The sequence below is a fragment of the Bufo bufo genome, chromosome 1, assembly GCF_905171765.1.
Source record: "Bufo bufo chromosome 1, aBufBuf1.1, whole genome shotgun sequence".
Lineage (NCBI taxonomy): Eukaryota > Metazoa > Chordata > Amphibia > Anura > Bufonidae > Bufo > Bufo bufo.
The window spans coordinates 210,683,862-210,755,950 of NC_053389.1; the positions used below are offsets into that span (position 1 = coordinate 210,683,862).

Here is a 72,089-nt window from a genome sequence, read left to right on the forward strand (position 1 = left end):
CACTGTTCAGAGAGGTGTACTGTTTTCCCTCCTTGTAAATCTCACATTTGATGATGGACCACAGGTTCTCAATGGGGTTCAGATCAGGTGAACAAGGAGGCCATGTCATTAGATTTTCTTCTTTTATACCCTTTCTTGCCAGCCACGCTGTGGAGTACTTGGACGCGTGTGATGGAGCATTGTCCTGCATGAAAATCATGTTTTTCTTGAAGGATGTAGACTTCTTCCTGTACCACTGCTTGAAGAAGGTGTCTTCCAGAAACTGGCAGTAGGACTGGGAGTTGAGCTTGACTCCATCCTCAACCCGAAAAGACCCCACAAGCTCATCTTTGATGATACCAGCCCAAACCAGTACTCCACCTCCACCTTGCTGGCGTCTGAGTCGGACTGGAGCTCTCTGCCCTTTACCAATCCAGCCACGGGCCCATCCATCTGGCGCATCAAGACTCACTCTCATTTCATCAGTCCATAAAACCTTAGAAAAATCAGTCTTGAGATATTTCTTGGCCCAGTCTTGACGTTTCAGCTTGTGTGTCTTGTTCAGTGGTGGTCGTCTTTCAGCCTTTCTTACCTTGGCCATGTCTCTGAGTATTGCACACCTTGTGCTTTTGGGCACTCCAGTGATGTTGCAGCTCTGAAATATGGCCAAACTGGTGGCAAGTGGCATCTTGGCAGCTGCACGCTTGACTTTTCTCAGTTCATGGGCAGTTATTTTGCGCCTTGGTTTTTCCACACGCTTCTTGCGACCCTGTTGACTATTTTGAATGAAACGCTTGATTGTTCGATGATCACGCTTCAGAAGCTTTGCAATTTTAGGAGTGCTGCATCCCTCTGCAAGATATCTCACTATTTTTGACTTTTCTGAGCCTGTCAAGTCCTTCTTTTGACCCATTTTGCCAAAGGAAAGGAAGTTGCCTAATAATTATGCACACCTAATATAGGGTGTTTATGTCATTATACCACACCCCTTCTCATTACAGAGATGCACATCACCTAAAATGCTTAATTGGTAGTAGGCTTTCGAGCCTATACAGCTTGGAGTAAGACAACATGCATAAAGAGGATGATGTGGTCAAAATACTCATTTGCCTAATAATTCTGCACGCAGTGTAGAACAATTAAAAATCATATGTACCCCAAAATAGTACCAATAAAACTGGAACCTTATCCCCTAGTTTCCAAAATAGGGTCACTTTTTGGGAGTTTCTACTGTATGGGTGCATCAGGGGGGCTTTAAATGGGACATGACATCTAAAACCAGTTTAGCAAAATCTGCCTTCCAAAAACCATACGGTGTTCCTTTCCTTCTGCGCCCTGCCGTGCGCCCTTACATCAGTTTACAACCACATGTGGGGTGTTTCTGTAAACCGCAGAATCAGGGTAATAAATGTTGAGTTTTGTTTGGCTGTTAACCCTCAATGTGTTAAAGAAAAAAATTTAATAAAATAGAAAATCTGCCAAAAAAGTGAAATTTTGAAATTTCATCTCCATTTTCCTTTAATTCTTGTGGAACACCTAAAGGGTTAACAAAGTTTGTAAAATCAGTTTTGAGTAACTTGAGGGGTGTAGTTTCTACAATGGGGTCATTTATGGGGGGTTTCCACTATGTAAGCCCCACAAAGTGACTTCAGACCTGAACTGGTCCTTAAAAAGTGGGTCTTGGAAATTTTCTTAAAAATTTTAAGAATTGCTTCTAAACTTCTAAAAAAATAAAATGACATTTCCAAAATGATGCCAACATAAAGTAGACATATGGGAAATGTTAAGTAGTAAATATTTTATTAGGTATGACTCTCTGTTTTAGAAGCAGAGAAATTAAAATTTTTAAAATTGTGAATTTTTCATTTTTTTTTATAAATTTGGGATTTTTTCATAAATAAAGGTGAAATATATTGACTCAAATTTATGACTATCATGAAGTACAATATGTCACGAGAAAACAATCTCAGAATGGCTTGGATAAATAAAAGTGTTCCAAAGCAATTACCACATAAAGTGACGCATGTCAGATTTGTAAATTTTGACCTGGACATTGGGGCATCAATGACCCTTGGTCATGAAAGGGTTAATAAAGACGTTCAGCTCCACTGTCAGGATCACGACTTAGAGTAAGGATATAAGCTTCAAGGGTCACCCAGATTTTAGCATCGACTTCCCACTCTGCTACTTTGCGTTACAGGGTTACTCTGAATCTGCCCCCTTTAGCTCTATGACATCCACATCTAAAGGATATTAGCTGCCACTACTTGTCATATTAGTCGGACAAGACACCTTGAACTAGGTGACTCACAGTTACCCACTCAAACACACTATGTTCTCTAGCATTCACGGGCTTAATAGACAAATATACGTAACACTTCTTCTAAAGTCGTGAAATCATTTATAAGAAGACTCTTATTAAAGTGAAGTTTTAATATCCACAGGACAGTGCGTACAAAAATGCAGTTATCAGAATGTAAAAATACAAGGACATACAAATATAATGCACAAAAAAACTGTTTAAAAATAAAAAGGATAAAATAATTGGAACTTAATATGTTACAAGACGGTAGTAGTCCGGTTGCCTGGGGGCAGCATAAGAGCATGCCAGATCATCAAAAGCGTTGTCCCCCCAAAAAATTACTAAATTTACAATTTACTAAAGGGACAAACACCTTAGGCTTGTTTCACACTACTGGTGCAGTCTTCCGGCAGGCTGTCTGGCATGGAATGCTGGGAGTCATCCGGACAAAAAACTGTTTTTGTCCGGCCGATTCTCGTCATATTTTCTGGGTTTCGGTTGGATCTCTGTCCAACCCTATTATAGTGGGCCTGGACAGCATTCTGGCAGTGTCCAGCAATGCCGGATCCAGCAATCTGTTCCCAGCCAGAACAGCCTGCTGGATCTGTAAACACAAATGTGAAACAAGCCTTAAGAAGGTCTGAAGATTCCATCACTAGCTCCCCCTTCCTCTGATGTCATGGAGAGGCTTGTGTGTATTCTAATGGACTTTTATAACCAAGTTAATCTCTCCTCTAAAATATATTTTGGGGTGGACATCATAGCTACTTCATGCTACTTTCATCCAACCCATCATAATGTTCCACACACCTACATATCAAACATGGGGGGGGTGGGGGGTGGCAAGCAGCATTTGATGAGTTCCTTAAAGGGGTTCTCCGGTAATTAAGAAAATGAAAATACTTAAATATTACTTTATTATAAAAAATATTCTCAAATACCTTTCATTATTTATAATGGCTCATTTTGTCTGGGGAGCAATCATCAGGGGAAGGAAAATGGCTACTGCCCCATTAGTTCACACAAAGCCTGTCCTGATCACACAGGAGGACAAGTTACCTCACAGCATTGAGCTAAAGAGCTGCCTCATCCTCCTCCTCCTCCTCTCTACCTGTCAGGGATTATGATCCTGAATACAGATGATAAGAACTTTAGCTGAATCTCTGGGGAATTTAGTTTGTGCGGAGACATGAAGTACAGAGAGGAAGGACAGGACAGACTGTGGTAATGGAGACTGTAAACAAGTGCTGCTGCTCATTAGCCACAGCTCACCCCCCTCTTATGTCTCCTCATCTTCTCCATTCCCACAGAGATTCACCTTTATTCAGGATCATAATTCCTGACAAGCAGAGCAGAGAGGAGGATGAGGCAGCACTATGGTTCATTGTGCTGAAGTAACTTGTCCTCCTATATGATTAGGATAGGTTTTGTGTGTACTGATAGAATGGCGGACATTTCATTTCTCCTAATGATTGCTCCCTAGACTAAACAAGCCATTCTAAGTAATCAAAGGCATTTGTGAATATATTTATTATAAAAAAATATTTAAGTATTTTCATTTTTTTAAATTGCTGGAGAACCCCTTGAATTACTACATCTTACAGAGCCCTGCTTGAGGTGATGTTAACACAGGTGATGCCGGTAACACGAGGGAGCGCACTGCCCAAGTATGAATAAGGTCCAGTATTTATTTGATGAATATTCATCTTTATGGGTTTTTATACATGACCACTTCTGCAGGTGAAGGTATCCTTAGCCTGACCTTTCGAACAGTTCCACCAGGTCTAGGAAAGTTTCAGAAAACTCAAAAGCCAGCAATGGGTTTTGTGAGGGGGATCTCATGTCTGTGTGAAGTTATTCTGCTACCCTGGTTTTATTCAGACAAGCCTTGTGTTGGGGATAGTTCTACTATTTCTATTCTATTATTCTGCTATCTAAAAACCATTTTGATATATATATAAACACCACATCCATGTTTTAGGAAACTGATGCATACAGAATCTCTCCCTATTTCTGCAATATCAATTCCTGCCTAAAAGTGGAGTAATCGCCCTGAAAGGCTGTCCTTGTAAGGTTAATTAAAAACCCCTGTCCAACGTCCTGACGTGTTTCCCTCATGTGGTAAAAGCATAGGTTTATCAGAGGACTAAAAAACAAAAGTTCCAGATAACACAAAAAATGTATGTCTGCACAGGATACTACAGTTAGTGAGGCATACACTTCCTCCTTTGGACTTTTAACACAGCAAACTAGCTCAGTGGACTTTCTCATTCAGACCATTCACAGTGACCAGAGAGGGAAGGAGGATGAGTGACTCACTTAGACCATCGCTCATTACACTGATAAATGCAATGCTCTTCTGTAGACATCTGTATCTAGGCATACCAAAAGAACAATAGAGCTCTCATATTTTTATCCTAATTCTACTAATCTACTATTTTACTAGCAGATAACACCTTTCACTCACAGCAGCAGTAAACTAAACAGTGGATTACCTATTTGTATAGGAGTTTTCCTGTGCTGACTGGTACATTTTATATTACATTTTCAATGGTATAGCACTGCCAAAATAAAATAAAAACCCCTTTCTAACAGAAATGTCACTTTAATTTTATTCATCTTGGATTCAAGTTGGAATCTTAATTGTTGTCTCAGGCTGTTATTTTTCTGACAAAACAACTGTGAAACTGAAATTTAGCTAATGTATTTCCACTCTGACCTACTATATCTGCAGGTAATTTCAATAGGACCATCAAGTAATAAGGGTGGATTCACATCAGCGTTATGGATTCCGTTATGGCTTTCCGTTATAACATGGTTATAACGGAAAATAACGGAATCCATAAGACGGAAGTCAAAACAGAAGCCTTTAAGAGGCATTCCGTTTTGATCCGTCATAATAGAAGTCTATGGGAATCATAACGCATCCGTCTGGTTCCCGTTATACAAGACGGAAAATAAAGTCCTGTCGACAGGACTTTTTTTCCCTGTTAAGCATAACGGAAATGGGACGGGTCTGTTATGATCCCCATAGACTTCTATTATGATGGAAAGCAAAACGGAATGCCTTTTAAAGGGGTTGTCTGGGTTCAGAGCTGAACCCGGACATACCCTTATTTTCACCCCGGCAGCCCCCCTGATGCTCCGATGCGCTCCCTTGCCCTGCGCTAAATCGCGCAGGGTACAGGCTCTTTTGTTTTCAATAACACACTGCCGGGCGGAAACTTCCACCCGGCAGTGTGTTTGGTGACGTCACCGGCTCTGATGGGCGTGCTTTAGCGCAGCCCTAGCCGTTTTACTGACTAGGGCAGAGCTAAATTCCGCCCATCAGTGCCGGTGACGTCACCGGGGTTCCTGGCAGCCCCATGGAGAGCCCGGTACGTCACCAGATCTCCAAAAAATGCCTTTGATTTAGAGCAGGGCAAAGGAAAGCATCGGAGCATGAACTGCTCCGATGCTCATGTCAGGGGGTCTGCCGGGGTGAAAATCGAGGTATGTCTGGGTTCAGCTCTGAACCCGGACAACCCCTTTAAAGGCTTCCGTTTGGCATTGCGTCATAATACAAGTCTATGGGCAGCACAACGGATCCGTCCCGTTTCAGTTATGCAGGACTGGACACCTGCATAATGGAAACCAGGGCGGATCCGTTCTGCTGCCCATAGACTTGTATTATGAAGGATCGAAATTAAATGCCTCTTAAAGGCTTCCATTTTAGACTTCCGTTTTATGTATTCCGTTATTTTCCATTATAACCATGCTATAATGGAAAGCCATAATGGAATCCATAACGCTGATGTGAACCCACCCTAAGTAAGTGATAGGTAAGTTTGGTGTTGCATTTTAGCAAATTGAGTCGTGGATTTGGTCAGGATTAACCCCCTCCTGACACAACGATTTTCTGTTTTTGCATTTTGTTTTTTACTGCCTTTGTACTGGCTGCTGTTGATTAACCGTGGGATGGGGGGGGGGGACTTGAAGAGGTGGGTCATAGAAACATGAGTGCCGACTTCTGCTCAATGTAATCTGTGGCCAGCAAGGTACAAAGAGTATACTAAGCTGAGTATACACCATATACACCATCAGTTGCCTAAAGTCAGTGGATAGATAGATGTTAGATGCTAATGATGCAATTCTGTCTACTGTATGCCATCATGGCAGCCTGACAGGAACAATCACCAATGTGTAGTATATGCAAGTGCCAGAGCATAGTGTGTAGTGAGGCGCTGCCCCTTGACCCCCTAGGCAGCTCTGTAAGTGGAGGCAACCAGTCCTGCTCAAATTCTAGGACTGGTTGTTTTCAGACATTTTAAATCATTCCCGGAGAACCCCTTTAAGTGTATAAGTGTATATCCACCTTTACACTGTAATATATCAGCACTATCTACTGATCTATCATGTTACCTTTTATCTTGGCAGAGAGTATACATTAGCCGGCTTATCCTCATCATTAGTGATGAGCGGCAGGGGCAATATTTTAAATTTGCGATATTTCGCGAGTATTTGGGCAAATATTAATCATATATTCGTGAATTTGAGAATTCGCTATTATTTTTTTGATTGCGAAAATCGGTAATGTAATATGCGCGTATTGCGCTCGCAATACAGGTGTGGGTCACTTTTGCCACATTTTTCAAGCAGCTAGAAGTTTCCTGAGACTGGAGAAAATGGTTGGCGCGGCAGAACATTACAATAGCTTTATATGCAGATAGAGTGCTCCAATATATTCGTGATTGCGCAAATTGGCAATTAATGATGCACATATTTCGGCTCAATACGTGCAACTTCACATTTTAGCAGGTCTGACGTCATATTACTGATTGGTGCACTAAGTATTGTTGTGAACTTGTGAAATCACAGCACTATGTGTAACAATGGCAGTTGGCAGCCGCCAGCGTGCAGCACATCCTGCTATGTACCTCAGTCGAACTGCACACAAGGCTCCTCTTCTCCTCTGCAGGCTCCAGACCTGCTTTTCTGCACTGTCGCGGGCAGCGACAGCTTCAGTTGCACCTTGTAGGAGCCGCACGCTTCCTGTTTATTTAAGGGTTCGTGCACGCCCCTGATTCCGCCTTCTCTCCAATCACGGCCAGGCACCACCTTTATAAGTGTGCTTCTTCCTTCCTGTGATGCCTGAGCAATATTGTAGTTTTCTACAGCGAAGGTTCCAGCTTGTTGTTCCTGTGTTGATATCCTGCTTCCGACCTTAACCTGTATCCTGACCTCGTCTCTGCCTGATCCTCCTGTACCTCGCTGCTCTCAAGTGTATGATTCGGATTGTCGACCACGCCTCTGTCTGCTGTTTAGCTTGTTACACCTGCTGCACCTGAGCTATTCAGCTCTGCTGTTCTAACAGCTCCAGCTCTGCTTAATCACTAACTCGGCCCTGCTTCATCTGACTCTGCTGCTGCGCTTCTTCCATCCAGCGACAGCTGGCTCCACCTGCCTGTATCCCCAGTGCTTGTCTCCCCTGCAGCTAAGACCAGCTTCCGCATCTTGGAGTGGGATAAAGGGGGAAAACCAGGGGAACACTTAGATTCCGCTCCCAAGTTTGGCCTAAAGCCAAACTGGTAAGTGGCACAGCGGGTCCACACCCATTGGAGTGTTACACTATGTCTGCAGCATGTATGTATGGACAGCAAAACCTATCACACTACCTAACACCCTGCACTGGAACCTATCAGCTACACTATATCACTATCTAATATACACTGACTATCTTCTACTAACTATCTGTATTATATATATATATATATATATATATATATATATATGCTAACTAACTAACTATCTAATGTAATTAAACAGTAAAGCACAGAGCACAGCAATGACACTGCTGTCTCTCTCAAAACTCCATAAAACTACAGAAAATGGCTGCTGGGGAGGTTCTTATATAGTAAAGGATAGGCAGCTTTCCTATTGGCTGCTAGGGATGTTGCTAAGCTCAGACAAAGACATTGCAGCCTTCTTATTGGCCCACAAGCAATAAGGGAAATTACTGATGAGAAAAAAATCTAGAATATTTGTGAATACGAATATATAACACTATATTCTAAACCTTTGCGAATTCTCGAAGTGGCGATATTCGCAATTAAAATTCACAATTTAAATATTCGCGCCCAACACTACTCATCATCCTGCAAAGACGATATAAAAAATAACATAACAAAATAGGTAAGAAAGAAAGCATGCATGTTGTATGATACAGTACGCATCATGTTACATTTCTGCCCTTTGGGACACAGCGTTGCTTGTCCATTCATTCATGCTATTAAAGTATAAGCACAAGAGGATGTTTCAGTAATTATTAAGTTGTAATATCTTGATTTGGGAAGAAATGCACATTAAAACCAAGATTGCTGAAGCCATAGTGCTGCAACTGACTGGTGCCTGAAGTAAAGAGTCATGACACGTTAGTGTACAGCAGCTTGTGACAGCAAAAAGCAGGAGAATTATATAACATGTTGTGAAATAAGGATAAAATAAGAATGAGCAATCAAAGTAGAACGCTACAGTAATGACATACTATGTACACATACTATATATAGAATCGAAAGAGACTGGAAAAGCAATGTGCAAGTCAGTTCTCCTTCCAAAAGGACAAGAGGACTGAATTGCCCTGGTTAGCTAAGTGGCCTTTGTCCGGGTCATGGGTATGCTCTTTCTCAATAAGGAGACCACCTAGTATGCATGAGGAGTGTCATAGTCCAGCCAACGCTGCTCTGCGTTTCTGGTAAAAATATATTCAAATTAGCATAGCTTACTTCTACTGGCATCTGATAGGCTTAGAGTTCATTTACCTTTTGGAATAAAAGCTAATTTGAATATCTTTCTCAGAAACCGAAAATGTATGCAAATTGGCTTTCCTTTATGAAAAAATACTGATTGAACAGTTCAAGGCTTTCACCAGGGGAAAATCTTATTATGAAAAATCACTGGTTAACGAAGTTTGAGGCTACCACCAAGGGAGAATCTTATTGTGAAAAAGCACTGATTGAACAGTTCGAGGTTACCACCAAGGGGAAAATCTTATTATTAAAAATCGCTGACTGAACAGTTTGGGACCTAAACTGAATTTTTTTAAGAAATTCACACATGATGAGCAGCAAATTCCATACCATAGCAAATTAAGCTTCATTTGGAGAAATGTAAGGTTAGGCACTGGTGCAATCTACAATATGTATCAAACAGTAAAACACTGGGTAAAAATGACATTGACGATACTTGGGGATATTGGTAGACAGGAAACTTAAAGGGATTGTCTCACTTCAGCAAATGGCATTTAGAATGTAAAGAAATTTAATGCAAGGCACTTAGTAATGTATTTTGATTCTCCATATTGCTTCGCTTGCTGGCTGGATTTATTTTTCCATCACATTATAGACTGCTTGTTTCCATGGTTACGACCACCCTGCAAGCCAGCAGAGGTGGTCGGGCTTGCACAATATAGGAAAAAGCACTAGCTTATGTTCGCTCTTACGGTTCTGGCCACCAGAGAGGCCTAAGGATTTTTCTATAGTGTGTGTGAGTACAACCACCACTGATGGATTGCAGGGTGGTCGTAACCATGGAAACAAGCAGTGTATAATGTGATGGAAAAATAAATCAAGCCAACAAAGGAAGCAATACATTAGTAAGTGGCTTCTAATAACTTTCTCTACATGATAAATGCCATTTGCTGAAGTGAGACAACCCCTTAAACCAAAATGACCAGTGACAGCTTAGGGATGACCCAATTACAATGTGAAACATTATGGAGATCTTTCTAATGACCTTTTTATGCTTAGACCTGTAACTGTGATAAGGGAGCATCCTCTTCGTCTGGAGGAAAGAAGGTTTCACAGGAATTTTTGCCTTCCTGTGGATCCACGTGGTAGGGTTAAAGATTGAACTTGATGGACCTGTGTCTTTTTTCCTATCGACAATGAGCGTGTAAGGTTCATTTGTTTTACAGGGAATTCAGATACCTGTGTTGGTGTCCCACTGCACTCCTAAGCCCAAAAAGCAGAGATTGTAATGTATAAATTGCAAGTTTTGCTGAATTTCCCCCCATAAAACAATATATTAATATGCTCCGCTACTCCTGCTCGAAAACATGCTGCCCTCAGATTGCACTGCATTTATATGGTGATAGGTTCCCTTTAAAAATAAATAAATAAATAAATAAATATATATATATATATAGCTGTGGCTTATGTTGAAGCAGAGGATAATACATTAAACTATCTAAGCTATGCTATAGGAGACTGTAATTGTTATATAGTTTTCAAGGCTCTTACACAAGCACAATAGAAGAAGTTCTGTATAGTTATATACATTGCTATCAGAAGGGAAAAAAAAACTGAAAACAGGATTAATATAAAAAGATCGTCTGGGCTGGAAACCGTCAGAACATGTTCTTTTCTTCCCCACTGTATGCAGTGTCTTTGTCATAACAATTCTGAATAAAAATCTGATAAATGTAATGAAATCCTTGGACACATTGTGAGCTGTTGGCATTATCCAATATCTGTACAAACAAGCAGGTACTTGTCCTAACCATAGTCGTCTCCAGCAAAAAGTATAGAAACAAACTAAAAACTTCTTACGTAGCTTTGTTCAGACTGACATCATGGTCTCCATTCCTGGCAGATCCTATTGACTTATAGTGGATCCTTGACATCAGTTTTTTTCCTTTGGATTTGGAGGGTACTATCTCTCCTTGGGGAGAGAGCGCCTTAATCAGTGTGAGGAGACTTATAGGGCATACATGCTCCTCTGGATTTCTGGGAAGAAAGGGATGCAAATGAGCTCTGCTCTGCCTCTAATGCAACCAGATGTAAGGCAGCTTTCCTATAAGTCAATGTTTGACCCTTTAAACAGGCTGTGAGACATGACTTGGATATTAAATAAGCCAGCACCTCATCTGCAGACAGCTGTTTCGGGGTGATTGCCCCTCATCAGTGCAGAGCAGAGGCTTAACTGGGTGAGAGTCGGGATTTGGGAGTTACTTGCAAAATAGCAATAGGAACCAGACTGAATAGATTTATTATACGTGTGAACAGAGACTAACAGTGCCATATACATCACAATAAAGTCAACCCGAACCAACCTATTTAGACATCTCTCTAATTGATGATGCATGGGGTATATGGGAGGGGGAATAGCCATTAGCCAAATGAGCTTGTAGCTCACAGGGCACCTTGCTTTTTTTTTTCTTTTTCATCCTTGGCCTTTAATGGTGTTCAGTAAGTATTATTGCTTTTCAGCACTCGGTAAGAGACTGATAGGTATGGTGATCTCTGCACAGTGCAAATGAATATTTTGGTGATATTAAAGAGCTTGTGCAGGAGTTTTATATTAATGACCTATTATCAGGATAGGTCATCAATATCTGATTGTTGGGGGTCTAACACCAAGCACCCCCTCCGATCAGATGTTTCAAGAGGAGGGGGTGTGCCATGTGAGCGCTGCTCCTTCTTCATTAGACTAGGCGTTGTCTCCCTTGCAGAGGCAGCGCAGTGTAATTACAAATACTCGCTGCATTCAAGTGAATACTTGTAACTACGCTCACTTTCAAGATGACGGGCAGTGTAATGAAGAGGAAGTAGTGTTCGCATGGAGTGCCGCCTCCTTTTCAAACAGCTGATTGGCAGAGGTCCCGGGTGTTCTTCCCCCGCCGATCAGATATTGATAACCTATCCTGATGATAGATCATAAATATAAAACCCCTGCACAACAAGCTACAGAAAAAAATATTAAGGGGATTTTTCAAGCCCTCTGCTCCAAAATTCTGGCTTCAAAAAGTCACTAAATAGGGACTCCGACACTTTTTATGGTTAATTCTGCAAAATAACATGACAAAATAGGTAAGAATTAAAGCATGCATGTTCTATGGTACAGTACATATCGTGTTACATTTCTGCCCATTTCTGCACATTTGAGATGCAGCGCTACTTGTCCATTCGTACAGCAGCTAATAAATTGTAAGCGCAAGAGCATGTTTCAGTATATATATTAAGTTGTATCACTTTGATTTAGAAAGAAATGCACATTAAAACCAAGATTGATGAAGACATAGTGCTGCAACTGACTGGTGCCTCAAGTAAATAGTCATGACACGTTAGTGTACAGCAGCTTGTGACAGCAAAAAGCCGGAGAATTATATAACATGTTGTGAAGCAAGGATAAAACAAGAATGAGCAATCAAAGTAGAACGCTACAGTAATGACATACTATGTACACATACTATATATAGAATCGAAAGAGACTGGAAAAGATACATGCAAGTCAGTTCTCCTTCCAAAGGGACAAAAGTACGGAATATGGGGGATATTACACTTCTCTGAATGAGACATAAAAGTCACTTCTCTTTCCAAAAGTCTCTCAATAGAAAATTGCCCTGATTAGCTGAGCGGCCTTTGTTGTGATAGTGGTGTTGTTCTTTCTCATTAAGGAGACCACCTAGTATGCATGAGGAGTATAAATGTCCAGCCAACGCTGCTTTGCGTTTCTGGTAAAAATATATGCAAATTAGCATAGCACACCTTATGGAGCACATTGATTTTTGGCCTTATTTATCATAGGAAAAGTCGCAAAAAAATGTCTCAACCGCACTCCACTCCTGACCTGCAGTAGCTGTGAAAATATATCAGAATGTGATGGTTTGCCGTGTGCCACGGACCGTTTTTTACAAATAGACAAATATGAAGACAAATTGTCCCCTGTTGATAAATCAGAGCATAAGTTTTTTCAGACAAAAACTGATGCAATAGAAGAGGTATTTTTTATACAGATTACTGGGTGATTTATGACCCCACTTTGCTGAACATGTCATGAGGGCGCATTCACACGACCGTACCGTGTTTTGCGGTCCGCAATTTGCGGAACGGGTGACCCATTCGAGAAATACCTATTCTTGTCCGTGATTGCTCTTTGCTCTCTATTTTTTTCATTGAAATGAATGGGTCCGCATCCGTTCCGCAAAATTGCCATCCATTCATACAGTCATTTCAATGAGCCCTGAAGTGAAGGAAGGAGGCAGGAAGAAGCTGCAACATCTCTACAAAACTCAATTACAGTAAGGTCTTTGAGATTAAAGACTCCTGGTTCTGACCTCATTGGAACCTCGGCCCATTTGGAGTACTCCATTTACAAGAGGATCTTCTGTGGGCTGTGGAACGGACATAAAAATGGGTTTTAGCCACAACAGGTCCTATGAGGTCCAGCCACAGAAAACTTCATCTGAATGTAAAGGTACCTGTAGACAATAACTGTCAGTCTAACAGCTGTTCTTCACAACTCTCTTATACACATACATGCATAGAAGAGGAGGTAAAACAATATCAACCTATACTGTAGAAGAGCATAAAATGTACATTATGAACATACACAATGGAAAGAAAGGATACATTCTTACCTGCAGCCACCTAGGCTTCTTATTTGGTCCAAGGAGAACACCTTTAGTAGGTATGAAAGTTGAGATTTATGAAAGCCAAGCCTTATTCTAGACCGTAGTCACATCAAGCATGCAATGTCGGATATATAAGGCTGAGGCATGGCATGAATGGGAATGCACACATGTAAAAATAAGAAATGTAATGTATAAGCTAGAAGCATTGCTTTGCAGTGCAGGGAAGCTGTACCCCATCATTCTAAAGGAGCCATAAGAGCTACATGCACAGTATAGAAGCCCTTAGGCATGTCTATGTTTGCCTACTGAAAAAATGGAAGCTGAATTTTTTTTTTTTCTTGAAACTCTAAAGCGACAAATGTGACCAAAAACAAACTTCAATGAAAGTAATTTCAGAGGATTAGGCAAAACTCTTGATTGTATAAAGGGGAAAACAAGAGCACAGTTTACATTATTCTAATTGGTTTTCATTTATTTCAAGTGTACGTGAAGAACAGGAAACATTTCTTTAAAGATCAAATTCACTAATGAAAACGTTGGTTGTGTCATAATGTGGATTGTGAAGCTGTTCCCTATGAAGTGAGTGCATTAGTCAGCTTCATAATAAATAGCAGCTAATGGCTATGCTTATTATGCCTACTGTATATTGAATATAAATTCTATTTAAAGGGAACCTGTCACCAGGATTTTGTGTATAAAGCTGAGGTCATGGGCTGCTAAATGGCCGCTAGAACATCCACAATACCCAGTCCCCATAGCTCTGTGTGCTTTTATTGTGTAAAAAAACCAGATTTGATACATATGCAAATTAACATAAAAGAGTCATATCTTACTTGTGTGACCAGAGAAGAGTCATATTTTCAAGCTCGGACTCATCTCTGGTTAATTTGCATATGTATCAAATCGTTTTTTTTACACAATAAAAGCACACAGAGCTATGGGGACTGGGTATTGCGGATGTGCTAGCGGCCATCTAGCAACCCATGTCCTCAGCTCTATACCCAAAATCCCGGTGACAGGTTCCCTTTAAATCATCCGCTAACCTGGATACTGAGTACAATGCTGCTCCTGGATATTTTACTGTACATGTGACAAATTTTGTAGATGCAAAAATGTGTTTTCCACTTATATCCAACCCGAAAATGATCCTATGTGGAGAAATATCACCACCAGTAAGAATCCGTTCTCATTAAGCATCATGTACACAACTATATTTTTCATCCATGTGTTATCTGCCAATTTTGATGACAGCACACTGACCCATTCATTTCTATAGGACCATGCACACATCTGTATTTTTGACAGACCCGTGTGGCCATTTATTATAGGACATGTCCTATTCTGGTCTGCATTGTGGATGACAGTAGTCATTTCTATAGATGGAAGAGAGAAAAATGAGCACATAGAAGATGTGGTTTGCGGACTGAAATACAGACACGGTCGTGTGCATGAAGACTTTTGTTCACAAATCCTAAGCCTATCATAGTAATCATAGGCCCATTGACACGGAAGGATTATTTTGACGATTATTGGGAATGAATGTTCCTGAAAACAATTGTTCCTGATAATTTCGGGTGTAAGAGCCCTTGCACATGACTGTACTGGTTCAGTGCCTGTATTAGGGACCGTATTAGGGACCGTAAACGGGCGGTCCGTGATGTATGGGGATGGCCATGTGCACTCTGTGGTGTGGATGCGAATCCATAAGATATAACCGAAGTTAGAACTTCACCTATCTTTAGTTGAGCGGAGGCACGGATAGGAAGCCTGCAGAAGCACTACAAAGCGCTTCTGTGGGCTTTGAGATCTGTGCCACCGCACCTCAAAAAGATGGAACATGTTCTACCTTTGGCTGTAACTTGCGGATCATTGACCCATTCAAGTCGAAGGGTTCACATCCGCAAATGAAGTACACACGACTGAATTGCAGCCGAATTGAAGTTTTCATAACTTCGCTCATCTCTTTCCACCGCCACTGACGATCAGCAGTCTGAAGAGGCAGCAGTGCTCAGAAGAGTGCAGCTATTATGTTTACAACCCATGCCCGTTGCTGTCCCACTCCTTTTGGCTGGTACGGGTGCTGCAGTACTCATCAGACCTTGTCCCTTCACCAGCCTGGACCTAACTCTCCTTCTTTTGCTTTTTGCAGCGGGACCAGGCATGGGCATTCTGTGCGCTCCTTCTGCAACCCACGGCCTGCCAAGCCCTCTTCCATTGTGTGCTCACACACTCCTGCTGACTCTTGAAGAGTCAGCATTCACACGCCCTGATTTGTTCCAGTGTATGGCTCACCACCTATTTAAAGCTATTTCACCTAGTTTACTAGTCCTGGTTAAGGTGTACTTATTCTGTCTGTCTGCCATGTACAAAACTCTGCCAGTTCATCAGTTTTTGACCCTCCACTGCCTGTCCTGACTACTACCTGTTTATGATGTTGATTCTCAGCTGCCTGCCCTGACTACAGACTTGTTTCTCAACTATGCACACACTCTGTCTGCACTGCCCTTGACCTGTTTCCTGACTACGAGTGTCACCTGATCCCTTGGTGCTGTAGGTCAGCTGCCAACTATATCAGGACTATATGAAGAGGTAGCAGTTTGGTGGTTCCCCTACAGCAAAGGCCAGATCCCTGTACAGGGGTTAAAGAGTGAAAAGGATGAAAACCGCCTAAGCACCATGGCGCCTTCCAACACCAATTTTATATTGATGACTTATCCTGAGAATAGATCAGCAATAGTTAACTCCTGGAAACCATTTTACATGAGGATAATAGAACTGCCATGGTTAAAGAGAAACCTATTAAAACACTTCATAACTATAGAGCTCCTAGACCAAATAGTTTTTCATTAAGAAATTTTGTCAATCTGGCTGACAGTCCCTGTGAGAGCTCTAATGGTCGCCTTATTGGATGTCATCAAGCTTTCCCAATAACAGGCATAGCTGTATAGGCTTTTTAACACCTTGACAGCTGAATATATCTCAAGGACTTAGTTGCACACGATCTTATGATTTTAATGGGAAACAGTAGCTATTAAAAGGCATGCCTATGGGGCCAATTATGTGATTATTAAATATAACCTTTCAAGATTTTGCTGTTTATTACAGATAATGGACCATAGTAACCTTCCTATACCCATCAACTTAGGCAGCCATCCAGTGTATCCTGCAATTAACATTTTTCACTTCATTTACGAAAGTGCAAAGTACTACAATAATAGCACATGTATATATCTCTTTATTTCCGTCTCCGTCAAGTGATTTTTAAAGTGGATAGTGAACTGGTCTCTTTCATCTGCACGATTTTGGTAACAAGTGTTTGTAGAAGGTGTCATTGTGCTTAGTGCCGCTTTATATAGTGAAGTTCAATTAAATGAAAGCTGTCAGCATTTAATACATTCTCTACAAGGCTGTGGCCACACGCCAACAAGCATTGTGAATTTCAAAAGGACAATTTTCTGCCATTTATGATTGCTGGGAATACTCTAGTGTGAATCTGAATGGCATTTTAACTTTCATACTAATTGTATAGACTAGAGCCCATGATGTTATTATGCTCCGCTTTACTGTCCGACGTATTATTGTAGTTATTCCCAACTCTAGACGTCAGGGAAATCGAGTAGCTTAAGCTTTAAAGTGAATTAATTAGACAACAACAACACAAATCTGTTTTGTAGAATACAACACACCACTGGCAGGACTGGAGAATTATTAGAAAGGTTAATAGGATTTACAATCGCCATTCCCTACAGTCTTCTGTGGCATGTACTACGGAGGGCTGGGGTTTACTTAGGAAACTTATGGTAAAAGAAATTGGGCTCCAACGAGCTAGATGTTTTCTGGTTCATTGCAATTTAATGGAAATAAATATTTCATTACTGGCTAAGGGCATTTATTCTTATTGGGAAAACACACAGCTGTCTGCTGAGATAAAGTTTTTCTCCATTTTGACCATTATACGCGTCTCTGCTTCTGTATATTCTGACGGCTGGCCTCTTAGCCAAAGTTTATTTTTCTGGTGTTGTAAATGCCCGCTGCACATTTATAAATCAGCACAATGGGATTTAGCAAGCTTTGCATTCCAGAATTCTGGCTTCAAAAAGTTGCAAAATAGGGTGTTGTTTTTTTTTTACTTTTTTGGTTTATAAAATAGTTTGGACCACTCCCTTCAGTGGGTGGGAAAGTGGGCATAATTAGCCTATCAAGCTGATTTAAATGGGCATTCCAGTTATAATTAGTTATCCCCTATCCTCAGAACAGGGGATAACTATCAGATTGGTGGGGCTCCTACCACCGATCACAAGAATGGGCATTCCGTACCCTGCTGTACTTGGCTATCTCCGGAGCCCCCATAGAAATGGAGCATGGTTCGCATTTCCATCTATTTCAGGTGGGCTCCACAGTGTACTGGGTCCCCGTTCTCATGATCCATGAGGTCCCAGCAGTATGAAACCCACCAATCTGATCCTTTGGATAGGGTATAACTTGTTATAATCAGAATACCTATTTAAACCAGATTTATCAACTCTGGCTTTTTAGAAAGTTACACAAATTGTTACTCCAGCAACGGGTTGGCGTATCAAGCGGAGTAACATTTCAAGGCAGAAATTTTATACCTTAAGGGGTTATCCAATCCTAGAAAAAGCCCCCCATATGTCAGGCCCCTGACGCTGAATATACTTATCCGGGTTCCCACTCCCTGCACTGCTCCTGGTCCCCGCACCGCCGCTGCTGGCTTCTCCCCCCCCATGGGAGAAGCAATGGCAGGTGGGGACGGGGATGTGCCTCCCTAGCATCGCGGGTGACACTAGCGTGCGGCATCATATGAGAGTTAGATATGAAATGATAGATAGATTCCGTACTCTGTGATGCGTTTGACGTGGTCAGACAGGCGCAGTTTGCCCCTGATGTGCCCTGTAACCAGGGGGGGCGCTTCGGGAGCACTGACACTTAGCTGTTGCTGCATATGGTTTTATGAGCAATCTAGCTCCACCAGAGGAAATTATTTTCTGGGCTCAACCTCCATATCATCAATAAAGTCTAATAGATTTTGATTCAAAGAAATAGATCCTAGTAGCAAGTTATTGGCTCCAAAGGCAGCTCCAATTTTTTCCCCCTGGACCCTTTGAACCCCTATGGAATCAGAGCCTGGGCCTAATGAAGGATCCACTGGCATTCTGGTAGGCCATTCCGACGGTGTACTCAGCCAGCGTTAGTGAGGAGGGCTGGGGCAGCCCCCTAACGTCTACCCACCTGGAAATTTCCCTGTAGTTTCTAGTTAGTTAGTCATGTATAATAGTAGCATTATTTCAATGATTGGGGCTACTGTTTGATATTTGGCATTGATAGTTTGCCATTAATGACTTTATGGCTTAAAGGGAACATGCCACATTGAACATGGTATGCTATAGAGCAGTGTGTTATACGGCAGGAGGAGCTGAACAGATTGATATATAGTTTTGTGAGAATAGATTCTGTATAATTTGTCATTTATTCATTTTAATTCCTGATCATTCTGGGCTCTGAAGTCAAGGAGGTGGTCCTATCAGCTACAGCTATCTCTGTATGCACAGTCATAGAGGAGAGTCTGTCAATCACTGACGGGACTGGATCCTTGATGTGAAAGCTCAAAATGAGTAGGAATTTAAAGAGGCTCCATCAGTATGATTAACCCTATTAAACCAGGCATACTGCCTGTTGGGCTCATCATGCTGATTAAACAACATCTTTCTTTTGTCTAAATGATAAACAGTTGCAGAGATATCTGCATTTTTATTCATATGCAAATGGAAACGTTAAAACACTAGGGGAGGTGGGCAGAATCTTTAGAGTACTGCTTTTGTAACACCGTCTGTGCTCTGCACACTCCCCCTTCACCTTCAGCATGCTGAGGGCAGAGCTGTGTCCTAGCAAGTACATATCATATACACTACACTGCGTGCAGAATTATTAGGCAAATGAGTATTTTGACCACATCATCCTCTTTATGCATGTTGTCTTACTCCAAGCTGTATAGGCTCGAAAGCCTACTACCAATTAAGCATATTAGGTGATGTGCATCTCTGTAATGAGAAGGGGTGTGGTCTAATGACATCAACACCCTATATTAGGTGTGCATAATTATTAGGCAACTTCCTTTCCTTTGGCAAAATGGGTCAAAAGAAGGACTTGACAGGCTCAGAAAAGTCAAAAATAGTGAGATATCTTGCAGAGGGATGCAGCACTCTTAAAATTGCAAAGCTTCTGAAGCGTGATCATCGAACAATCAAGCGTTTCATTCAAAATAGTCAACAGGGTCGCAAGAAGCGTGTGGAAAAACCAAGGCGCAAAATAACTGCCCATGAACTGAGAAAAGTCAAGCGTGCAGCTGCCAAGATGCCACTTGCCACCAGTTTGGCCATATTTCAGAGCTGCAACATCACTGGAGTGCCCAAAAGCACAAGGTGTGCAATACTCAGAGACATGGCCAAGGTAAGAAAGGCTGAAAGACGACCACCACTGAACAAGACACACAAGCTGAAACGTCAAGACTGGGCCAAGAAATATCTCAAGACTGATTTTTCTAAGGTTTTATGGACTGATGAAATAAGAGTGAGTCTTGATGGGCCAGATGGATGGGCCCGTGGCTGGATTGGTAAAGGGCAGAGAGCTCCAGTCCGACTCAGACGCCAGCAAGGTGGAGGTGGAGTACTGGTTTGGGCTGGTATCATCAAAGATGAGCTTGTGGGGCCTTTTCGGGTTGAGGATGGAGTCAAGCTCAACTCCCAGTCCTACTGCCAGTTTCTGGAAACACCTTCTTCAAGCAGTGGTACAGGAAGAAGTCTGCATCCTTCAAGAAAAACATGATTTTCATGCAGGACAATGCTCCATCACACGCGTCCAAGTACTCCACAGCGTGGCTGGCAAGAAAGGGTATAAAAGAAGAAAATCTAATGACATGGCCTCCTTGTTCACCTGATCTGAACCCCATTGAGAACCTGTGGTCCATCATCAAATGTGAGATTTACAAGGAGGGAAAACAGTACACCTCTCTGAACAGTGTCTGGGAGGCTGTGGTTGCTGCTGCACGCAATGTTGATGGTGAACAGATCAAAACACTGACAGAATCCATGGATGGCAGGCTTTTGAGTGTCCTTGCAAAGAAAGGTGGCTATATTGGTCACTGATTTGTTTTTGTTTGGTTTTTGAATGTCAGAAATGTATATTTGTGAATGTTGAGATGTTATATTGGTTTCACTGGTAAAAATAAATAATTGAAATGGGTATATATTTGTTTTTTGTTAAGTTGCCTAATAATTCAGCACAGTAATAGTCACCTGCACACACAGATATCCCCCTAAAATAGCTAAAACTAAAAACAAACTAAAAACTACTTCCAAAAATATTCAGCTTTGATATTAATGAGTTTTTTGGGTTCATTGAGAACATGGTTGTTGTTCAATAATAAAATTAATCCTCAAAAATACAACTTGCCTAATAATTCTGCACTCCCTGTATTTACTGTAGCCTAACCATGTTGAAAAGACTGGATTTATTTGTTTAGAAAGCTAATATACATATAACTGCTTTATTCACAAGCACAATATATAATTATAAAAAAAAAAATTATAGAAAAAACAAGAATAGAATCATTTTTCTCTATGTGGTAAGGCTATAGCTTGGTAGTACGTGGTCAGCCTTGCATTCTAAGCTCAAGTGACAGGACAGTCTTATATGTTTTTTCATTATTTAAATTTTTTTCTCATTTAACCCAAAATAAAAGGCTATATCTTTATTATATTGAGAATAGTATTTTTTATACTTAGAAACCCAAAACATATTACTGGTTTATTCACAGGCACAACATATGATTGTAAAGAAACCTGTAATATGTATTATCTTTCTAAGCATAAAAACATTATTCTCAATATTAGAGATGAGCGAATAAAATAAAAAAAATTGAGGTTGATCCAATTTTATTCGCAGTGAATCGCGTTAAAAAACTTCCATTTCCTGGCTGCAGAGAGCCTTTATAGTTGTGTAGAACACTGTGCCTTGCAGTAACACGCATAGGGAGTCTGCTGTGGTAGTGAAATAATACTGTGAGTCCGTATGACATGCAGATAACAGGGGTCGCTCTTAGAATCACTGCATACTTAACTTATTTGGGCAGTCACGGGGCCAAAACTGACCAAATAACTCAAGTATGAACTCAGCCTTACAGGTCAATGTTAGCGCCAAGAAGAAGCGCACTCCTTTTACACCCTCGTCAGCTGATTCCACATAGATGTCTACAGAACCTGTTCTATTAAACACTTATAGAAGTAGAATCCCCCGACAGATTGGAGAGGGTGTCAGCAGTAAGTTTGTGTTGACATCACAGATTATTTTGCAATTCCTCTGATCCGTCAGAACAATAATCCCCAAAACAACAGGAGTGGATCCAAAACAGAGATGACACGTGAATGGAATATTTGAATGTCTTTGTCACGGCCATGGCTATGACCGTGACTCCTGAACCGCATGCGGTTGTCAGCGGTTCTCTTTGGTGTTCAATCACATGTGAGGGCTGTGGTATTTGCCTCACCTGTGGTTGCCGCTGGCAACAGTGTGTATGGGCAGCGTAGCAGTCGGAGCTGTGCCATTGCAGCTTGCTACGTTGTGCATGCGGTTTTGTGTGATGTGTGTATGTGTGCACTTGTTGTTAGTTATTGTGTGCACTTTCCCTTTATGTATGTTTGTTTTCCCTTCTGTGTTACTGGAAGGGTTAACTTCCTTCCCAGTGTGTGTGTGATGTCACTGGGTGTGTCCAATCCTTGGGTGTGGCCACTTGGGCCTATAAAGACCCTCTCTCTTGCAGAGCTCAGGAGGTTGCTTCAGCATGCTTGCTGATAGCAGCCTCCTGTGTTTGTCATCCGCCAGTGAGAGCCACCACTGTGGTCATAGTTTAAGTTTAAGTTCATAGTTTGAGTTTAGGTTTAAGTTAAAGTTTTATGTATGCCTATGTCTTTATGTGTGTGTTGTAGCAAGTTTGTCTGTTGGGATTTTCATATGTGTTTGTGCAGCATAACGGTTCTGGATCCCTGTCTGTTTAGGGATCCAGTCAGCAGGGCTGTGGTAGGTTGGTGAATGTCTGTTCACCTGCCATTTCCGTATTGCTGTTTCTGTTCCCCTTTTCCCAACAGCTTGGCCATTGAGGCTCCTGCTCCTCCGTGTCAAGGAGGAGTAGGTTGCTTTACCCAGCTCCTAGCTCAGGGATCTGCGGAGGGTAAGACAGGGCTCCGAGGTTCCGGCGCATGGGCCCTCCTACCTTAAAGGTCGGCCCATGCAGGTTAGGAGTTAGGGTCAGGGTAGGGACGCTATAGGAGGTGACCTGCTCCCTGTCCTGTGGCTTCATGGCCGAGTAGCTACTTCAACACCTGGCACCTCACGGCTGAGGGTTTCCCCCATCCTCAGCCGTGACAGTATGACCACAGAGGCTTCCCGCGTGGCGTTCCCTCGAAAGAGGGTAAAGCATGCACCGCTATCTACGGATGGGGTGCATGCGCGTTCTCCGGAGGGAGAGCGTTATGGGGCTTTCACCATTTACGGCGCGGTGAGTGGCATTCCCCGCCATTCCTCGCTCACCGTTGTCCGTGTTGGTGTCCCCTTTGTTTGTCTTTCCCCTCCCCCCTCCCATTGTTTCCTATGCCTCACCAACCTTCCCCTTTTGTTGTTGGGAGGGGCTTTGAGGGGTGGGAGTATGCATTCCCTCGAAAGAGGGTGTAGCATGTACCGCCGTCTGCGAAGGGGTACATGCGCGCTCTTCGGAGGGAGAGCGTTCTGGGGGTTTCGCCTCTGATGGCGCGGTGAGTGGCGTTTCCCCGCCATTCCTTCACCGTTGCCTCGTGTGGCGTCCCCCTGATTTTACTACACGTGGTGTGTGTCTGGTATGCGGTATGCATACCTTCGAAAGAGGGTGCAGCATGCAGTGCCATACCCTTGTGGTCTGCATGCGCGTTCTCCGGAGGGAGAGCGTTCCTGGGGGTTCTCCGTTAACGGCACGGTTGGTGGCTTATTCCCCGCCACCTTACCTTCCGTGTCCGTGTTGGGGATCCCTCGTCCCTCTCCATGTTCCCATCTCTGGTCGTCTGCTGGCAGCACTCCGTAAGTGGTCCGGCTGCGTGCTGGTTAGGAGTGTCTGCTGGCAGCGACTGGAGTGGGGACGTGAGTGGAGAGTCCCCTCGTTCACTCTCTGTGGTTCTCCTCCCTGGGTCACTGGTGCGGGCTGCAGGCCTCGTCGGACTGGCTGTGTTGTGTGCTGGGAGAGGATGCAGCTGACAGTGACATTTTGGGAACCGTGTCTGAGAGTGGACGTCCCCTTCTCCCATCCCCTTGTGTGAGTCCCTCATGTTTTTTTTTTTTTTATTGGTGGGGGGGCTTTGAGGGGTGGGAGTGTCACGGCCATGGCTATGACCGTGACTCCTGAACCGCATGCGGTTGTCAGCGGTTCTCTTTGGTGTTCAATCACAGGTGAGGGCTGTGGTATTTGCCTCACCTGTGGTTGCCGCTGGCAACAGTGTGTATGGGCAGCGTAGCAGTCGGAGCTGTGCCATTGCAGCTTGCTACGTTGTGCATGCGGTTTTGTGTGATGTGTGTATGTGTGCACTTGTTGTTAGTTATTGTGTGCACTTTCCCTTTATGTATGTTTGTTTTCCCTTCTGTGTTACTGGAAGGGTTAACTTCCTTCCCAGTGTGTGTGTGATGTCACTGGGTGTGTCCAATCCTTGGGTGTGGCCACTTGGGCCTATAAAGACCCTCTCTCTTGCAGAGCTCAGGAGGTTGCTTCAGCATGCTTGCTGATAGCAGCCTCCTGTGTTTGTCATCCGCCAGTGAGAGCCACCACTGTGGTCATAGTTTAAGTTTAAGTTCATAGTTTGAGTTTAGGTTTAAGTTAAAGTTTTATGTATGCCTATGTCTTTATGTGTGTGTTGTAGCAAGTTTGTCTGTTGGGATTTTCATATGTGTTTGTGCAGCATAACGGTTCTGGATCCCTGTCTGTTTAGGGATCCAGTCAGCAGGGCTGTGGCAGGTTGGTGAATGTCTGTTCACCTGCCATTTCCGTATTGCTGTTTCTGTTCCCCTTTTCCCAACAGCTTGGCCATTGAGGCTCCTGCTCCTCCGTGTCAAGGAGGAGTAGGTTGCCTTACCCAGCTCCTAGCTCAGGGATCTGCGGAGGGTAAGACAGGGCTCCGAGGTTCCGGCGCATGGGCCCTCCTACCTTAAAGGTCGGCCCATGCAGGTTAGGAGTTAGGGTCAGGGTAGGGACGCTATAGGAGGTGACCTGCTCCCTGTCCTGTGGCTTCATGGCCGAGTAGCTACTTCAACACCTGGCACCTCACGGCTGAGGGTTTCCCCCATCCTCAGCCGTGACAGTCTTCTGTGTTTTGTACCCACTCCTGATTTTGGCTACCAAATCACAAGCCAATTCTATTCTTTTTTTTTTTGAAAGGGGGAGAACAAAAAAAAATTCACAAACAGGACATTAACACACATAAAATACAACACAACACAGAAGAGGCAAAACCACAAGATTTAAAAGACAAACTGAAAAAAAAAAGTGCTTCATCAACAAGAACGGATTGACGACTAGTGTTGGGGTGACCACTATGGCAATGCATATTGATCATGAAATGTATGAGGTTATGGCTGATAACTGGAGGACAGCCCAGCAAACAAGCCGACTCCAGCTCATTCCTACAGTGCAGGCTACACAATCACAGCTGGAAGGTAACTGGTCGGTAAAGGCAACACACAAAAATCTTAAGTATAGTATATATAAGCCTTAGTATGTGCAGGTCTCACAGCCGCTGTAACAGAACGGTAAGAAGCGGTTGTCACGGATGGTGTTGCAGAAAGCTGGAACTTATAAATAAACATCCGACTGGCTTGATCCCAAACTAAGGAGCATAAAGGTGACCCCTATAAACCCTAAGAGATCACCCTGACTGCTAAGCACATACAAGGGTCTCAGAGGTAGACGATTGCATGCCCTCGTACCTAGACTGTGTGACAACTGAAAACCCTATAATAGTGAGGGGACACGACCACCGGCTCCCTGCACTAAATACGAAGGGAGTCAGGGTCATCTAGATTCAAGCCAGCAAGGAAACACAATACATGAAAGGACTTATCTGAACAAGCAGCAACAGAAGTCTCCAGCAGTGAACACTCCAATCCAGGAAGTAGTATAAACCGCAAAGTGAGGCAGTATGGGAGGGAATATAAAGGAAAGAGGATTAGTCTAAATAGGTGACACCTGGGAGAAGGAAATGAGATGACAAAGTGAAACCAAAACAAAGAACATCATGCAAGAGGCAGAAAAGGACGTCTGTCAGACCTTCTCACAGAAGTGGCGGTGACAGCGGTATAACATGTAGTAAGCATTGCAGGGATCATGTCTAAGACATGTAAGATGTCCGGGGGGTCCCAAACATTGTAAACAAGGTCCGAGATGAGAGTCGTCCATGTGTTCAGTACTGGATGTTATTAATGGCCAGCTCCGTGATAAATACCAGCACTTGGATCAGGTAGTCCTTACTAAGGAACTTCATTTTTCCTTCACAATGCACTGATGCCACAGATGCAGTCACAATGATGAGCTGGGTTGCTGATAAGTAGATTCTAAAGTGCCTGAAGAACTGCAAGTAAAAACATTGGAATAAATTGTCCACTTCCTCCAACGTGACCTCTTCCTTTGATTTATGAATATCTTTCCATAAAGTCTTGAAGTCCTCTGTGTGGATGGCATAAGAAATGTCCATGCAAGGTTCGACGGGCACAGAGAAAACAAGCTCTGTGGCCGACACTAATCCAGACATGTCATACCCGGTCCACATCGCTGCTAGCCAAGTAAGGTCCTGAGAACTGATAACCTGCTTACCGAAACAGTCAAAGTTTCTTTGGGACCACGTCCCTACGATAGCCGTGAGCGCCTCGGAGCCGTTATACAAGAAAAGCGGGAGGCAAGTAAATGTCTCTGGTAACACCTCCAATAGATCATCCTCTGTGTACGTCCCAACCTGTCCACACAATCCGGTCCTCTGTGCTTGCCTTGGTGAGTGGAGGCTTGGATGAAATCAGTATGAGCACAGCCAGTGGATCTCTGTCCTTTCCTTTGAGTCCAGGTAAACAGGAAAATTTGGCTTTTAGGTTCAGCTCTGAGCCCACTTCAATCGCAAGACCCTTCTGCTTCTCGGCAGCTATGTCGGCAGACAGGTGCTTGAAATACTCTTTCAGTCTGGTGTATGAGAAATTATACATCGTTGTCACGCTGTACAGAGTCCATTGTTTTTGAAGGAGCAAAGCAGCCCGTGACGAATCAAGAGTTTCCTCCAAGGGGTGTATTGCAGGATTTTTCTTTTAGACAAGCTTCGCAATGCAGACCGTCAACGTGCAGAGGTCAAGCTTCTGGGAGGATACCTCGAGCTGTGAAGATGACTGCTCCTTCGTGCCGATGATCTACTTCTGGGGGTTAACCCTTTTACGCCCAGCGCCTTACATGTACGGTGCTGGGCGGGTGCTCCTGCCGGCTGCGGGCGCCATAGCCGCGGGTGGCCGCCTGCTTCTTTTAGCAGACACCTGCGGCTAATGTCCTCTACCGGCAGTAATGCCGATCGTGGACATTTAACCCCTCAGATGCCGTGGTCAATCCTGACCACAGCATCTGAGTGCGCTGAAACCGAAAGTGCGCACTTTCGGTTGCGCTCCGGCTCCCCCGTGTGGCGATCGGAGGAGCCGGAGTTTGTATGCAGCAGCCCCTGTCTTTATGAATGACAGGAGGCTGCTACATAGTATTTCCTATGCAGCCCTTGCCTGTAATAGGGCTCCATAGGAAACTAGTAAAATCATCATAGATTACAATGCAAGTGCATTGGAATCTATGATAATAACAATCAGATGATTGTGTCGCAATGTGCAAAAATGCCCATAGCATAAAAATATAAAAATATATTCCCCATACGGCAAACATCAAAACGGAAAAAAGCGTCCAAATGGCCAATTTAACGTTTTTGGTTGCTTTATTTTCTACAAAGAAATTAAATAAAAAGTGATCAAAAAGTCATACACACCCCAGAATGGTATCAATAAAAAGTTCAGATTGCCCCGCAAACAATGATCCCCCATACAGGTCCATAAGCATAATTGCAAAAAAGTCATAGGTGTAAAAATATGGCGACAAAGAATAAAACGGATTTTTTTCCCACTTTTCAATTTTTCTATCACTATCAAAACGCAAGAAAAACTATACATATAAGTTATCGCCGGATTCGTACTGACCTGTAGAATAAAATTAACCAGTCAGTTTTATGGCATATCGAACATCGTAAATAAAAAACCTGCAAAACTGTGGTGGAATAGCTTTTTTTTTTCAATTTCACCCCATTTGGAATCTTTTTTTCCCGCTTCCCACTACATGAAATGCAATATTAAATGGTGCCGTTGGAAAGTAGAACTTGTCCTGCAAAAAACAAGCCCTCATATTGCTATGTGAACAGACGAATAAAAAAGTTATGGTTATGGGAATGCAGGGAGTGCAAAACGAAAAAGCAAAAAAAAAAAATAACTCTGGGCCTTAAGGGGCTAACACCCCATTGGTAGGTGTTTGCATATCCTTGCGATAAATGATGTTCCCATTCACTGACTGTAAACAGAGATCTTGACAGACAAATGTATCAAACTCTGCCGCCATCTTTCTAGGCGCCACGTCTCCAGTCCCCTTACCAGACAGATTTACCAGCATCTGTTCCAGGACATGAAGCAGTGGAATGATGTTATTCATCCTGTAGTCTTGGCGACTGACAAATAACGTGGCCTCCTCAAAGGGCCTGAGCAAACGGCAGGTGTCAAGCATGAGCTGCGACTGGCTGACATCGAAGTTACACAGGGGAGTTCTCTTGTCTGCTTGGATCATCAAGAAATCATTTATGGCCCTTCTCTGTTCATATAGTTGGTCCAACATATGGAGGGTGGAGTTCCAATGTATTGAAATGTCACATATCAGCCTATGTTGGAGGATGCCGTTCTGCTGCTATAGCTCAAGGAGGGTTTTCTTTGCAGTGTACGAGTGGCTGAAGTGCATGCAAAGTTTTCTGGCCATTGTTAGGATGTCTTGCAGATGGGTGGAAGACTTCAGAAACCACTTGACAACCAGATTGAACACATGTGCTATGCAGGGCGCATGGCTCAGCCCTCCTTGATGCCGCTCCGACACCTTGTTCTTCCCATTGTCGGTCACCATGGTTCCTATTTTTAGTTGTCGCAGAGAAAGCCAGGATTCGAATTCTTGATAGACACAGAGCAGTTCACCCAGGCAAATGAGGTGTAGAACAGGGTGACACCACCGTGCCCTGCACATGTGGTATGCTGGAGCACTGTGAATTGTCCCTGCAGTGAAGGCTGAGGACACGGTGGAGGATGAGGAGGTCGAGGCGGACATTGTCGCAGGACCAACGGTGTAAGAACGTGGAGGTGGAAGCGGCGTCACCTGGCCAAGTTGCTGGTGTGGCTAGGCAGAAACCACATTTACCCAGTGGACTGTAAATTACAAATATTTTCCTTGACAGTTAAAGCTACCGACCAATTTTCCCAAAAAAGGCTGTATCACAAATAAATTTCACTACTGAATGGCTAATCGATGTAATTTGGTTCATACAGAAGAAGGTCTACAATTATCCATCAATTTTCCCTATAAAGGCTTTTTCACAAAAAAATGTCACCAATGAATGGCTAATCGATGTACTTCGGTTCATATAGACGAAAGTCAACAATCACCCATCAATTTTCCTGTATTCTTTTTCCTATTAATATACCCCAAAAAAATAAATATAACAATCACAATTAACCGCAGAACGGCTAATAGGACGTACGTATCTATCCTATTAATACACCCTGTAAATGGCTGTAGTACAATGGAACTTCACTGCTGAACAGCAAATATTTATTTTCTGCCACTAATACACACCAAAAAGGGCTGTAATTTTCTCACTTCAACACACAACGGCTAATAAGCCCTTTTTCTTTTTCCCCACTAATACACGCCAAAAATGACTTTAGAACATACCCGCAGAATGGCAAATATATATATATTTTTTCCACTAATACACACCAGAAAGGGCTTTAGAACATATAACTGCACCGCTGAGCAGCAAATATATTTTTATTTTGACACTATTACATGCCAAAAAGGGCTTTAGAACATATAACTGTACCGCTGAACGGCAAATATATTTTTATTTTGTCACTATTACACGACAAAAAGGGCTTTAAAACATATAACTGCACCGCTGAACGGCAAATATATTTAACTTTTACCACTAATTCACAACAAAATGGGCTTTAGAACATATAACTGCTGTCACGGTGGGGAATGGGGGGAAACTCACCACTGCACAATTAGAAGTAGGCGGGATAGCAACTAGGCCAGGAAACTGGGAAAAGGGAGCTAGTCACCTCCTATTGCATCCCTAATCCTCGCCCTAACTCCTCACCGTATGAGCAGACCTGGATGGTAGGATGGCTCATACACAGGAAACCTAGGACCCTGAGTCACCCTGATAATCCATAAAATAAAGAAAGGGCTGAGACGACCTGTTCATCCCAGACATGGATGAACAGGAGTCTCACAGGCCTAGCTGAAAAGACCGGCAGTGCACAGCTACTGAAATGGCAGGTAAAAGCCCAGAAACAACTCGCACTTACCTGCCGTGGCAACAATCTGACCCCCATGCGGACAGGATGCATGGCGGCCCCCGGCAGAGCTGCATACTGACTTGTGGTTCCCCTTTCCGGGGAACTCTGAGACCCCCTTCCGGAGGTACAACACACATGCTAGACTACAGACACCAACAGACCAGACATGTAACAACCACTAGGCAAGACAACAACCACCCATACATAAACATCACCAAACATATGCAAGGGTAGTGAAGGGAAGGTAGACAACGGGATAACATAAAGACATCGGGGAGACATTGATGTCCCACTAGGTGGCCCTCAAGGACTGCGCAGATAGAACACCCAGGACAGGAGAATAGCTCAAGCATAAACAGAAGCTGGAGTACAACTAACTCCAGCCTGGAAGCCACAGGCAAGATAAACACCAAGTGGCCACACCCAGCCAGGTAGTTAATCCCTCCAGCACCAGACAGGGAGGAACCATGATATGAGGGGCAGAGCACATACATGCTGCAAAAAGAGCATGCACGGAAACCGTGTCATGGCGCACAACACCGAAGCCGTGACAACTGCACCGCTGAACGGAAAATATATTTTTCTTTATGCCACTAGTAGTATTCAGCGCAAATTTTAATCACGAATATCCGCACTTTGAGAGTTTGCGAATATTTAGAATATAGCGCCATATATTCGTAAAATCGAATATTGTTGTTTTTTTCCCCACAGTACACATGATCCCTCCCTGTTTCTAGCTTGTGAGCCAATGAGAAGTCTGGAAGAGCTTAGCAACTTCCCTAGCAACCAATAGGAAAGTTAATAAACAGATTACATTCCTGCTCACCATATTATCGCACTGCGTGGAACAGACCGGACAAGTCCTTGGTGCAAACACAGAAAAGAAGTTCCAGCATCCAGGGTTGTATATGTTGCGATTATCTTTATTTGTTTTCGGTTAAAATATATACAGACATCAACTCCCTCCCCCGCCCGGTTAACATGTTTTGAACTTAGCAGTTCTTACTCATAACCTGATGTGTTGTCCGGCTATTGGGGTGAAATAGTCACCATCCCCGATTGGGAGGGGAAGGGGAGGGGGAAAAAATTGGAGGGCGGAGACAACACCCCCTGTCACGGCCTTTGGTTTGCGCTGTGACACTGTTGCCTCACCTGCGGTTGCCCACGGAAACGTGTTGCTGTGAGAGCATGCAGTGGCAGTGTCTCGGCCTTCTGGGTGATTCCCGTGACATGGTTGCCACGCATGCTGTTGCCGGTGGTAACGTGTGGTTTGGTATGCTTGTGTGTGCACTTCCCCTTTAAGTGCCTTACTTCCTCTGTCTGGTGTTGGAAGGGTAACTCCCTTCCTAGTGTTTTGTGAACACTGGGTTTATGTGTGTGTGGGTGTGGCTGCTTGGGCTATTTAGCCTCTGCTGGATGCCTGAAGCTCATGGTTCCTCCAGCCTTGGTGTATGCTGGTGGTTCACTGTTCCTGGCTTTTACCATCTGTCCAGTGAGGGCCACCCTTGTGGTCATTGATGTTATTATGATGTTTGGTGTCCAGCATGTTTGCTAGACTTTCCCCTGTCTCGCGTTTATTGCAGCTATGGGTGTCCTGGGTTCCTGTGTGGTTGAGGTTTGCGCTGTTTCCTTTAATGTTGGTGTGGACAGCAGCACTTGTGCACAGGTTCCAGTCAGTGTGTCTGTGGCAGGTAAGTGTGTTATGGGTTTCGCTTACCTGCCAACTCCATATGCTGTATGTGTACCCCTCTCCTTGCAGCCTGGCCTCAGATAGAGACTCCTGTTCCTCCATGACTGGGATGAACAGGTCGTCTCTTCCCAGCTCCTTGGTGAGGGATTACCAGGGCGACTCCGGGTCTCTAGGAACCCAGAGTATGAGCTGTCGTACCATCGGGGTCTTCTAATACGGTGAGTAGTCAGGGAGAGGATTAGGGACCTGCTCCCTTATCACTCCTTTTGGCCAGGCTGATCCCCTTTTACCCTTTGATACTGCACTGTGGGGGGTTTCCCCCACTCCCCACCATGACACCCCCAGGCCGGACTGCACACCATAGACCACTTGTCATGTTCAAATTCACAAAGCTTCACCCACATTTAACCCCTTCCTGACCTATGACGTACTACTACGTCATGGGAACCACTGCATTCCCGCAATTTGACGTAATAGTACGTCATGGTGATCGTGCGGGCACCGAAGCGGTGCTCGCGATCACTGCAGGGGCCCGGCAGTCCCTGGTAGCCGTGCCCCTGCTGTATTGGCCGGCATCGCTGTAAAAGCTGATGCCGGCGGATTAAACCCTTCTATGCCGCGGTCCGCGCTGACCGCGACATAGAAGAGGTTTGTGTCGGGTGAGTGATCGCATCGAGTCCCCGCGCTGCTGTGGCGGGGACCCGATGCATGACAAGGCAGCCCAATGCCGTGCAGAGGCTGCCCAATGCCTTGCACGGCATCGGAAACTGCCTTCTACGGGTACTGAGGAGATCCAGCCTTAGGCTGGGTCTCCTAGGCACCCTGTTATGTATGACTCAGTGTCATACACTAACAGGCAATGCATTACAATACAGATGTATTGTAATGTATTGCAGAGGGAATCAGACCCCCAAAAGTGAACATCAGAAATAAAGTAAAGAAAATAAAAAGTTAAAAAAGTGTTTTTAATAAAAATAATAAAGTAATAAAATAAATAAAGTAAAAAAGAAAAAAAACGCCCCTTACCCCTTATTTTATAATAAGACCGTAATGACCGGCTCTATAAATATATCACAAGACCCACCCTGTCTGATAAACACCATAACAAAAAAAATATAAAAACGGTGTAAAAAAAAGCAATTTTTGCCATCTTACATCAGAAAAAGTGCAACACCAAGCGATCAAAAAGGCGTATGCCCACAAAATGGTATCAATAAAACCGTCACCTCATCCCGCAAAAAATTAGCCCCTACCTAAGACAATCTCCCAAAAAAAACAACAAACTATAGCTCTCAGACCATGGAGACACTAAAACATAATTTTTTTGTTACAAAACTACTATTATTGTGCTAAAGTGAAATACATTAAAAAAAATATATACATATTAGGTATCTCCACGTCCGTAAAAAACAGCTCTATAAAAATATCACATGACATAACCTCTCAGGTAAACACCGTAAAAAAAAAAACTGAAAAAAAAAAAAATGTAAAAAAAAAGAAGAAATTTTTGGCACATTACATCACAAAAATTGCAACAGCAAGTGATCAAAAAGGCGTATGCCCCCCAAAATAGTACCAAGCAGACCGTCACCTCATCGGGCAAAATAAGAGACCCTACCTAAGAGAATCGGTCAAAAAATGAAAAAGCTATCACTCTCAGACAATGGAGACACTAAAATTGTGCTAAAGTAAAAAAAGTATACATATTAGCTATCGCCACATCCGTAACAACCAGCTCTATAAAAATATCACATGACCTAACCACTCAGATGAACACCGTAATAAATAAAAAAAATAGACTGTGTAAAAAAAGCAATTTTTGTCACATTACATCACTAAAATTGCAACAGCAAGTGATCAAAAAGGCATATGCCCCCCAAAATAATACCAATCCTACCGTCACTTCATCCCACAAAAAATGAGACCCTATCTAAGAGAATCGGTCAAAAAATAAAAAAGCTATGGCTCTAAGACTATGGATACACTAAAATATCATTATTTCGGTTTCAAAAATGCTATTATTGTAACATAGTAACATAGTAACATAGTACATAAGGCCGAAAAAAGACATTTGTCCATCCAGTTCGGCCTGTCATCCTGCAAGTTGATCCAGAGGAAGGCAAAAAAAACCTGTGAGGTTGAAGCCAATTTTCATCACTTTAGGGGATTAAAAAATTCCTTCCCGACTCCAATCAGGCAATCAGAATAACTCCCTGGATCAACGACCCCTCTCTAGTAGCTATAGCCTGTAATATTATTACACTCCAGAAACACATCCAGGCCCCTCTTGAATTCCTTTATTGTACTCACCATCACCACCTCCTCAGGCAGAGAGTTCCATAGTCTCACTGCTCTTACCGTAAAGAATCCTTTTCTATGTTTGTGTACAAACCTTCTTTCCTCCAAACGCAGAGGATGTCCCCTCGTCACAGTCCTGGGGATAAATAGATGATGGGATAGATCTCTGTACTGCCCCCTGATATATTTATACATAGTAATTAGATCTCCCCTCAGTCGTCTTTTTTCTAACGTGAATAACCCTAATTTTGATAATCTTTCAGGGTACTGTAGTTGCCCCATTCCAGTTATTACTTTAGTTGCCCTCCTCTGGACCCTCTCCAGCTCTGCTATGTCTGCCTTGTTCACTGGAGCCCAGAACTGTACACAGTACTCCATGTGTGGTCTGACTAATGATTTGTAAAGTAGTAGGAATATGTTCTCATCACGGGCATCTATGCCCCTTTTGATGCAACCCATTATCTTATTGGCCTTGGCAGCAGCTGCCTGACACTGTTTTTTGCAGCTTAGTTTGCTGTTTATTAAAATTCCCAGATCCTTTTCCATGCCAGTGTTACCGAGTGTTTTACCATTTAGTATGTACGGGTGACTTGCATTATTCCTTCCCATGTTCATAACTTTACATTTGTCAGTGTTAAACCTCATCTGCCACTTATCTGCCCAAGCCTGTAATCTATCCAGATCCCTCTGTAGTAGTATACTGTCCTCTTCAGTGTTAATTACTTTACACAGTTTAATGTCATCTGCGAAAATTGATATTTTACTATGCAAGCCTTCTACAAGATCATTAATAAATATATTGAAGAGAATAGGGCCCAATACTGACCCCTGAGGTACTCCACTAGTGACAGTGACCCAATCTGAGTATGTACCGTTAATAACCACCCTCTGTTTTCTATCATTGAGCCAGTTACTTACCCACTTACAGACGTTTTCTCTGAGTCCGAGCATTCTCATTTTATATACTAACCTTTTATGTGGTACAGTGTCAAATGCTTTGGAGAAGTCCAGATACACGTCATCCTTTGATTCGCCGCTGTCAAGTCTAGAACTTACCTCCTCATAGAAACTGATTAAATTAGTTTGACATGACCGATCCCTCACGAAGCCATACTGATATGGCGTTATTTGCTTATTTCCGTTAAGATGCTCTAACATAGCATCTCTCAGAAAACCTTCAAACTGTTTACCCACAACAGATGTTAAACTTACCGGCCTATAGTTTCCAGGCTCTGTTTTTGGACCCTTTTTAAATATTGGCACAACATTTGCCATGCGCCAATCCTGTGGGACATTCCCTGTCAGTAAAGAGTCTGCAAATATCAGAAATAAGGGTCTGGCTATGACATTACTTAATTCCCTTAGGATACGGGGGTGTATGCCATCCGGTCCTGGCGATTTGTCTATTTTGATCTTTTTAAGTCGCTGTTGTACTTCTTCCTGGGTCAGACAGGACACTTTTAATGGCGAATTTATTTCAACATTCAGCATTTCATCTGACAGTTTATATTCCTCAGTGAATACACTGGAGAAAAAAATATTTAACAGCTTTGCTTTCTCCTCGTCGCTCTCTGCGACTCCCCCCTCATTACTCTTTAAAGGGCCGACACCTTCAGATTTATACTTTTTAACATTTATATAATTGAAGAACATTTTAGGGTTAGTTTTACTCTCTTTGGCAATTAATCTCTAGGTCTCTAGTTTGGCCGCTTTTATTTGTTTTTTACATGTTCTGTTTTTTTCCTTATAGTTTTTCAGTGCTTCCGTGCTACCCTCCTGTTTTAGTGTTTTATATGCTTTCTTTTTGTCATTTATTGTTTTCTTTACAGTTCTGTTTATCCACATTGGTTTCTTTTTGTTCCTTAACCTTTTATTCCCATACGGTATGTACCTCTCACAATGAGATTTTAGGATGTTGTTAAAGATATCCCATTTTGTGGTTGTATTTTTATTTCTGAGGACTTTGTCCCAGTTAGTTAGGCCTATGGCCTCTCTTAGTTGGCTAAATTTAGCTTTTTTGAAGTTTGGTATTTTTGTTCCTCCCTGTAGAAACGCTCTTTTGAATGATAATTGGAAGGTTATTACTTTATGGTCATTATTTCCCTGGTGTCCCCCAACCAGCACGTCAGTTGTTCTGTCAGGTCTATTGGTTAATATTAAGTCTAGTATGGCCGTCCCTCTAGTCGGGTCCTGAACCAGTTGGGAGAGATAATTGTCTTTGGTTATTGCCAAGAATCTGTTTCCTTTATGAGATATACAAGTTTCAGTTTCCCAGTCTATATCTGGGTAGTTGAAGTCCCCCATAATAACCACCTCATTATGATTTGCCGCCTTGTCTATCTCGTTTAGTAGTAGATTTTCTGTGGACTCTGGTATATTAGGTGGTTTATAGTAGACTCCTATTAGTAATTTATTATTGTTTTTAGCTCCATGTATCTCTACCCACAGTGACTCCACATGTTCATGTCCCTCACTTATATCTTCACGGAGTGTGGGCTTTAGACAAGACTTTACATAAAGGCAGACCCCTCCCCCTCTCCGGTTTTGACGATCCTTTCTAAACAGACTGTAACCTTGTACATTAACCGCCCAGTCATAGCTATCATCCAGCCATGTCTCAGTTATTCCCACTATGTCATAGTCCTCCTCACACATCACTAATTCCAGTTCACCAGTTTTATTAGTCAGGCTTCTGGCATTAGTATACATACATTTGATAGGTTTATGTATATTTTTTACCCTACACCTTTCCTTCTGAACTGTTCTAGTCCCTCCTTCCATTCCTCCCCCAGTCCCACTACCTTGCCCCCGGTCTCTATCTGCACTATCTTCCCCTTCTATAGTGTAATTACCCTCCCCCCCAGTCCCTAGTTTAAACACTCCTCCAACCTTCTAGCCATCTTCTTCCCCAACACAGCTGCCCCTTCCCCATTGAGGTGCAGCCCGTCCCTACGATAGAGCCTGTAGCCGACAGAGAAGTCGGCCCAGTTCTCCAGGAACCCAAACCCCTCCATCCTACACCAGTTCTTGAGCCACTTGTTAATTTCCCTAATCTCCCACTGCCTTTCTTGTGTGGCCCGTGGTACAGGTAGTATTTTGGAAAATACTACCTTTGAGGTCCTTGCCCTAAGCTTTTGACCTAAATCCCTGAAATCATTTTTAAGGACTCTCCACTTACCCCTAACTTTTTCATTGGTTCCGATATGGACCATGACCGCTGGATCTTCTCCAGCCCCTCCCAGTAATCTGTCAACCTGATCCGCGATGTGTCAAACTCTAGCGCCAGGAAGACAGCACACTGTTCGGCGATCACGGTCTTTGTGACAGATTTCCCTATCTGTTCCCCTAATAATTGAGTCTCCCACTACCAGCACCTGTCTGGCCTGCCCTGCTCTCCTGGTCCCCTCTTTACCGGAGCTGACATTCCCCTGACTGGCAGAGGAAGTGTCCGGCTGCGGCAGTGCCGTCCCTGGACTGATATCCCCCTCATCTGCCAAACGTGCAAACTTGTTGGGGTGTGTCAGATCAGGGCTAGCCTCCCTGGCACTCTTCCCTCTACCCCGCTTTCTAACTGTTACCCAGCTAGCTACCTCACTTTCCTCAGCCTCCTCTCTGTCACCCTCCCCCTCATCTACCCCAAAGAGTGCTTGCTCGGTGAGAAGCAAACTTTTTTGCAAATTGTCAATGCTTCTCAGTGTTGCAACTTGCCCATTTAGAGACTCGATTAGCGATTCCAAACGGGTAATTTGCTCACATCTTGAACAAAGATATACACCCTCGAACGGCTGTTCCAGGACTGCATACATCATGCAAGATGTGCACTGGACTGCGTTGTCAATTGTGCAACACATACTAAATGGGGATTACACCACAAAAGCAAAAAATACAATACAATGTAGTAATAAGATACAGGCTAATTGCAGTCCCCCACTGAAGTCCTTGAATCTAAAGTCACTTAATCTTAAGTCACACACTTACGCAACCACACTTAATCAACCACGCGTCGCGGTCAAACTCGCGTTATATATCTCCTTATATAAATATAAATGCAGCTCACTGCACCAGCCTGGTTTGTTTCCCCTCTGGAATCAAAAATTGTGTAAAACTTAAATAAATAAGAAAAAGTAGACATATTAGGTATTGCCACGTCCGTAACGATCTGCTCTATAACAAATTCACATGATCTAATCCCTCAGGTAAACGCTGTAAAAATAAATAGATAAAAACTGCGCCGAAACAACCAATTTTTTGGTCACCTTGCCCCATAAAGTGTAATAATGAATGATCAAAAAATCATATGTACCCGTAATTGGTACCAATAAAAACGTCTTTCCTGCAAAAAAAAAGCCCCTGCACAAGATGATCGGCAAAAAAATAAAAAAATAGGGCGTTCAGGAAACGGAGATACAAAAACCCTGTAAAACTGAAACAAACATCATAGAAAGTAGACATATTTGATATCATTGCATCCGTAACAACATGCTCTATAAAAATAGCGCATGATCTACCCTCTCAGATGAATGTTGTCAAAAATAAAAACGGTGCCAAAACATCAATTTTTTTGTTACCTTGCCTCACAAAAAACGCAATATAGAGCAATTAAAAATCATATGTACCCCAAAATAGTACCAATAAAACTGGCACCTTATCCCGTAGTTTCCAAAATGTGGTCACTTTTTTTAGCTTCTACTGTAGGGGTGCATATAGGGGGGCTTCATATGGGACATGGCATATAAAAAACAGTTCAACTAAATCTGCCTTCCAAAAACCATATGGCGTTCCTTTCCTACTGCACCCTGCCGTGTGCCCGTACAGCAGTTTACGATCACATGTGGGGTGTTTCTGTAAACCGCTGAATCAGGGTAATAAATATTGAGTTTTATTTGGCTGTTAACCCTTGCTTTGCTACTGGAAAAAATGGATTCAATTGTAAAATCTGGTCATATGCCTGAGACCGGACGGGTCTAGACTCAGAAAAGGCCCACCAATGTACTCTCTGCGCCCGCACATAGGTAGTAACCCCCAAGCACGCCATCACCTCAGCCTTCAGCTTCCCATAGTCCTGGGTATCCTCCCTGCTGAGGTCGAAGTACGCTTTTTGGGCGTCTCCGACTAGGAATGGCGCAAACACTTCAGCCCACTGTCCTGACGGTAAGTTCTCCTGTTCCGCGGTCCTCTCGATTACCATCAGGAAGGCCTCTACATCGTCCTCCGGAGCCATTTTCCTTAATGCTGAACAGACTTTATCCTTGTGAGCCGACGGCAATGGAATCACTGCTGTGGGGTCTCTCGCTGGGACGCACGCAGAGCCTCTTGCATAATCGCCATTTGTTGTACAAGCAAACTGTTTGTTTGTTGCTGTTGTGCATTGCTCTGCACCAACTGCTTAACCAGCTCCTCCATTTTGTCCGGGACGACCAAGCTGGCTGGTTTAATGTATGACATGCAGCCGTGCACCACCTGGATAAATATTCTTGGCCAGCCTCACTGCAGTATGCCCGCTGCAAGCCACCAATTGTGGGGATCCGCTCTGGTAGGCAGTGGTAGCGAGTGCAGTATAGAGGCAACACAGACCGGTCTTGGTGTAAAACACAATGCTTTGTTTATTCACCCCGGGACAGGGCATCGGCATTCCCCTGTAAGCGGCCTGCCCTGTGTTCGACACTGAACTTAAAATTCTGTAAGGAACAAGAACCATCTGGTGACCCGGGAACTCCCCTCCTTGGCCCGGCTCATGCACTGGAGAGGGGAATGGTCGGTCACCAGACCGAACCTTCTCCCTAACAGATAGTACCTAAGGGACTCGAGGGCCCACTTAATGGCCAGGCATTCTCTCTCTACCAAGCTGTACCTGGTTTCCGCTGGGGTGAGTTTGCGACTCAGGAAGACAACGGGGTGTTTCTCCCCACTGATTTCCTGAGAGAGTACTGCCCCTAGGCCAGTGGCCAGAGGCGTCCGTCTGAACGACAAATTCCCGTGTGAAGTCGGGTGTCACCAAAACCGGGGACCCACACAGAGCCGACTTCAAACGGGAGAACGCCTCTTCCGCCTGCTCATCCCAGCAGACCATCACCGTCTTCCTCCCCTTTAAAAGTCTTGTCAACGGGGCAGCTACTGTGGCAAAGTGGGGTATAAGGCTCATGTAATATCCGATCATCCCTAGGAACGAACGTACTTGCTTGGTGGTAAGAGGTCTGGGCCAGCTCTTGATCGCCTCAACCTTGTCTACCTGGGGTTTGACAACTCCCCGCCCAATCACGTATCCCAGGTACCGGACTTCCTCGAACCCGATCGAACACTTTTTTGGGTTGGCCGTCAGTCCGGCTTTTTTGAGGGAATCGACTACGGCCTGTACCTTGGGCAGGTGACTCTCCCAGTCCTGGCAAAACACAATGATGTCGTCCAGATATGCCGAAGCATATGGATGATGGGGTCGTAGGGTGACGTCCATCAATTGCTGGAAGGTGGCTGGAGTGCCATGTAGGCCAAAGGGCAAAACTTGGTACTGAAATAGCCCCTCGGGGGTGACAAAGGCCGTCTTCTCCTTTGCCGCCTCCGTGAGAGGCACCTACCAATATCCTTTTGTGAGGTCGAGGACCGAGAAATAGCGAGCTTTCCCTAGCCGTTCTATGAGCTGGTCTACCCGGGGCATGGGGTAGGCATCGAATTTTGACACTTCATTGAGCTTTCTAAAGTCATTGCAGAAGCGCAGAGTACCGTCAGGTTTTGGGATGAGGACTATGGGGCTGGCCCACTCGCTCCTTGACTCCTCAATGACCCCTAACCTCAACATGGACCTTACTTCTTCTGAAATGGCCTGTCGCCGGGCCTCCGGTACACGATACGGCTTTAACCGTACCCTGACGTGGGGCTCGGTGACGATGTCATGTCGGACTACCGAAGTTCGACCAGGAAGCTCAGAGAACACGCCCCAATTTTGACTCACCAACTCTTTGGCTTCCTGAGCTTGTTTGGTCGACAGACCACCCGCTATCTTTACCGCGGAGGTGCCCTCCAGGACCTCGGGTGGAGCTGGGATCTTCCCCGCAGACAAGACAGTGCTTGGGCCGTCCCCAACGAGACACTCCCTATCTCTCCACGATTTCAGTAAATTTACATGATATACCTGTTCTGGCTTCCGCCGACCTGGCTGGGATATCTTGTAATTCACTGATTCACTGACCCTACCTTCTCTTTCACCTCGTAGGGACCTTGCCACCGTGCCAAAAACTTACTGTCAATGGTAGGGACTAGCACCAGTACCCGGTCACCCGGGTTAAATGTTCGGACCTGGGCACTCCGGTTGTATACCCAGCTCTGTGCCAGTTGGGCGGCCTCCATGTGTTCCCGGACGATTGGTAGTACTGTCTCTATACGGTCCTGCATCTTTTCTATATGCTCTATAATACTCTTGTGTGGGGTGTGCTGTTGCTCCCATGCCTCTTTAGCGATGTCCAGCAACCCTTTTGGACGTCAACCGTATAATAGCTCGAAGGGCGAGAATCCCGTAGATGCCTGGGGCACTTCTCGCACTGCGAACAATACGTTTGGCAGCAACAGGTCCCAATCCTTTCCGTCGTTGGCTACGGTTCTTTTGAGCATAGTTTTTAGGGTTTTGTTAGTGCGCTCCACTAGTCCATCGGTTTGAGGATGGTATACGGACGTGTGTAACCGTTTAACCCCTAAAAACCCCTAAAAGCTTGCAGAGCTCCCTCGTCACCTTAGACATGAAGGGGGTCCCCTGGTCGGTCAGGATCTCTTTTGGAATCCCCACCCTTGCGAACATACCCATGAGTTCTTTAGCTATGAGCTTAGCTGAAGTATGACGTAGTGGGATCGCTTCAGGATATGTGGTGGTATAGTCTAAGACCACCAAGATATGCTGGTGCCCTCTGGCCGACTTGTTCATGGGGCCTACCAGATCCATCCCTATTCTTTCGAAGGGGACCTCGATGATGGGCATGGGTACTAGGGGACTGCGATAGTCGTCATCTGACACACTGGACAGGATTGGCAAAACCTTTTGACCTCCTCATAAACCCCAGGCCAATAGAACCTTTGCAGAATCCGTTCTTGTTTTTTTTTACGCCCAAATGTCCTCCCAGCACGTGGGAGTGGGCCAAGTCCAGTACTATACGGCGGTATGGCTGGGGTACCACCAGCTGCTCCACTACCTCCTGATGCACTTTGTCCACCCTGTACAGCAGGTCATGGTTAAATGCCAGATGGGGAAACACAGAGTCAGCCCCTGGGTGCTGAGCCACCCCATTTACCACTGTCTCCCCTTCCCTCGCCCGCAATAATGTCGGATCCTGGAGCTGGGCGGTCCCGAACGTGTCACGGGATACCTCCAGGTCCGGGATGGACGGGGTTTCCACGGATTCGCCTGCCAACCCCTCTAGGGGAAACCTATCAGGGTGACACCCTACAGGTGATGTGGTGACCCCTACGGCTGGTATCCCCGTGTCGGGATCTTCTGGCACTGGGCCCGATTGTCCCTAAGGGAAGGCATATCACTCTTCCATAGAGTCCAGAACAAAGGAAAATCCCTTCCAAGTATGGCGGCATAAGGGATTTGGCGTCCCACTCTGACGACATGCTGCACCTCTTGGCCCAACACGGACATGGTAACCCTGGCAGTGGGGTACTCCCGGCAGTCCCCATGGATACAGACAAAGGACAGGGTTTGCTTCTCTGGGAGTGTCTCAGACACTAAGACTCATGCACTAGGGTCACCAGGCTCCCAGAGTCCAGCAAAGCATTAATCGGATGCCCATCGACAAGACTTGGCACAGAGGCGGCATATCGGCGGCCGGCCGGGCATCCATGGTACATACAGGCCGGGCAAAGAAAGAGGACCGGCGAGCGAACCCGCAGTCCATGTGTTCAGGTGTTTGAGGACAGATCGCTGCCCTATGTCCCAGGCCGTGGCAGCGCCAACATTGAATCCCCGTGGTCCCTCCCCGGTCTCTCTTCCCCGAAGTAGGACTAGCCTACCCCCCCTTTGTGGTTGGGTCCCTTTTTCCGGATCCCCAACCTGAGAGGGAGCCTGACGGGATTCCCGTGCCTGCGTTGAGTCCCGCACCAAGTCCTGGATCGCAACATACCTCTCGACTAGGCTTACTAACTGATCCATGTTGCCGGGGTCTCCCTGACCAACCCAGCGCTGTATGGCCCTTGGCAGTGTCCGCACGAAACGGTCCACGACCACTCGATCGACCATTTGGGAGGGGCTCAAAGTTTCTGGCTGGAGCCACTTCCTCACCAGATGTACCAGGTCATATGCCTGAGACCGGACGGGTCTGGACTCAGAAAATGCCCACCGATGTACTCTCTCCGCCCGCACATACAGTACAGACCAAAAGTTTGGACACACCTTCTCATTCAAAGAGTTTTCTTTATTTTCATGACTATGAAAATTGTAGATTCACACTGAAGGCATCAAAACTTTGAATTAACACATGTGAAATTATATCCATAACAAACAAGTGTGAAACAACTGAAAATATGTCATATTCTAGGTTCTTCAAAGTAGCCACCTTTTGCTTTGATTACTGCTTTGCACACTCTTGGCATTCTCTTGATGAGCTTCAAGAGGTAGTCCCCTGAAATGGTTTTCACTTCACAGGTGTGCCCTGTCAGGTTTAAGAAGTGGGATTCTTGCCTTATAAATGGGGTTGGGACCATCAGTTGCGTTGAGGAGAAGTCAGGTGGATACACAGCTGATAGTCCTACTGAATAGACTGTTAGAATTTGTATTATGGCAAGAAAAAAGCAGCTAAGTAAAGAAAAACGAGTGGCCATCATTACTTTAAGAAATGAAGGTCAGTCAGTCAGCCGAAAAATTGGGAAAACTTTGAAAGTAAGGGCTATTTGACCATGAAGGAGAGTGACGGGGTGCTGCGCCAGATGACTTGGCCTCCACAGTCACTGGACCTGAACCCAATCGAGATGGTTTGGGGTGAGCTGGACCGCAGAGTGAAGGCAAAAGGGCCAACAAGTGCTAAGCATCTCTGGGAACTCCTTCAAGACTGTTGGAAGACCATTTCAGGGGACTACCTCTTGAAGCTCATCAAGAGAATGCCAAGAGTGTGCAAAGCAGTAATCAAAGCAAAAGGTGGCTACTTTGAAGAACCTAGAATATGACATATTTGCACTTGTTTCACACTTGTTTGTTATGTATATAATTCCACATGTGTTAATTCATAGTTTTGATGCCTTCATAGTCATGAAAATAAAGAAAACTTTTTGGTCTGTACTGTATATATATTTCTGTGTGTGTAAAACGCACAAAATCTGCCGGTTACATCATACATCTGTACCTCGCTGTGTGTATAAATATATATATATATACTCATGGCGAGGTAAAGATGTACGATGTAACCGGCTGATTTGCTACATGTCACACCAGTTAATAAGTAATCATTTGTAAAGGGATGAAATACTTATTTTCATAACTGTATATATACATTACAGATTGTTGGCGAGAGATACAAAAGTAATGTAAGCATTGTACCTGGGCATTTTCTGTCACGGATCTCTCTGGTCCGCTCTGAATTCCTCCTCTTCAAATCCGACCTTTTTTTTTATATGGCCATCCTAGGGTGATTGCCCTTAAACTTCCTCTTGAGCTCGGAACGGATCTCCCTCACAATGGCCTGCCACTCAGCGTGGACCCAGGTCTGGTCATAGCCCTGCTCCAACATGCGCTGCAGGATAAAGATGAAAGCATATAATCCCAATTTATTTTAATCCAAGTATTATAAATAATGTACTCAGCAAAACATCAAAAAGTATTTTGTCTTCGAAGGGGAAATATTAGATTTAATGTTACCGTTATAAGATCGGATTGTATTGCTATTGTATGTGTGTGGGGTCTAAGCAATCGGATATTGGCCAGCTGAGCAGAGATGTACCTGTCTAGTGAAGTGACAGTACTGTATGGGGTGCACAGCTGGTTCGCCTCCCCATGGTGCACCCTGGGTAACTCTAAATGAACCAGCAAATACTGGCGGTCAGACAAAGAAAGCTTCTCCTCAGTCCTGACCAACAGGACACAAATTCTAATCTATAGACTGTGTTTGTGGGTGTGTGGAGGTGCATATAGTGTGTGGCAGGAAAATGGATGTGCAATGTGCATGTGAGAGATATTTCTATGCTGTCCATACATACATGCTACAGACATAGTGCTCTGATGTTACAACAATACTTAGTGCACCAATCAGTAATATCTACTGTACTTAGACCTGATAAGAATTGAAGTTATATGTATCGTGAAAAAAAACATTCGGATCATAAGTGGCGATTTTCGCAATCACGAATATTTTGTAACACTCTATTTGCATATAAAGCAATTGTTCTGACATGCATGTGAAATGTAATCAAATACACTGGTGTAATGTGAAATTACTTACCGTGATCAGGAGTTCTTCCTCACTGTCTCGAAAATTGCTTCCGACCATATTTTCCAATCACCTCAAACTTCGGGTAGTTCAAAACAGCTGCTAGGCCATGCCCTTTTTTGCGTATGCGCATTAAGCGAATTATACATTGCCATTTTAGTAATATGACGAATATTCGCCCATATATTCACAAAATATCGCAAAATCGAATATTGCCCCTGCCGCTCAACACTAGCCACTAATACACGACAAAAAGGGCTTTAGAACATATAACTGCACTGCTGAATGGCAAATATTTTTATTTTGCCACTATTACACGCCAAAAATGGCTTTAGAACATATAACTGCAAATTGACTCTTATTTTTTTTACTTATACATGCCACAGAAGGCTTTAAAACATATAACTGCACCACTGAACAGCAAATATATTTTACTTTTGCCACTAATACACGACAAAAAGGGCTGTAATTTTCGCAATTCACCACACAACGGCTAATAAGCCCTTTTTTCCTCACTAATACAAGCCAAAAATGTTTTAGAACATATAACTGCACTGCACAAGGGCAAATAAGACATATAAATATTTCCTTGCAATAAACCCTGTTCATGGCTGTATCAAACAGCACTTGCACCCTAATAAGAATGTTTGCTGGAATCACAGAGCTGTATAATGGCAATTTGGATCCCCAGTCAGTGCAGCAAGGTGTAATAGGATTGTTCCTCCCCTACTGAACCCTGTTCTACATAAATGCTGTGGAATGATTCCTCCCTATCTGTTTCCTACACCTTACTTAATCTTTCCCTGAACTTGTAAATCATTTTTTTAGCACAATTAAGTTTTTTCTATCACTGTCCCTAGCGCCTGCTAACGTCTCTCCCTGCACTAAGTACACTGAAAAATGGCAGAATCCAAGATGGCTGAGGCTATTTATAGGGCTGTGACATCATAGGGCTGGCTTGCTGCTGATTGGCTGCATGCATGGCATTATGTGTGATCCCGCTTTCCCAGAGTTCCTTTCTCCATGTCCTCACACGTGCAGCAGCCGTTTTAGGAAAAAATTTGAATTGTTACCACAAAGTGTAAGGAAATTCGGATTCGGTGCAAATCGAATTTTTCCTGAAATTCGGATCAAATTCCACTTCGTCAGCTTAAATTCGATCATCTCAACTCAATATGAAGTCTATATCCATTTATTATGGGATAAATGAGGGAGAAAAAAATATCTGAAGAAATATACCTGAAAGTCTCTCCCAAGGTTCAAATCTGGGATCTCTACATACCAGGCTAAAAAATGCTAAAAAACCAAGGTCCTAGCAGGTCAGTCCCCTAAATAATGGTAAAGGGGGGTAGTCACTGTAGATAAGGAAAAGGCAGAGTTACTAAATGGATTTTTTAGCTCTGTATATACAAAAGAAGACAAAGGAGCTGATATCTGTGGTGCTGGGGCTTTTAGTACATCCAGTGATATGCTCAATTGGCTAACTGTAGATATGGTTCAAGATAATGTAAATAAGATACATCCAGATGCATTACACCCAAGAGTGCTTAAAGAGCTCAGTTCAGTCAATGCTGTGCCCCTGTTAATAATTTTTAAGGATTCTCTAGGTACTGGTACAGTGCCAATTGATTGGCGCAATGCCAAATGTGGTGCCCATATTCAAAAAAGAATCTAGGTCCTTCACAGGTAATTATAGACCTATAGGATTGGAAAGTATAGTTTGTAATTGGATTGAAAACTGGCTGAAGGACCGTGTCCAGAGAGTTGTGGTCAGTGATTCCTATTCAGAATGGTCCCGGGTTATAAGTGGTGTATCCCAAGGTTCAGTGCTGGGCCCTTTATTATTTAATTTATGTATTAATGATATTGAGGATGGGATTAATAGCACTATTTCTATTTTTGCAGATGACACTAAGCTATGTAGTACTGTACAGTCTATGGAAGATGTCCATAAACTACAAGCTGACTTGAACACTCTGTGTGATTGGGCATCAACTTGGCAAATGAGGTTCAATGTGGATAAATATAAAGTTATGCATCTTGGTAGTAATAATCTCTGTGCTTCATATGTCCTAGGTGATGTAACACTGGGAGAGTCACTTATAGAGAAGGATTTGGGTGTCCTTGTAGATGGTAGATTAAATTACAGCATACAATGTCAATCAGCTGCTTCTAAGGCCACCAGGATATTGTCATGCATTAAACGAGGCATGGACTCGCGGGGCAGTTGGTGAGGCCTCGTCTGGAATATTCAGTTCTGGGCACCGGTCCATAGAAAGGACGCACTGCAGCTGGAAAATGTACAGAGGACAGCAACTAAACTGATAAGGGGCATGGAAAGTTTTAGTTATGGAGAAAGATTAAAATAATTTAATTTATTTAACCTTGAGAAAAGACGTCTAAGTGGGGACATGATTAACCTATACAAATATATAAATGGGCCATACAAAAAATACGGTGAAAAACTGTTCCATGTAAAATGCCCTCAAAAGACAAGGGGGCACTGCCTCCGACTGGAGAAGAAAAAGTTCAGTCTCCAGAAGCGTCAAAGCTTCTTTACTGTAAGAACTGTGAAGCTGTGGAAAAGACTTCCTCAGGACATGGTCACAGCAGGAACAGTGGACAGTTTTAAAGGGATTCTGTCATCTCGTTTTAACCTACACTCACCTAAAGAATTATTAGGAACACCTGTTCTATTTCTCATTAATGCAATTTTCTAGTCAACCAATCACATGGCAGTTGCTTCAATGCATTTAGGGGGGTGGTCCTGGTTAAGACAATCTCCTGAACTCCAAACTGAATGTCAGAATGGGGAAGAAAGGTGATTTAAGCAATTTTGAGCGTGGCATGGTTGTTGGTGCCAGACGGGCCAGTCTGAGTATTTCACAATCTGGTCAGTTACTGGGATTTTCACGCACAACCATTTCTAGGGTTTACAAAGAATGGTGTGAAAAGGGAAAAACATCCAGTATGCGGCAGTCCTGTGGGCAAAAATGCCTTGTGGATGCTAGAGGTCATAGGAGAATGGGCCGACTGATTCAAGCTGATAGAAGAGCAACGTTGACTGAAATAACCACTCGTTACAACCGAGGTATGCAGCAAAGCATTTGTGAAGCCACAACGCGCACAACCTTGAGGCGGATGGGCTACAACAGCAGAAGACCCCACCGGGTACCACTCATCTCCACTACAAATAGGAAAAAGAGGCTACAATTTGCACGAGCTCACCAAAATTGGACTGTTGAAGACTGGAAACATGTTGCCTGGTCTGATGAGTCTCGATTTCTGTTGAGACATTCAAATGGTAGAGTCCGAATTTGGCGTAAACAGAATGAGAACATGTATCCATCCTCTGATGGCTACTTCCAGCAGGATAATGCACCATGTCACAAAGCTCGAATCATTTCAAATTGGTTTCTTGAACATGACAATGAGTTCACTGTACTAAAATGGCCCCCACAGTCACCAGATCTTAACCCAATAGAGCATCTTTGGGATGTGGTGGAACGGGAGCTTTGTGCCCTGGATGTGCATCCCTCAAATCTCCATCAACTGCAAGATGCTATCCTATCAATATGGGCCAACATTTCTAAAGAATGCTATCAGCACCTTGTTGAATCAATGCCACGTAGAATTAAGGCAGTTCTGAAGGCAAAAGGGGGTCCAACACCGTATTAGTATGGTGTTCCTAATAATTCTTTAGGTGAGTGTATAGAGCTGCGGACATGCACGGCTAGATTGCTGCTAGCATGTCCGCAATATACCTGTCCCATAGCGCTGTGTGCTTTTATTGTGTTTAAAAAATAATTTTATAGATATGTAAATGAGCCTGGTAAGGAGCCCAAGGGGCTGTACTAACCTTCTTGGAGCCCAGCCACGCCCCCTATGAAGGAGCCCAGCACCGCCTGTGTCCTCCGAATCTCCTCTTTGCTCACAGTTAGATCGCCGTAATCTCGCGATGCGCGAGCTCGCACAAGCGCAGGAACTTCCCTGAGGCTGATGCCAGCACTATATAATGACTATATAAACTGACTATGGTCTCTGCTGCACTGGTCTCTGCTGCACTGGTCTCTGCTGCACTGTAGCGTATTTTTCGCCCTATATGCACCTAGTTTTAGAGGAGAACAATAAGAAAAAAATATTTTTCATTACACCTCAGGTCAGACCAGCAATCAGACCCCCAATGTTAATCAGACCTCAGATCAGACCCCCAATGGCTCAGATCAACCCCCAAACCTTTAGCCATCTATCAGCCTTCAATTTCAGCCATAAACCCCCCCAATGTCAGCCACGAACCTCCCCAATGTCAGCCATAAACCTCCCCAATGTCAGCCATAAACCCCCCCCAATGTCAGCCATAAGCCCCCCAATGTCAGCTATAAGCCCCCCATTAGTCCCCCAATGTCAGCCATAAGCCCCCCATTAGCCCCTCATGTCAGCCATTAGCCCCTCATGTCAGCCATAAGCCCCCATTAGCCCCTCATGTCAGCCATAAGCCCCCATTAGCCCCTCATGTCAGCCATAAGCCCCCATTAGCCCCTCATGTCAGCCATAAGCCCCCCATTAGCCCTAATGTCAGCCATAAGCCCCCCATTAGCCCCTCATGTCAGTCATAAGCCCCCATCAGCCCCTCATGTCAGCCATAAGCCCCCCATTAGCCCCTCTTTTCCACCATAAGCCCCTCATGTCAGACATAAGTCCTCATTAGCCCCTCAGGTCAGCCATAAGCCCCCCATTAGCCCCTCATGTCAGCCATAAGCCCCCCATTAGCCCCTCATGTCAGCCATAAGCCCCCATTAGCCCCTCATGTCAGCCATAAGCCCCCATTAGCCCTCATGTCAGCCATAAGCCCCCTATTAGCCCCTCATGTCAGCCATAAGCCCCCCATTAGCCCTTAATGTCAGCCATAAGCCCCCATTAGCCCCTCATGTCAGCCATAAGCCCCCCATTAGCCCCTCATGTCAGCCATAGGCCCCCATTAGCCCCTCATGTCAGCCATAAGCCCCCATTAGCCCCTCATGTCAGCCATAAGCCCCCCATTAGCCCCTCATGTCTGCCCCATGTCCCCCAGGTCAGCCATCAGCCCCCAGTGCAAATAAAATAAAATAAAAAAAAAACACTTACCTCTCCTGCTCCTGGTCACCATCTCAATCCTCTTCATTCTTCATTCTGCTGTCGACTGGCTGTGTATAGCGGCGCACAGTGTGAGGTCACAGAGAGACCTCACGCTGTGCACAGCCCTGCACAGCCGATAGCCGAGCCGAGGACCAGGAAGTGGTGAGTACAGATCATTCACCACTTCCTGGTCCTTCTGTACTAATGAAGCGCTTCCATAATGGAAGCGCTTCATTAGTACAGCGTTAAAGACTGCCCTGATCGCCGCGGCCCGGCAAACCATCTTCCAGGGCCCGGTCCTGGGCCGCGGCCCGGCGGTTGGGGACCGCTGTTCTAAAGCATTGTTTGGCTTGTATTAGTGGGGAAAAAGGGCTTATTAGCCGTTGTCTGGTGAAGTGTGAAAAGTACAGCCCTTTTGGCATGTATTAGTGGCACAATTTTTTATTTTATTTGCCGTTCAGCAGTGCAGTTATATGTTCTAAAGCCCTTTTTGTCGTGTATTAGTGGGAAAATTAAAATATATTTGCCGTTCAGCGGTGCAGTTAGTATATGTTCTAAACCCCTTTTTTGCACGTATTAGTGGCACAAAAAAGTATTTGCCATTGTGTGATGGAGTGAGAAAATTACAGACTTTTTTGGGGTGTTTTCATTTCCTTTTTAAGGGGTGCGTGGCATCAGGAGTCGCAGCGAGAGGTCTGAGCTCCCCGTGTCATCTAACAGTTGTGTCTTGAATGGTTGACTCGGTCATCTCTGTTTTGGATCCACTCCTGTTTTTTTGGCATTAGAAATACTGATGGATCACTGATCAAATGCTGACCGAGTGAAGGCAGATGCTCAACAGACAGGATCAGTTTTTTGGGGGTTATTGTTCTGACGGATCATTGGAAGGGCAAAATAATCAGTGACTTCAACACAAACTTACTGCTGACACCCTCTCCACTCTGTCGGGGGGCTCTACTTGTATAAGCGTTTAATAGAACATGTTCTGTAGACATCTTTGTGGAATCAGCTGATGATGGTGTAAAAGGAGTGTGCATGAGAAGTCCACAGAGTGGCCCTATGACATAGTGGTGAGGTGGAAGCAGCATGAGGAGACCACCAAGTGGCACAATAATAGGGTCTGGAGGTGGCGGCAGCATCAGGAGGCCACAGAGTGGCACAATGACAAAGTGTAGAGGTGACAGCGGCAGTATGATTTGGCCACAGAGTGGCACGCTGACATAGTGTGGAGATGGCAGTATCAGGAGGCCACAGAGTTTCAAGGTGACATGGCGCGGAGATGGCAGCAACAGCAGCAGCATGATACCACTGAGTGGCATGGTGACATAGTGCGGACATGGCTGCATCAGGAGGCCACAGAGTGCCAAGGTGACATAGTGTGAAGATGGCAGCAACAGCAGCATGATACCACAGAGTGGCAAGGTGACATAGTGTTGACATGCCAGCATCAGGAGGCCACAAAGTGGCAAGGTGACATAGTGTGGAGATGGCAGCAACATCAGCAGCAGCATGATACCAGAGAGTGGCAAGGCGACATAGTGTGGACATTGCAGCATCCGGAGGCCATAAAGTGGCAAGGTGACATAGTGTGGAGATGGCAGCAACAGCAGCAGCAGCATGATACCACAGAGTAGCAAGGCGACATAGTGTGGAGATGGCAGCATCAGGAGGCCACAAAGTGGCAAGGTGACAGTGTGGAGATGGCAGCAACAGCAGCAGCAGCATCATGATACCACAGAATGGCAAGTCACACCAAATGTGAACTGCGTCTATTTTTCACGTATTGTAGTGAAATATGACAAGAAACACTTTTAGCGCAAATAACAGCAAATAAGAACTCTATTCTTATTGTCTATTTTCCTCTTTTTCTCTAGAAACATGGCAATAAACACTTTTAGGGCAAATAACAACAAAAGTGACCTGCGTAAATATTTCTCGTATTGTATTGAAATAGGCCACTAAATTATATCAGCGCAGTTAACAGCAAAAGTGACCTACGCATATATTTATCTTTTTCCACAGATAAAAGCCACTAAAGGCTTTTCAACATAGCACTTGCACCCCAATAACTAATTGCTGGAATGACAGAGCTGTATTATGAGACTATCTGGATCCCCAAGAAATGTTTCCCTGCATTTGTAAATCACTTTTTTTCACAATGAGGATTTTCCTCTGACTCTCCCTAGCATCTGCACACGTCTCTCCCTGCCTGTGAAATGATTCCTCTCACTATCCTTTCCCTGCACTAGTAAATCGCTTCTTTCCTTTTTTTTTTTTTTAACAATTAGTTTTTATTTCACTCTCCCTTGCGCCTGCTTACACGTCTGTCCATGAACAAAGTACGATAGTGAATGGCAGACTCTAAGATGGCCGCCGTATTTATAGGGCTGTGACATCACTGGGCTGGCTGCAGTGGTGTCGCCGGGGGAGGGCCAGAAGGGGCCACGGCCCCCCCTACATCACGCTGTGCCCCCCCAACTGAACTGCTGCAGCCGGGCACAGGGAGATGAGTGCTTCCATTGCGCTCATCTCCATAGTCATCTGCCTGTGCTGCGGCGGGGCAGTGGAGGGAGAGGCATGTCCCTTCCCCTTCCTCTGATAGGCTGCCGGCCTAGTGCCTGCTGCCTATCAGATGCCGGCGCAGGCGGCGCAATGACGTTTTTTTTTTACAATAGTTTCACAGGCACATTAGGGGGGCTCTTGTTACTGGCACATTGGGGGGGGGGGGGGCGCTTATTACTGGCACATGATGGGGGGCTTATTACTGGCACATGATGGGGGGCTTATTACTGGCACATGATGGGGGGCTTATTACTGGCACATGATGGGGGGCTTATTACTGGCACATGATGGGGGGCTTATTACTGGCACATGATGGGGGCATATTACTGGCACATGATGGGGGGGCTTATTACTGGCACATGATGGGGGGCATATTACTGGCACATGATGGGGGGGCTTATTACTGGCACATGATGGGGGGCTTATTAGTGGCACAAGATGGGGGGCTTATTACTGGCACATGATGGGGGGCTTACTACTGGCACATGATGGGGGGCTTATTACTGGCACATGATGGGGGGCTTATTACTGGCACATGATGGGGGGCTTATTACTGGCACATGATGGGGGGCTTATTACTGGCACATGATAGGGGGCATATTACTGGCACATGATGTGGGGGCTTATTACTGGCACATGATGGGGCGCATATTACTGGCACATGATGGGGGGGCTTATTACTGGCACATGATGGGGGGCTTATTAGTGGCACAAGATGGGGGGCTTATTACTGGCACATGATGGGGGGCTTACTACTGGCACATGATGGGGGGCTTATTACTGGCACATGATGGGGGGCTTATTACTGGCACATGATGGGGTTGGCTTATTACTGGCACATGATGGGGGGCTTATAACTGGCACATGATGGGGGGCTTATTACTGGCACATGATGGGGGGCTTATTACTGGCACATGATGGGCGGCTTGATACTGGCACATAATGGGCGGCTTATTACTGCCACATGATGGGGGGCTTATTACTGCCACATGATGGGGGGCTTATTACTGGCACATGATGGGGGGCTCTTGTTACTGGAACTTTGGGGGGGCTCTTATTACCGGCACGTGATGGGGGGCTGGGCTCTTATTACTGGCACATTGGGGGGCTCTTGTTACTGGCACCCGATTGGGGGCACTTATTACTGGCACGTTATTGGGGGCACTTATTACTAGCACATTATTGTTGGGCACTATAGGGGCATCTACGGAGGCCACAAAGAAGGGGTATTTTATATGGGGGGCTCTGTACAGTAGCATTTTATACTGGGACACATTATAGTGGGTACTATGGGGAAGGGGGGAGAGGAGTACTATGGAGTCATCTACGGGGGCACTAAGAAGGGGTATTTTATACTTGCAAATTATGGGGGACACTGAGGGCATCTACTGGGGTCTGATATATGGGGCATTTTACACTGGTACATTATGGGGGGCACTAGGAGGAAGGGGGGAGAGGAGCACTATGGGGCATTTACTGGGGGCACTATATAGGGGTATTTTATACTGGCACATTATGGGGACATTAGCTCAACTGGAGGCATTACAAGGGGGTATTTTTTGCATTGTCACATTATAAGGAGAATTATTTCTACTGGGGGGGCATTATGGTGGGCTTTAATACTCCCCCATGGTATAAACCCCTAGTAGCAGCACCAGCCTCTCTCTGCTCTGCTATCCCTCTGCCCCTTCTCCAAATCCTTATTATGAAATATTTCTCATTAGGATAAAACACAACATCAGCTCCACCGAGCCCCCCAGCCAAAGTGTTGAAGTGGTGTCCGAGATCCCCAAGGGCCAAGACAAGTAATTGTAGGTTTTCATGTGAAATAGGTTTGTTATACACATATAGCATACACTGCGCCACACAATATACAGTATACCGCTACACTGTGCCACACAATATACAGTATACCTCTACACTGTGCCACACAATGTACAGTATAACTCTACACTGTGCCACACAATATACAGTATACCTCTACACTGTGCCACACAATATACCTCTACACTGTGCCACACAATATACCTCTACACTGTGCCACACAATATACCTCTACACTGTGCCACACAATATACCTCTACACTGTGCCACACAATATACAGTATACCTCTACACTGTGCCACACAATATACAGTATACCTCTACACTGTGCCACACAATATACAGTATACCTCTACACTGTGCCACACAATATACAGTATACCTCTACACTGTGCCACACAATATACAGTATACCTCTACACTGTGCCACACAATATACAGTATACCTCTACACTGTGCCACACAATATGCAGTATACTTCTACACTGTGAAGTCTGTTCTATAAGCACCCTTGTTCTGTGGCGGCGGACAGAAAATTATCTGGAAGGGCCCCTCCCGAGACCAGGCTCTGGATCCGCCACTGGACCGCTCACAGGAGTGTACATTTCTTCTAAACTGTAATCCGTATCCTCTGACCTGCAGAAATCAGCGCTCGCTCGGTAACAACTAACAGGCAGTGCCTGTAGGCTGTAGCCTGGCCCTGTTACCGAAGCTAGCCGAGTGGTGTAAGGTTAAGGTACTAGTAGAGATGAGCGGCCGCTGAATCCTGATTTAAAGTTAAAGTTACTGCAGGATATGGATTACAGTTTAGAAATGTCAAATGCACACTCCTGTGAGAGGCGGGGAGGGAGATCTGTGGATGACACTGTTATAGGGAGGGGGATCTGTGGATGACACTGTAATAGGGAGGGAGATCTGTGGATGACACAGTTATAGGGAGGGGGATCTGTGGATGACACTGTTATAGGGAGGGGGATCTGTGGATGACACTGTTATAGGGAGGGGGATCTGTGGATGACACTGTTATGAAGGGGGAAATGGGGATGACACTGTCATGGGGTGGATCTGTGGATGACACATATAGCATAAGATGCTATATACGGTATGTGTCATCCACAGATCCCCCCATAGCAGTGTCATCCACAGATCCCCCTCCCTATTAAAGTGTCATCCACAGGCAACTAGGACATGTTGAAATCTGAGTGATTGTTTTTTTTTTTAAAACCACAGACAGCAGGACTTTTCTTCCCTGTTGCGGTTTTAGGTATTGGGTAAATTTGAATTTTCACAAATTTGTGCTATAGTTAGAAAACATCTATCTGTTCTAAACTGTGACGAACAGTGGTCTGACATCAGCTCTGCAGGTATCAGATGCATTGCACGCCGGGCACCTACTATTGCGCAGAAAATCAGTCCAAGTCTGTTTACTGATAGTGACACCAGTACAAAAGAAAAAAGTGCTTGGTTAAGGCATAAGGGCACATTTAAATGCGGCCACCGCATCTGTACATCTTGCAATTACATAAAGACAGGCTCTAATATTTTTTCTACAGCCACTCATAACACCTTTAATAACAAACAATATGTGAATTGCAACACAAACTATGTGGTGTACTGTATTACTTGCTCTTTATGCAGCTTGCAATATGTCGTATGTACAACCAATAGTCTAAAAGTAAGAATTTGCAAACATCTTTCAGACATTCCATATACCAGAGTGAGGAATGTTTCAGCAGCTAGTCTACACTTTGCGGTTTCTCACCAGGGTGATACCGCAGGTTTCCAGGTTCAGGCCCTAGAAAGAGTTAATCCTCCTGCAAGAGGTGGGGACTACAAGCGAAAGCTCCTAAATAGGGAGTCCTATTGGATCTTTCGCATGGGTTCTCGAGTTCCAGCAGGATTAAATCGTAAACATGATTTAATCCTGCATTACTGATCCTTGCTCATATCACATAGTTTTAGAGTTTATGTTTTTTGATATATCCAACTTTTTATGTGTATTTTTGCTCTCATCCTTACCTGGCACTTGGATAGTAGTGTGTTCGTTCCTGCTAATTACAATCACCTGTGAGAGCCAGGAAGTTCAGCTATTTAAAAATGTAGCCATTTAGCAACAAACTTGTCATGAATAAGGATCTGTATTAGAGTATCCAAAACGCGTAGACTTGCTTGCCATGTTGGATTTTTTATTCTGTGTGTCATTGGAACTACGTCTTTTTTGGAAGCTGGGCATCCCGTCTTATTTTTATACAATTCTAAATTTGGTGCCTTTTCCAAGCACAGTCCGTGCTTCCATCTCAAGACTGATCAGGTGAGCGCAGCCCCTGGAACTTTTTATCTTTAGGTATTGGGTAAAGTATCGCAGCATTTCTAAGCATACTTGTGTAAATGTATCGTTGTTATAGCTGCCCCCCCTACTTTTGTCCTGGCCCCCAGTGTGCCCCCCCAAAATTTGAAAGCTAGAGACGCCACTGGCTGGCTTGCTGCTGATTTGCTGCATGCATGGCATCATGGGTCATCCCGCATTCCCAGAGTTCCTCTCCCCATGTCCTCACACGTGTAGCCGCCATTTTAGTCGCCATTGTAGCCGGCTGGCCACCATGTTAGGAAAAATTGTGATTCGTTACCACGAAGCGCGAGGAAATACGCATTAGTTCGGAATCAAATTTTTTCTGAAATTTGGAACGAATTAGACTTCGTCAGCTTCGATTCGCTCATCTCTAATTATAATCATATATTGTGTCTGTGAATAAAGCACCAAAATACACTGCTCAAAAAAATAAAGGGAACACTTAAACAACACAATGTAACTCCAAGTCAATCACACTTCTGTGAAATCAAACTGTCCACTTAGGAAGCAACACTGAGTGACAATCAATTTCACATGCTGTTGTGCAAATGGGATAGACAACAGGTGGAAATTATAGGCAATTAGCAAGACACCCCCAATAAAGGAGTGGTTCTGCAGGTGGTGACCACAGATCACTTCTCAGTTCCTATGCTTCCTGGCTGATGTTTTGGTCACTTTTGAATGCTGGCGGTGCTTTCACTCTAGTGGTAGCATGAGACGGAGTTTCCAACCCACACAAGTGGCTCAGGTAGTGCAGCTTATCCAGGATGGCACATCAATGCGAGCTGTGGCAAGAAGGTTTGCTGTGTCTGTCAGCGAAGTGTCCAGAGCATGGAGGCGCTACCAGGAGACAGGCCAGTACATCAGGAGACATGGAGGAGGCCGTAGGAGGGCAACAACCCAGCAGCAGGACCGCTACCTCCGCCTTTGTGCAAGGAGGAACAGGAGGAGCACTGCCAGAGCCCTGCAAAATGACCTCCAGCAGGCCACAAATGTGCATGTGTCTGCTCAAACGGTCAGAAACAGACTCCATGAGGGTGATATGAGGGCCCGACGTCCACAGGTGGGGGTTGTGCTTACAGCCCAACACCGTGCAGGACGTTTGGCATTTTCCAGAGAACACCAATATTGGCAAATTCGCCACTGGTGCCCTGTGCTCTTCACAGATGAAAGCAGGTTCACACTGAGCACATGTGACAGACGTGACAGAGTCTTGAGACGCCGTGGAGAACGTTCTGCTGCCTGCAACATCCTCCAGCATGACCGGTTTGGCATTGGGTCAGTAATGGTGTGGGGTGGCATTTCTTTGGAGGGCCGCACAGCCCTCCATGTGCTCGCCAGAGGTAGCCTGACTGCCATTAGGTACCGAGATGAGATCCTCAGACCCCTTGAGAGACCATATGCTGGTGCGGTTGGCCCTGGGTTCCTCCTAATGCAAGACAATGCTAGACCTCATGTGGCTGGAGTGTGTCAGCAGTTTCTACAAGACGAAGGCATTGATGCTATGGACTGGCCCGCCTGTTCCCCAGACCTGAATCCAATTGAGCACATCTGGGACATCATGTCTCGCTCTATCCACCAACGTCACGTTGCACCACAGAATGTCCAGGAGTTGGCAGATGCTTTAGTCCAGGTCTGGGAAGAGATCCCTCAGGAGACCGTCCGCCACCTCATCAGGAGCATGCACAGGCATTGTAGGGAGGTCATACAGGCACATGGAGGCCACACACACTACTGAGCCTCATTTTGACTTGTTTTAAGGACATTACATCAAAGTTAGATCAGCCTGTAGTGTGTTTTTCCACTTTAATTTTGAGGGGGACTCCAAATCCAGACCTCCATGGGTTGAAAAATTTGATTTCCATTTTTTAATTTTTGTGTGATTTTGTTGTCAGCACAATCAACTATGTAAAGAACAAAGTATTTCAGAAGAATATTTAATTAATTCAGATCTAGGATGTGTTATTTTTGTGTTCCCTTTATTTTTTTGAGCAGTGTATATTAGCTTTCTAAGCATAGTATTCCTAGCTTCTCAATGTGGTAAGGCTACAGTAAGTGGTGTATATGATATGTACATGCTAGAATATATCTCTAGAAGATAGCTCTGCCCTCAGCATGCTTACGTCTAGCCCTGTCAATCAAGGGGAAGAGGGAGTGTGCAGATCACAGGGGTGTTACAAAAGCAGTACTCCAAGGATTCAGTCCCACCACCTGGTGTTCCAATGTGCTCATTTGTATATGAATAAAAATGCAGATATCTCTGCAGCTGTTTAGCATACAGACAAAAGAATGGTATGGTTTAATAGGGTTGATCATGCTGATCAGTTTTACTGAATCTTTTCCTATATAGCTATATAGCAATCTGCTCAGTTCCACCTGCTCAATAACATGCCTGCAGATCAAACACCATGTTCAACATGACAGGTTCACTTTAATGTAGAATATAATTTTTCTGCAAAATTTTGGTGTATTTTAACCAGCACACTCTTCTCTAGACTACACCTCCTTTTTCTAGCCATTTTTCCAAAGTGTAAAGTGAATGGCAAAGATAATAATAATAATAATAATAATAATAATAATAATAATAATAATAATAATAATAATAATAGTAGATAATAATAGATAATATAATAGATAATAATAGATAATAATAATAAAAAATAATAAATGTGGTATAAATTGAGGCAGAATACTGACCCATTTAGCTTAGTAAATCTCTCCCATTACTTTTTGTGCCTTCTCTAGGCTTCTCACATCCAGCAGGTAATAACGTGACTCTATGTGCTTTCCTGTGGATTTAATGGAATAAAACTATAATTTACTGCACTTCAGATACTCAACTGAACTAGTCACTCTTAAATAACTGTCTGAAGCACTCTACTATGCCTACTTTCCAAGCAGTATGAGCTGAAAAATATATATAATGACGAGCAATGCTCAAACAATATTAAATGACAAACAATATTCCAAGTCTCAATAAATCACGTTATATGGCTAGCGGCATGAAACTTTGGCCTTGACTAATAAAGGAGCCTTGGCCATTTTGATATGACTATTAGAGATGAGCGAATCAAAACTGTTCAGGAAAGATTCGATTCGCACCGAAGCTGAATTTCCTTGCGCTTCGATTTAACGAATCACATTTTTCCTAAAATGGCTGCTGCACATGTGAGGACATGGAGAAAGGAACTCTGGGAACTCGGGATCACCCATAATGCCATGCATGCAGCCAATCAGCAGCCAGCCAGCTTGTCATGTCACAGCCCTATAAATAGCGTCAGCCATCTTAGATTCTGCCATTTACCAGTGTACTTAGTGTAGGGAGAGAAGTCAGCAGGCACTAGGGACAGTGCTAGGAAAGACTTCATTGTGCTAAAAAAAAACAGTTTACAAGTTCAGGAAAAGATTATTCAAGGTATAGGGAATGGATAGGTAGGAATCATTCCACAGCATTTATGTGGAACAGGATTCAGTAGGGGAGGTTAAAGGGATTCTGCCATCAGAAATGAGCCCTATAACCTAAACATATGGCGATGTCCCTTGTAAAACACAGAATCCTAAAGTGAGTCTATCAAATGCCCCTGTGGCTCTATATTCCTAAAAAAGCGGTTTATATCACCTGTAAATCACTTAAAAATGTGTCCAAGGGGACGTCTCATAGTGAAAGGTGCCCAGCTGCAGCCATGTCGTTTAGGTGCCCAGCGCCGCCTTCTCAGCTGAAATCGCCGCCCTCCCTTTCATGCGATCCGCCTACCTCACGTCATCACTGCCTCTCTAACCACCGCTCGCTTCATCCAGATCCCGCGCGTGCGCACTAGGTATATCCTGAAGTGCCCGTGCGGACTACTGGCAGCGGCCTCGTATAGCGAAGTGCGCCGGCTGGCGCACTTCGCTCGAACCTCCACTGACTGCCCATCCCAGCCATCCAACCTCCTACAGCCTGGTTCAAAGCTCGCGGGATCTGGATGAAGCGAGCGGTGGTTAGAGAGGCAGTGATGACGTGAGGTAGGCAGATCGCATGAAAGGGAGGGCGGCGATTTCAGCTGAGAAGGTGGCGCTGGGCACCTAAACGACATGGCTGCAGCTGGGCACCTTTCACCATGAGACATCCCCTTGGACACATTTTTAAGTGATTGACAGGTGATATAAACCGCTTTTTTAGGAATATAGAGCCACAGGGGCATTTGATAAACTCACTTTAGGATTCTGTGTTTTACAAGGGACATCGCCATATGTTTAGCTTATAGGGCTCATTTCTGATGACAGAATCCCTTTAAAGCCTGGGTAATAGGAACAATCCTTGCTGCACTAACTGGGGATCCAAATTGCCATTATACAGCTCTGTAATTCCAGCAAACTGTTCTTGTTATTGGGGTGCAAGTGCTGTTTGATACAGTCATTAATAGGGTTTATTACAAGGAAATATTTCTATATCTTATTTGCCCTTGTGCGGTGCAGTTATATGTTCTAAAGCATTTTTTGGCTTGTATAAGTGGAAAAAAAGGGCTTATTAGCTGTTGTGTTGTGAAGTGCTAAAAGCACAGCCCTTTTTGTCATGTATTACTGGCAAAAGAAAAATATATTTGCCGTTCAGCAGTGCAATTATATGTTATAAAGCCTTTTGTGGAGTGTATAAGTGGAAAAAAGAAAAATATATTTGCCGTTCAGCAGTGCAGTTATATGTTCTAAAGCTTTTATCTGCACCATCGTCCATCCTCTCGCAAGTCTCACTGGGGGGGCCCTCTGCTCTCACATTCCACTGCCATGGCTGCTGGGGAGGGGTGGGGTGGCAGGAGCAGTACCAGCTCCATCAGCAGCAGCCTGAATCTAGAGTAGCTGATGAGCAGCTTTCTTCACCCGCCTAGTGAAGAAACTACTCACCAGCAGCAACATCTAGACCTGGAGCAGATGGTGGCATAGTTGGAGTGCAACCTGCCAGCTGTCATTGAAGATCTGCTGGACTACTGGGTAGCCAAACTGGATTTGTGGCCACAACTAGTCGAGTTTGCCCTGGAAAAGCTGTCCTGCCCAGCCAGTAGTGTGGCATCAGAGCGGGTGTTTAGTGCGTCAGGGGCCATAGTTACCACAAGAAGAACTCGCCTGTCCACCCAAAATATGGAGAGACTGACCTTTGTCAAGATGAATCAGGTGTGGATCAGCCAGGATTTCCACCCACCAATTTCCTGATGCATCAGACTAGATCATCCATGGTGCCAAACCAACACTTTGACAAAAGAGACTGGTTTCTTCTGGCTACCTGCCTCAGCTCCTATTCTGATGCTGGCACCTGCCTGATGCCACACATCTGATGCCAAGTGTTCCTTCTTTTACCCACCATCTTCAGCAGGTACTGGTATTGCCACCCACCTCCCCACTCTGTCACTGGGTCACTCTGTGTTCTCCGGATGCTGCTGCCACCTCCACACTATGCCACCTTTTCACTCTGTGGTCTCTTCATGCTGCTGCCACCTCCACACTATGTCACCTTGCCACTATGTGGTCTTCTGATGCTGCTTCCACCTCCACACTATGTCATTGTGCCGCTCTGTGGCCTTCTGATGCTGTTGCCACTTCCACACTGTCATTGTGTCACTCTGTGGCTTCCTCCTGATGCTACTGCCACCTCCACACTGTCATTGTGCCACCCTGTGGGCTCCTAATGCTGCTGTCATCTCCACACTATGTCACTTTGCCACTCTGTGGTCTCCTCATGCTGCTGCCACCTCCACACTATGTCACTTTGCCACTCTGTGGTCTCCTCATGCTGCTGCCACCTCCACACTATGTCACCTTGCCACTCTCAGGCCTCCTGATACTGCCACTACCTCCACACTCTGTCATTGTGCCACTCTGTGGCCTCCTGATGCTGCCGCCACCTCTACACTGTCATTGTGCTACTCTGTGGAATCCTCCTGATGCTGCCGCCACCTCCAGACTCCAGTCTCCTCATGCTGATTCCTCCTCACAAGTATGTCATAGGGCCACTCTGTGGACTTCTCATGCTGTTCTCACCCTCCCCACTTCATGACTGGGCCACTATTTTGCCTTTCGGCCTGGCTGACATCATCATTTATTTGACCCTTTTTTTGATCTGTCAAAAGGAAGGAAAAATGAGACGCACAATGAATCCTGTCTGTCTAGCAGCTGTAAGGCCTGTATGGTCCCATCAGAATTGGCTTGTGATTTGGTAGCCAAAAGCAGGAGCGGGTACAAAACACAGAAGACATGCAATGTGTCATTTCTGTTTTGAATCCACTCCTGTTTTTTTTGGCATTAGCAATACTGATGGATTACTGACCAAATGCTGACCGAGTGGATGCTCAACAGACATCATCAGTTTTTTGGGAATTATTGTTCTGATGGATCAGAGGAATTGCAAAATAATCAGTGAAGTCAACACAAACTTTCTGCTGACTAGAGATGGTCTTGCGTTTCGCAGCGAACTTTGCTTATTTTTTTGCCTAGCGCCGAACTTTGACCAATGACACATCCATCAGGTGGGACAGGACACGCAATTGAGACGTTTCAGCACATGGAAACCCCCCCAACCCTATAATAGAACCCAATCTGGCAGCCATTTTACATTATGTGTTTTGCCAGTGTAGGGAGAGGTTGCATTTTGGAGCAGGGACAGTTAGACACCAAAAGCTAGCTAATAGGGCCACAAAAGTCCTTTTAAGAAATGGTATATGTGTGCTATCGATAGGTGTGATATAGAGGGGTTTGATATAGTTATGATATACTTTCCAACATAGAAATTATATTATAGTGTATTTGAATTGTGCAGCAGTTGTGTGCGGTTCTGCTGCAATACCGCAGCTAGATAGAGGAACAAACACTATTGGAGTAACTAATTTCAACTTGTGTGATATACCTGTTGCACAAAAAAAAAAAACTGATTGAGGGCTGCGATATACCTTCTTCTACAAAATCCTGATTGAGGGGTGCTATATACCTGTTTCCACCAAATACTGATTGGGGTGCCATATACCTTCTTCCACAAAATCCTGATTGAGGGGTGCTATATACCCATTTCTGCCAAATACTGATTGAGTGGTGCTATTTACCAGTTTCTGCCAAATACTGATTGAGGGGTGCTATATACCTTCTTCCACAAAATATTGATTGAGGGGTGCTATTGCTATATAACTTCTTCCAACATTACTGATTGAGGGCTGAGATACAGCGGCTTCCACAAAATACTGATTAAGGGGTGCCATATACCTGTTTCCGCCAAATACTGATTGAGGGGTGCTATATACCTGTTTCCGCCAAATACTGATCGAGGGTGCGATATAACTTCTTCCACCAAATACTGATTGAGGGCTGCAATACACCTGCTTCCACAAAATACTGATTGAGGGGTGCCATATACCTGTGTCTGCAAAATATTGATTGAGGGGTGCTATATACCTGTTTCCGCCAAATACTGATTAACGGGTGCCATACACCTGTTTCTGCCAAATAATGATTGAGGGGTGCTATTGCTATACTGCGTGCAGAATTATTAGGCAAATGAGTATTTTGACCACATCATCCTCTTTATGCATGTTGTCTTACTCCAAGCTGTATAGGCTCGAAAGCCTACTACCAATTAAGCATATTAGGTGATGTGCATCTCTGTAATGAGAAGGGGTGTGGTCTAATGACATCAACACCCTATATCAGGTTTGCATAATTATTAGGCAACTTCCTTTCCTTTGGCAAAATGGGTCAAAAGAAGGACTTGACAGGCTCAGAAAAGTCAAAAATAGTGAGATATCTTGCAGAGGGATGCAGCACTCTTAAAATTGCAAAGCTTCTGAAGCGTGATCATCGAACAATCAAGCGTTTCATTCAAAATAGTCAACAGGGTCGCAAGAAGCGTGTGGAAAAACCAAGGCGCAAAATAACTGCCCATGAACTGAGAAAAGTCAAGCGTGCAGCTGCCAAGATGCCACTTGCCACCAGTTTGGCCATATTTCAGAGCTGCAACATCACTGGAGTGCCCAAAAGCACAAGGTGTGCAATACTCAGAGACATGGCCAAGGTAAGAAAGGCTGAAAGACGACCACCACTGAACAAGACACACAAGCTGAAACGTCAAGACTGGGCCAAGAAATATCTCAAGACTGATTTTTCTAGGGTTTTATGGACTGATGAAATGAGAGTGAGTCTTGATGGGCCAGATGGATGGGCCCGTGGCTGGATTGGTAAAGGGCAGAGAGCTCCAGTCCGACTCAGACGCCAGCAAGGTGGAGGTGGAGTACTGGTTTGGGCTGGTATCATCAAAGATGAGCTTGTGGGGCCTTTTTGGGTTGAGGATGGAGTCAAGCTCAACTCCCAGTCCTACTGCCAGTTTCTGGAAGACACCTTCTTCAAGCAGTGGTACAGGAAGAAGTCTGCATCCTTCAAGAAAAACATGATTTTCATGCAGGACAATGCTCCATCACACGCGTCCAAGTACTCCACAGCGTGGCTGGCAAGAAAGGGTATAAAAGAAGAAAATCTAATGACATGGCCTCCTTGTTCACCTGATCTGAACCCCATTGAGAACCTGTGGTCCATCATCAAATGTGAGATTTACAAGGAGGGAAAACAGTACACCTCTCTGAACAGTGTCTGGGAGGCTGTGGTTGCTGCTGCACGCAATGTTGATGGTGAACAGATCAAAACACTGACAGAATCCATGGATGGCAGGCTTTTGAGTGTCCTTGCAAAGAAAGGTGGCTATATTGGTCACTGATTTGTTTTTGTTTTGTTTTTGAATGTCAGAAATGTATATTTGTGAATGTTGAGATGTTATATTGGTTTCACTGGTAAAAATAAATAATTGAAATGGGTATATATTTGTTTTTTGTTAAGTTGCCTAATAATTATGCACAGTAATAGTCACCTGCACACACAGATATCCCCCTAAAATAGCTAAAACTAAAAACAAACTAAAAACTACTTCCAAAAATATTCAGCTTTGATATTAATGAGTTTTTTGGGTTCATTGAGAACATGGTTGTTGTTCAATAATAAAATTAATCCTCAAAAATACAACTTGCCTAATAATTCTGCACTCCCTGTATATACCTTCTTCCACCAAATGCTGATTGAGGGGTGCAATACACCTAATTCCACAAAATACTGATTGAGAGGTGTCATATTCCTGTTTCTGCCAAATACTGATTGAGGGGTGCCGTATACCTGTTTCCGCCAAATACTGATTGAGGGGTGCCATATACCTTCTTCCACTAAATACTGATTGAGGGGTGCTCTTGCTAGATACCTTCTTCCATTAAATAGTGACTGAGGGCTGCAATACACCTGCTTCCACAAAATTCTGATTGAGGGGTGCGATATACCTGTTTCCGCCAAATACTGATTGAGGGGTGCTATATACCTGTTTCCGCCAAATACTGATTGAGGGGTGCTATATACCTGTTTCCGCCAAATACTGATCGAGGGGTGTCATATACCTTCTTCCACCAAATACTGATTGAGGGGTGCAATACGCAATATTCCGGCAAATATTGATTGAGGGTTGTCATATACCTTCTTCCACCAAATACTGATTGAGGGGTGCCATATACCTTCTTCCACTAAATACTGATTGAGGGGTGCTCTTGCTAGATACCTTCTTCCATTAAATAGTGACTGAGGGCTGCAATACACCTGCTTCCACAAAATTCTGATTGAGGGGTGCGATATACCTGTTTCCGCCAAATACTGATTGAGGGGTGCTATATACCTGTTTCCGCCAAATACTGATTGAGGGGTGCCATATTCCTGTTTCTGCCAAATACTGATTGAGGGGTGCCATATATCTTATTCCACTTAATACTGATTGAGGGGTGCTATTGCTATATAACTTCTTCCACCAAATACTGATTGAGGGGTGCAATACACCTGCTTCCACCAAATACTGATTGAGGGGTGCCATATACCTGTTTACACCAAATACTGATTGAGGGGTGCTATAAACCTGTTTGCCTCAAATACTGATTGAGGGGTGCTATATACCTGTTTCCGCCAAATACTGATTGAGGGGTGCTATTGCTATATACCTTCTTCCACCAAATTCTGATTGAGGGGTGCAATACACCGTTTTCCGCCAAATACTGATTGAGGGGTGCCATATACCTTCTTCCTCTAAATACTGATTGAAGGGTGCTATTGCTATATACCTTCTTCCACCAAATAATGATTGAGGGGTGCAAAACACCTACTTCCACAAAATACTGATTGAGGAGTTCCATATACCTGTTTCCGCCAAATACTGATTGAAGGGTGCTATTTACCTGTTTCTGCCAAATACTGATTGAGGTGTGCCTTATACCTTATTCTACTAAATACTGATTTAGGCGTGCTATTGTTATCTACCTTCTTCCACCAAATACAGATTGAGGGGTGAAATACACCTTTATCTGCAAAATACTGATTGAGGGGTGCCATATACCTTCTTCTACTAAATACTGATTGAGGTGTGCTATTGCAATATACTTTCTTCCACCAAATACTGATTGAGGGCTTCAATACACCTGCTTCCACAAAATACTGATTGAGGGGTGCCATATAGGGATGAGCGAACCCGAACTGTATAGTTCGGGTTCGTACCGAATTTTGGGGTGTCCGTGACACGGACCCGAACCCGAACATTTTCGTAAAAGTCCGTGTTCGGGTTCGGTGTTCGGCGCTTTCTTGGCGCTTTTTGAAAGGCTGCAAAGCAGCCAATCAACAAGCGTCATACTACTTGCCCCAAGAGGCCATCACAGCGTTGCCTACTATTGGCATGGCTGTGATTGGCCAGTGCAGCATGTGACCCAGCCTCTATATAACCATGGGTCACGTTGCGCTGCACGTCACTCTGCTGATTCAAGCATAGGGAGAGGTTGCAGCTGCGACGTTAGGGCGAGATTAGGCAGTGATTAACTCCTCCAAAAGACTTCATTCTGTGATCGATCTGCAGCTGTGGATCATTGAAGTGCTAGTATTGACTTGCTCACTTTTTTGAGGTTGCCCAGAGCGTTTTTAGATCACTTTTTTTCTGGGGTGATCGGCGGCCATTTTGTGACTTGTGGTGCGCCAGCACAAGCTATCACCAAGTGTATTTAACCATCAATAGTGTGGTTATTTTGTGCTATATCCTACATCAGCTGCAGGCTGAGCCTGTGTCACCGAAGTGCATTTAACCATCAACAGTCTGGTTATTTTTTGGCCATATACTACATCAGCTGCAGGCTGAGCCTGTGTCACCGAAGTGCATTTAACCATCAACAGTCTGATTATTTTTTGGCCATATACTACATCTGGTGCAGGCTGAGCCTGTGTCACCCAAGTGCATTTAACCATCAACAGTGTGGTTATTTTTTGGCCATATACTACATCAGGGGCAAGTTGAGCCTGTCACACAGTGCAAAAAAAAACAGGTCTCACATTTCTATTCAAGCAAATCTGTACTGTTTTAGCTGCTCAAGTTATTTGTAGTGACCGTAAAAGCACACTTTTTTTTCTGGGTTAAAAACTATCCCCAAATTTGCCATTCTCCAAATAACTAGTTTCTGGTATTTGAGGCCTACTTGAAATCTATCCCAAAAAGGATATCTTACATTGAAGGTACTGATAGTGTCATTCAGAAAAACCTAAGACACACGCTACCGTGCAGATAGAAGTCTGATTCTGAGATTAAACCTTAACCTGTCACATAGTGCAAAAAAAAAAACAGGTCTCACATTTCTATTCATGCAAATCTGTACTGTTTTAGCTGCTCAAGTTATTTGTAGCGACCGTAAAAGCCCCTTTTTTTTTCTGGGTTGAAAAACTATTCCCAAATTTGCCATTCTCCAATTAACTAGTTTCTGGTATTTGAGGCCTACTTGAAATCTATCCCAAAAAGGATATCTTACATTGAAGGTATTGATGTAAGATATCACGGTAGCGTGTGTCATTCAGAAAAACCTAAGACACACGCTACCGTGCAGATAGAAGTCTGATTCTGGGATTAAACCTTAACCTGTCACACAGTGCAAAAAAAAACAGGTCTCACATTTCTATTCAAGCAAATCTGTACTGTTTTAGCTGGTCAAGTTATTTGTAGTGACCGTAAAAGCACACTTTTTTTTCTAGGTTGAAAAACTATTCCCAAATTTGCCATTCTCAAAATAACTAGTTTCTGGTATTTGAGGCCTACTTGAAATCTATCCCAAAAAGGATATCTTACATTGAAGGTATTGATAGTGTCATTCAGAAAAACCTAAGACACACGCTACCGTGCAGATAGAAGTCTGATTCTAAGATTAAACCTTAACCTGTCACACAGTGCAAAAAAAAACAGGTCTCACATTTCTATTCAAGCAAATCTGTACTGTTTTAGCTGGTCAAGTTATTTGTAGCGACCGTAAAAGCCCTTTTTTTTTTCTGGGTTGAAAAACTATTCCCAAATTTGCCATTCTCCAAATAACTAGTTTCTGGTATTTGAGGCCTACTTGAAATCTATCCCAAAAAGGATATCTTACATTGAAGGTATTGATAGTGTCATTCAGAAAAACCTAAAACACACGCTACCGTGCAGATAGAAGTCTGATTCTGAGATTAAACCTTAACCTGTCACACAGTGCAAAAAAAACAGGTCTCACATTTCTATTCAAGCAAATCTGTACTGTTTTAGCTGGTCAAGTTATTTGTAGTGACCGTAAAAGCACACTTTTTTTTCTGGGTTGAAAAACTTTTCCCAAATTTGCCATTCTCAAAATAACTAGTTTCTGGTATTTGAGGCCTACTTGAAATCTATCCCAAAAAGGATATCTTACATTGAAGGTATTGATAGTGTCATTCAGAAAAACCTAAAACACACGCTACAGTGCAGATAGAAGTCTGATTCTGAGATTAAACCTTAACCTGTCACACAGTGCAAAAAAAAACAGGTGCCTGATTCTCTGCTATGACATGAAGACAGATTCTGTGCTGACATAAGGCCAGATTCTCTGTTACAGGACCTCTCTCCTCTGTCTGGGTGCCGGGGCCTAAATGTGTGACAGTGGCCTGTTCCAGTGGTGGGTGACGTGAAGCCTGATTCTCTGCTATGACATGAAGACTGATTCTGCGCTGACATAAGGCCAGATTCTCTGTTACGGGACCTCTCTCCTCTGCCTGGGTGCCTGGGCCTAAATGTGTGACAGTGGCCTGTTCCAGTGGTGGGTGACGTGATGCCTGATTCTCTGCTATGACATGAAGACAGATTCTGTGCTGAAATAAGGCCAGATTCTCTGTTACGGGACCTCTCTTCTCTGCCTGGGTGCCTGGGCCTAAATGTGTGACAGTGGCCTGTTCCAGTGGTGGGTGACGTGATGCCTGATTCTCTGCTATGACATGAAGACAGATTCTGTGCTGACATAAGGCCAGATTCTCTGTTACAGGACCTCTCTCCTCTGTCTGGGTGCCGGGGCCTAAATGTGTGACAGTGGCCTGTTCCAGTGGTGGGTGACGTGAAGCCTGATTCTCTGATATGACATGAAGACTGATTCTGCGCTGACATAAGGCCAGATTCTCTGTTACGGGACCTCTCTCCTCTGCCTGGGTGCCTGGGCCTAAATGTGTGACAGTGGCCTGTTCCAGTGGTGGGTGACGTGATGCCTGATTCTCTGCTATGACATGAAGACAGATTCTGTGCTGACATAAGGCCAGATTCTCTGTTACGGGACCTCTCTCCTCTGCCTGGGTGCCTGGGCCTAAATGTGTGACAGTGGCCTGTTCCAGTGGTGGGTGACGTGAAGCCTGATTCTCTGCTATGACATGAAGACTGATTCTGCGCTGACATAAGGCCAGATTCTCTGTTACGGGACCTCTCTCCTCTGCCTGGGTGCCTGGGCCTAAATGTGTGACAGTGGCCTGTTCCAGTGGTGGGTGACGTGATGCCTGATTCTCTGCTATGACATGAAGACAGATTCTGTGCTGACATGAAGCCAGATTCTCTGTTACGGGACCTCTCTCCTCTGCCTGGGTGCCTGGGCCTAAATGTGTGACAGTGGCCTGTTCCAGTTGTGGGTGACGTGAAGCCTGATTCTCTGCTATGACATGAAGACTGATTCTGCGCTGACATAAGGCCAGATTCTCTGTTACGGGACCTCTCTCCTCTGCCTGGGTGCCTGGGCCTAAATGTGTGACAGTGGCCTGTTCCAGTGGTGGGTGACGTGAAGCCTGATTCTCTGCTATGACATGAAGACTGATTCTGCGCTGACATAAGGCCAGATTCTCTGTTACGGGACCTCTCTCCTCTGCCTGGGTGCCTGGGCCTAAATGTGTGACAGTGGCCTGTTCCAGTGGTGGGTGACGTGATGCCTGATTCTCTGCTATGACATGAAGACTGATTCTGCGCTGACATAAGGCCAGATTCTCTGTTACGGGACCTCTCTCCTCTGCCTGGGTGCCTGGGCCTAAATGTGTGACAGTGGCCTGTTCCAGTGGTGGGTGACGTGATGCCTGATTCTCTGCTATGACATGAAGAC

General features: G+C 44.4%; 1 long non-coding RNA gene across 1 annotated transcript; it reads right to left on the reverse strand.

Annotated features, from left to right (window-relative positions):
* Positions 1-14,738: 14,738 nt before the first annotated feature.
* LOC121003185 lies at positions 14,739-60,407 on the reverse strand. Its single transcript, XR_005779438.1, has 3 exons — positions 60,316-60,407; positions 44,882-45,074; positions 14,739-14,818 (listed from the first exon to the last, which is right to left on the reverse strand). It is a non-coding gene; the product is annotated as an uncharacterized LOC121003185 (long non-coding RNA).
* Positions 60,408-72,089: the final 11,682 nt, after the last annotated feature.